Source organism: Phodopus roborovskii, unplaced genomic scaffold (assembly GCF_943737965.1).
Source record: "Phodopus roborovskii unplaced genomic scaffold, PHOROB, whole genome shotgun sequence".
NCBI lineage: Eukaryota > Metazoa > Chordata > Mammalia > Rodentia > Cricetidae > Phodopus > Phodopus roborovskii.
In genome coordinates this window covers 37,252,949-37,325,037 of record NW_026126511.1, presented here as the reverse complement: position 1 = coordinate 37,325,037, position 72,089 = coordinate 37,252,949, and the positions used below count along the sequence as shown (strand labels likewise).

General features: G+C 37.2%; 1 protein-coding gene across 1 annotated transcript; it reads left to right on the top strand.

Moving 5' to 3' along the window:
* The first annotated feature begins 12,044 nt into the window (after positions 1-12,044).
* On the top strand, positions 12,045-51,900 carry Ccdc122 (coiled-coil domain containing 122). The gene is made up of 4 exons (XM_051195774.1): positions 12,045-12,158; positions 23,781-24,179; positions 24,878-24,994; positions 51,617-51,900. Exons 1-4 carry the CDS (start codon positions 12,045-12,047, stop codon positions 51,812-51,814), a joined length of 828 nt encoding a protein of 275 aa, XP_051051731.1. The 3' UTR covers positions 51,815-51,900.
* Positions 51,901-72,089: the final 20,189 nt, after the last annotated feature.

Below are 72,089 nucleotides of genomic sequence, written 5' to 3'. Positions count from 1 at the left end.
CCCATTTGCTATAAGAAACAGCTTCTCCGATGATAGCTAAGCAAGGTACCAACCTGTAGGTATAGCAGAACATTATTACAAGTCATTTCATTGCTATCTTTCTTTAGCTGAACAATAGTATTTGGTTTTCCCCTAGATCCATGACCTGTCCTATCTCAGGTTCTTGGCCATCCTAGGTGCTCCATGAGATTCTATCTCATAGAGTGGACGTTAAATCCAATCAGAGATTGGTTGGTTACTGTCACATTTGTGTCACTATTACAGCAGCACACCTCACAGGCAGGTTTATAACTGGGTTGATGATTACCTTTCTCCTCTGGTAACATACAGAGTACCTTCTAGTACCATGAACTAGTACTAACCAATAGAGGCAAAGCTTCTATTTAGGCACCAGCTTGACTTCTCTATGTTCACTGAGGTATGTAAGTGTTGTCTTCAATGATAGGGTCTTACATTGGCTTGTGGAGACTAACCAATGGCCTAAGCAAAAGCCTGAGATGTTTAGGGATGTTCATGGAATCCTTCTGGCTAGTGACTCAATTGATGGCACTAGAGGTTCCACTAGGTGACATCGTACCCCCACATTATTTGAAGAATCTATTAAATTCATATATGGATATGTTTTAGGAAGCTTCTTCTGTGGATTGTTCCCATACTCACTTTAGTGTTAGCTGTCTCTCCCATATTCCTTCCATTGCCCATATCTTCCCTACCTCCCCCCATCTAATCCCCCAACTCTGCCCCCTCCATGACATCTTTCCTTAATGACAAATTTTATTTCCCCTGCCTTGGGATATGTCCCCCTTCCCCCAAGTACCTCCACCCAGGTCAGTAGTCAACCTCTAAGGTTATACTAATTGCAGAACACATATGGGAGGCTTAAAGGTTTAAAAACTAGCATCCACATATAAGAGAAAATATACAAACAGTGTTTCTTCGTTTTTTTTGGTGGGGGCAGGGGTGCTGAGTTACCTTAGTCAAAATGTTTTTTGTTTTTAGTTCCATTCATTTTCCTGCAAAATTCTCAATTTTGTTTTGTTTTATGGCCTTTTAAATAACTTATTAATACCCCATTGTGTATATATGCCACATTTTCATTATCCATTTATTATTTGCTGGGCATCTAGGCTGTTTGCAATTTCTGACTGTTATGAATACAGCAGCAATGAATCTGGATAAGCAAGTATTTGTGTAGTAGGATGTAGACTCCTATGGGTATATGTCCAGGAGTGGTGTAACTGAATATTGAGGAAGATTAATTTCCAGTTTCCTGAGGAACTGTCATATTGATTTCCATAGTGGTTGTACAACTTTGCACTCCTACTAGCAATGAATAAGTGTTCCCTTTTCCCCACATCCTCCTAGCATGAGCTGTCATTTGGTTTATTAGGCTTGGCCGTTCAAAATGATGTAATATGAAATTTCAAAGTAATTTTAATTTACATTTTCCTGGTGGCTAAGGATGTTGAACATTTGTTTAAGTGTTTCTCAATCCTTTGTATCTCACCTTTTGAGAAGTCTCTGATTAGTTCTGTACCCCATTTTAAGTGGGTTACTTGTTTTCTTGATGTTCAGTTTTTTAAATTTCTTATTTATTTTAAATATTAGCCCTCTACCAGATGTGTGGTTAATAAGCCTTTTTACATTCCATAGGCTGACACTTTGCCAGATTGATGGTGTCCTTTGCCTTTCAGCTCCATGAGGTTCTCTTTACTGTTGTTCTTAGTGCCTGTGCTGTCTGTGTCTTGTTCAGAAAGTCTTTTCCATGCCCACGAGTTCAAGCCTATTCCCTACCTTCTCCTCTATCTGATAATCAGGGTATCTGGTCTTATGTTGAGGTCCTTGATCAATTTGGAGTTGAGTTTTGTTCAGGGTGATGAATACATTAGAATTATTTTACATACAACCATCCAGTCTGATCAGTACCATTTGTTGAAGATGCTATCTTTCCTCTAGTTTGTATTTATGGGGTCTTTGTGTGTACTTATGTTTATGTGAACGCTATATCCCATTGATCAACTATTTTGTTTTGTGCCAGTAACATGTGTGTTTTATTCCTATAACTCTTTAGTACAACTTAAAATCTGGTATGGTGATACAATCAACGATACAGTAGTATCCAGGATTGTTTTAGCTCTCCTGGGTTTTTGTGTGTCCGTGAATAATTGTGATGGAATTCTGATGGGAATTGTGGTTAATGATTACTTTTGGTAGGATGCCATTTCACAATATTAGTCCTACCAACCCATAAGCATGAGAGATATTTCTGTCTTCTGGTATCATCTTCAGTTTCTTTCTTCAATGTCTTGAAGTTTTTATTTGCAAGTCTTTCACTTTCTTGGTATGGTGGTTTGAATGAAAATAGCCCTCATAGGCTTATAGGGAGTAACACTGTTAAAAGGAGGGGCCTTGTTGGAGGAAGTGTGTTACTGGATGTGGGCTTTGAGGTTTCAAATGCTCAATCCATGCCCAATGCCACTCTTTTTCTTCTGGCTGCAGATCCAGATAAAGAACTCTTATTAGGTATCTCCCCAGTCTGTTGTATGCTGCCATGTCTCCCCATGTGATAATAATGTGATAATCCTCTGAACTGTAAGCCAGCCCTAATAAATGGTTAACTTTGTAAGTGTTACTGTGGTCATGGTGTCTCTTCACAGCAATAGAAACCCTAACAAACACACCTGGTTGGAGTCATCCAAAGATATTTTTGGAGGCTACTGTGAAAGGTACTGTTTCCCTGATTTCTTTCTCTGTATCTTTGACACTTACATATAGGAAAGCTTCTGATTTATTTGTGTTAACCTTATTTCCTGCTACTTTACTATTTTATGAGTTCTAGAAGATTCCTGGTGGAGGTCTTTTCTATATAAAACCATGTCTTCTGCAAGTGAATATACTTTGACTTCTCCCTATCCTATTTGTATGCCCTTGATTGCCTTCATTTGTCCTCCTGCTCTAGTTAAGTCTTCAGATATATATGTATATATATACATATGTATGTGTATATATATTTAAATGAATACACACACACATATATACATTTATATGAATATATCTAGTTATATTTATCAATATAGTTAAGTGCTATATATTGAACAGTTATGGAGAAAGTGTACATCATTTTCTTGTTCCTGATTTTAGTGGAATTTCTTTGAATTTCTATTTAGTTTAATGTGGCCATAGGTTTGCTGTAAATTATCTTTATTATGATGAAGCATGTCACTGTATCCCTAGTCTCCCATGAAGAGATGTATGGTTTTTTTCCCAAAGGTCTTTTCTGTATATAATGAGATGATCATATGGTTTTTGTTTTAAAATCTGTTTATGTAGTAGATTATGCTTATAGATTTAGGTATGTTGAGCCATCCCTGTATCATTGTGATAAAACCAATGTGATCATGATGGATAATTTTTTGATGCATTCTTAAATTCCATTGGCAATTATTTTGTTGAGAATTTTTGTATCTATGTTCATAAGATATATTGGTCTTTAATTTTCTTTCTTTGGTCTTTGTGTGGTTAGGTATCAGGGTAATGTGGCCTCATAAAAATAGAAATAATTTGAGAATTACTGGTGTTAATTCTTTGAAGTTCTGGTAGATTTCTAAGCTGAATCCATCTTTATAGGCTTTTTTTTTTTTTTTTTTTTTTTTTTTTTTGGTTGGGAGACTTAATTACTGCTTTTATTTTACTAGGTTTCTATTTCGATCACTTATTTGATTTTGATATAGCTTTGGTATGTGATGTACATCAAGAAATTAATCTGATTATTTTGGAGTTTCCAGTTTTGTAGAGTACAGATTTTTAAAGTATATTTTTATGACTCTCTTGATTTCCTCAGTATCTGTTGTAATGTTCCTCATTTCAATTCTAATTTTATTAATTTGGAATTTCAATATGTATTATTTAGTTAATTTGGCTCAGGGCTTTTTAATTTTACAGATTTTCTCAAAAAACTATTTCATTGATTCTTTGTGACTTTGTTTTGTTGTTATTTGTTTGTGTTTCATTGAATTCAGCTCTGAGTTTAATTATTTCTTGCTGTCTATCTACTACTTGAGGATGTATTTTCTTTTTGTGTTTCTAGAGTTTCCAGGTGTGCTGGTAAGTTACTAATATGGATCTCTTCAACTTAGGGCTTGGAATATGCCTCTTAGATCTGCCTCCCATAGGTTTGAGTGTGTGGTATTTTCATTATCATTCTATTCTAAAGCACTTTTAATTTCCTTCATGATTTCTGTTTGACCCTTTGTTCATTCAGTAACGATCTGATGAATTTGTACTTTCTGTTGTTGAGATCCAGCTTTAATCCATTGTGGTTGGATAGGATGCAGGATGTTATATCTGTTGATACTTGCTTTGCATCCAAGTTTGTGATTGATTTTGGAGTAAATTATATGAACTGCTGAGAAGAAAGTATATTCTTTAGTGTTTGGCTGATCCATTCTATAGATTTCTGCTAGGTTCATTTGATTTATATTATTAAACTCAAGCATATTTTCTGTTTAGTTTTTATCTGAACAACCTGTATATTGGTGATAATGGGGTATTGAAATTGTCCACTATCATTATATTAGGATGAATACGTTATTTTAATTGTAATAGTGTTTCTTTCATGAACTTCTCTGGTCTTGAGTTTGGTGTATTAATGTTAAGAATTGCAATGTCCTCTTCAGGTATTTTCCCGTTGATGAGATGAGTCTGTGTTGTCTTTCCTTATCTCTTCAAGTCAGTTTTGGTTTGAAGTCTATTTTGTCAGATTTTAAAATGGGCTACACCTGTTTTTCTTCTTCTTCTTCTTCTTCTTCTTCTTCTTCTTCTTCTTCTTCTTCTTCTTCTTCTTCTTCTTCTTCTCCTTCTCCTTCTCCTTCTCCTTCTCCTTCTCCTTCTCCTTCTCCTTCTCCTTCTCCTTCTTCTTCTTCTTCCTTCTTCTTCTTCTTCCTCCTCCTCCTCCTCCTTCTTCTCCTTCTCCTTCTCCTTCTCCTCCTTCTCCTTCTCCTTCTTCTCCTTCTTCTCCTCCTCCTTCTCCTTCTCCTCCTCCTCCTCCTTCTTCTTCTTCCCAAGGTAATATCTGCCCTTGGTGGTAGGAAGGTATTTCTTGAATACAACAGAGAGATAGATCCCGTTTTTTAATCCAATCTGTTAACCTGTGTATTTTCATTGCAGAATTTGTGCTATTAATATTGAGTTAACAATGAACTGTGTTTATTTATTCCTGTTATTTTGCTGTGATGTGGAGTATTTATTTTTTTAAGCCTTGTCTTCAAGACTTAAAATTCCCCCTTCCATGTATTGTTGGCAAAGTTTAATTCTGAGGCTTTTGACTGTCTACTTTTTTTTTTATTTCCAGTTTTATTTCAGTTTGGGTTTTTACTGACTCTTTTTCTTCATTAAATTCTTTTATTAGTTTTTCTCATCATTTCATTCAGTTGTTTCTTGTGTTTTTATGGTCTTCATAAGGGGTTTATTCATATCATCTTTAAGGTCCTTGAATATGTTCTCAATTGCTGTTTTGAAGTCCTTGTCTTAAGCTTAAGCTTTATTGCATTTCTTGAGGGCCTACTTAATAGGGTTATTGGTTTCCACTAGGCATATTATCTTGGCTGTTCATGTTTTCTTGTAGTGGAGTCTAGGTATCAGGAGTTGTGATGATTAAGGTGTTTCTAGGTTTTGACATCTGGTCTTGTGTTTGTTGGGTGGGGGTCCTGTTCTTTGGTTGCTGTTGCCCTTTCTGGATCCTAGGTAAGTAGTAGATGTGGAGTCATTGGCAGAGAGAGCTTCCATAAATTGGTGGAGGACAGAAAGAAATGGAGATGGGTTAGGAGGAAAGGCTGAGAGTTGCTGTGGCAAAGAGTTAGGGGGATTTGGCCCACAGGAATAGACAGAGTCCCCAGAGAGTGGAGTTGTGATGGGAGGCTCTGGTAGGAGAAAGAATCAGTCTGGAGAGATAGGGATGAAAGGTCTAGGGGGAGCCTGAATCTCTATCAAAGGTGGGGTCTCCAGTGAATGATGTTGAGATGGGTGGAGGCTGCTACAGGCCCAGGAATAAGTCTAGATAGAGAACAATAAAGGGCCAGAGGGATAGGGAAGATCACTTACCTGAGTTGGGCCACTGGGGGTCCAAGGTAGAAACTGTTTCTGGGTATTTTCTGCCAACATAAAGGAATGTAGATAAGTTAGGAGGGAAGGCTGGGGGCAAGGGAAAGCTGAGCTGGGTCCCATCAAGAGGTGAAGTCCCTGGGGAGTGAAGGTGGTGTGGGAGGAGGGACATCTGCAAGCATCTGCTACAAGGCTGAGGATGAGACTGGAGAGATCATAACAAGGACAGGAAGCATAGTGGAAATCTGTCTTTCCATCTCATGATATGGCTAGGCCAGGTACTTTCTAGCCTCCACTATAGTATATAAATCAAGTCACAATTTAATTTATGAATTTCTTTTGAATGGAATTTTTTTAAAAACCAGATAAATGTGTATCAATTTATGCAATTCTAACGAATTATCAGTAGATGGCAGTAGATTTGTTTTCTTTCCTTTATTTTTTTTTTTTCCTTTTGTGGGTTCCACCATAAAGATAGAGAAAACTAAATTAAACCAAACACACACACACACACACACACACACACACACACACACACACACACACACAAAACCAAGAAACAAAAAACACAATTTTCTCCAATTTTTTTCAAGAATAGTTGATATAATTAAATGTTATGTAAGTTGACTAGTGATTCAGATCTTCAGATAAAGATTCAGTATCTTCAGATAAAGATCAAGAAATACCATTTATTTTGTTATCATAAGAGTTTAATGTTCTTCATTCTTTATGTTATGTCATCAAGTCTTTGAGAGAGTGCAAAAAAGAGAATACTATTTGCCTTCATGAGGTATAGCCTAAGAGGAAAATAGAATAAAATGATGAAAATTATAAGAATGAATTTTTATATAGTCATGAACTTGGTGAATGCTTTTCCTAGCGAGTTAGTAAATCATACCACCTATGTTCAAAATGAGGTCCATCTCACTGTAGAACTTAAAATGTTATCTATCATAGTATGTAGAGAAACAGTTATACTAGAAAGAAATCAAGCAAGATATTTTTAAAGAAGATGGTATCTGAATTAGAATTGACTTAAAAGATTGACTGTTATATGGGTATTATCAAAACTGTTCCAAGTAGCATTACTCTTTCAAAACATGGTGAAGTAGAGATAGATAGATTATAGGTCTGAACTTACTATGTATGTGCCAGGCATTTCTAGGTCTCTATCCTTTTGAAATTCCCATTGGTTGAAGAATATAGAAAAGGAACAAATGTAAAAGATGCCAGTGGTGATAACTGCTATTAAGCAAAATAGGGTTGGAAACATGTGTCAGTAAAGTGTTTGCATACATAAAGACGGAATAAGTCAGTTCCCAAAAAGCCCACATAAAAAAGCCAGGCAAAGTAGTATATGCCTGTGATATCATACTAGGAGGCAGAGACAGGAAAGTCCCTGGGGTGTGCTGGCCAGCCAGTTCAGCCAGTCCAGCTAGTCCAGCCAGTCCAGCCAAACCAGTGAGTTTCAGGTTCAGTAAGAGAGTCTATTTCAAAACAAAAGAGTTGTAGAAAGTTATTGGGGAAGATACCCACTCAACATTTACCTACCTCTGCCTCCCCTTATGTGTGTATACATGGAGAGAGAAAGAAAAAGGGGCAAGGAGGGAGCAAAGCAAGGAAACAGGATGAATGGATAGGGTTCTGTTTTAGGGAGAGCTGTAAGGAAGGATTCCCTGCTAACATAGTATTTGGAAGTGGCAAGGGAAGATTGGATTTCAATATAATTTGAAGGTGACCAGTAAGTTTTACAGAAAGAATTGCAGCATCTAAAGGAAGAAGGAATCAAGATTCAACATTGTCCCTTGGTGAGACAAGCAAAGCACTGGTCTTGGACATCCTGCTTGTGGAATGTCTTTAAGGATTTCCCAAAGGAGCAATGAACACCAACAATTAACTCCCTTGATCTTTGGCAAGTCTAGTTAAATTGCCCAAGCTCTAAATCTTTCTGGAGGCTTCTGTAATAATAACCTAGGGTTTGGATTCTGAACAACATTGAATTTCTAATTATGGGGATTTAGAAAACTATGAAAGAGTAGTTTTAGTAGTGATGCTGAAGGGGACAAAGAAACCAAGAGTTTAATTTAAAAATTGAAATACCTCTTCAAAATTCAAGGGGAGATATGAAGTAGGAAGTCCAGCCTGACTATAGTTCAAGAAGGATATTCAGGGTAGAGGTGTGGATTTAGGAATTCTCAGCCTTTATCTGGATCTCTGGGTGGCATACTGTATTAGGAGAAACAGAAAAGAGGTAGGCAAAGACCAAGCACCAGGGCACTCTATTAGAAGCAAGGAAGATGAACAGAACCAGCAAAAGAGAGAAAGTACAGTGTTTCAGAGGAGGCACCATGTTGTGAACAGGTTAAATTGAAAGGAAGATTGATTTGGTCCTTTGGATGTGAAAACTTGGAGGACATTGATACCACGGAGAGGTGCTCCAAAGGTGGCCTGGCACGTGCTTGACTCTGGTGGGCTCAAGAATGAGAGGAAGGGAAGAGGATAGCTAGTGTCTTGACTATAAAAGGGTTGCTACCTGAAGGAGATCATGTTAATGTGTGATGGAATTCCCATTGGTTAGATTTGGGCTAATACATATAACCAGATAAAGAAGGAAAGTATTTTGAGACTATGTTCAGAGTAACGTCTCTGAGGACATTGTTAGAGTTAGTGAATTGAGGAAACGGCAGTATTTCTGCCGTTCATTTAAAGCAAAAAGGTAAAGACAAAGATCAGTAAAGAGGCTGGAGAGTCCGCTGAAGGTGGAGCTCGAGTTCCTGGGAACACAAAAGATGAGTTGGAGCATGCAGCTGTGTCAAATTAGGGATTGTACCAAGCTCAAGTGGGGATACATTTTCATGTTAAGGAATGATTTGAAAGTCTGAAGGCTTCTCCTAAAGCCTGAGTTAGGAGGGATATGGAATGTAATGGGACCGGTGTCTAGCTTTAGGCAGACTGGACAAGTGGCACTGGATCAGAGGGGAGAGATTAAACGTGCTAGGAAGATAAGTTCGCCTAACAGGAACTTAGAGCATGAAGTTGTGTTCCCTATTGAACCATGCAAATTGGAGTGCTGGAGCTACTGTCCTGAAATAGTTCCCCAAACAAGAAAAGTGGGTGACAGTAGTGTGGGTAGAAAAGGAGAAGTTCGGTAGTAAAATGTGTGCTAAGCACGCAATAGATCCTGGGGTCAATCCCCAGCACTGGGAAAAGCAAATGGTTAACAATCAGATTTGATTCTGAAGTGGTATAGAGACATGATTCTTCCCTTTAAAAAGCAGTATTCTAGCATAGTTTAGCATTAAAACAATGAACTTTGGTACCAAATTACATGACTTCAACTCACATCACAATAGCTGACTATAAATTCCTTGATCTGTACCTCAGTGAGCTTTTGGTAAATATCTACCACATGGAGTCAAATGAATTCATATGTAAACTACTTAGAACACTACCAAGAGCAAAATAAATGTTATACAGAAGGCTTAAAAATCTTAAGTGCTTAGCATCCAGCAGAAGTAGGTGTGACAGAAGCACTTAGCACTGTAGTCAGTTGAAAGCACTAAGTTAAGTATAAAGTAATGTATTTTCAAGGCAGGTAGGTAAAATTAAGAATGAAGTCTTAGCCCATCAAATGAAACAAATCAGCTAGAGAATGTAACATTTGCATCCAGCAATACTAATCTGAGGCAGTTCTTTGTGTCACAAGGGAATGACGTAGAACAGAGAAATGAAAAGGGAATGAACTGAGAATCAGGAAGACACCTGGTAAGAAGGAAGGTCCAAGTAAGATTAGAAGGAAGTAACATGAAGACATAAAAAAGAACCCTAACTTCTCACATGATTCTGACAATCTGCTAGTTAAGCTTTCAGGGATTCTTCTACTTGTTATAAAATAGTTTCTATCTCCTCACCTCAGAAGCAATCCATTTTGAGTTTCTTACTTTTATGAAACACATCTCAGCCATTTAGAAGTTTAGAAGCCATGTGTAACTCTCTCTCTTTCTCTTTCTCTCTCTCCCTTTCTTCCCCCCTCTCTCATGTGTGCGTGTGTGTGCATTTGTGTATGTGTGTGTGTGTGTGTGTGTGTGTGTGTGCGTGTGTGCGTGTCTGGTGTTTAATCTTTAGAAGAGATGCTCAGTGATTGCTGATATGTCTCTGTGGAGGTTTCCTTGCATGTACTTGACATTTAGGATCTTTTTTTCCTTGCAAAGTTTGAATCACTTTAGTACAGGTTTGATTTACAACACCTATAAAATTCTGGGGTTTTGCTAACGATTAGTGAAGTGACTAGAAACTTCCTCATGCGTAGAAGGTGGTAATTTCTAATCTCACCAGTACTGTTGGCACTGAGTCCACCTTTTCATCATAAGAGCCTGTGTGGTTTCCTCTGATGCTGGCTTTCCTGAAACCTGCAGCGCCCTCAGTTCTGTTACCATGCCACTCTGGTGTAGTGCCATTCTTTCCCTTTCCCTTTCTTCTTTTGCTGGAATAATGTCTTTATGTCTTCACTTTGTCTGTAATTCCTAAATAAAAGGTAAAGAAATATGTTTTCAAACCTGCTTAGGACCTGCACTGGTCAAAATAACACTGGACAGAAACTTTTAAATGCTGATAGAATCGTTTCCTATGTGTGATGGTTAAAATGTATTTCAACACAGTACTGGAAGTTCCTGCTACTAATCCATAATAATTACTCACTGTATGTCAGGTATTGCATGTGTGTGTATGTGCATATAGGATTGTATTATAATATCTTTAATTATTACCTTGGCCCTGTGAGCCTTCACAGATAAAGACAAAAGATAAAAGACTTCCTCAAGCTCCTGACATCTAAAAAGCAGAAAAACCAAAATTTAAATATAGTTTTTCTTTCTTCCTAAATCACTTAATTATTTTGTTTAATTATTGATACTAATAGTGAACAGTCTTTAATCGTTTTGTAATGTATTTAACAACTGTTGGAATCATGAATATTTGACAGGAAAGAAGGAAGAGTGAGACATTATCTTTATTGTTTTGTAGGAGTATAGGAGGCAAACTAATCCAGGGAAAGGAGCTATAGTCAAAGAATGTCAGAAGACAATGCGAAGAAGGATGAAGGTATTCCTAAAGGAGGTGGGGAAGCAAAGTTAATAAATGCTGGAAGATCAGCAGAACTAGCAGAAAGGAATGGAAGAACCATGCTGTTAAAATTGGTAGCAAGTTAGAGGAGGAGGAAGCAATCATATTTCATTAGGAATAGACATATGCAAGGTTTATATGCTTTATGTAATATTTAGAAAACAGGACCACACAACTAAAAAATGCTGAGAGTATGTGGGAGAGGGTCTACCCCAGAGTAGAGCACACCAATTGATTATCCAATACCAAGTGGTCAGCCCTGAAAACATATATACAAATTACATTAAACAGACTAAACGTGTTCTACTTATGCATGTATATATATACATATATATTTATGTGTGTGTATGTATGTATACATGTATATATACATATATATGTAATACCAATTAATTGTTAGAAGGTCATGAATTTGAAAGAAGAGTGACGGGAGTACACGGGGACTTGGAGGAGTTCATGAGTTATAATTTCAAAAAAATAAGTAATTAAAAATCAATACTATGCTGAAAAATAAACAACTCTTGAGTAGATTTCACTTACTATGGTAGCACTGCAAGTGTGATGTGTGAGAGCGCTGGATTAAGAAATGAAGAAAACCATTTCTATAAAGAGCTGGTGCAGCATTGAAGTAAGCAACCCTGCAATGACATTACTATTGCCTGTTTCTCCACGTTGCTTAGGGCCAGAAAGAGAGGCTATCAATCCTGAATTCAGTTACTTGTAAGGAAAAACATTGTTTTGTAATGAATTTATAGAAAGAAATATGGCTTTCTTACAATGTCCACATTTAACTTTTATTAAATATCTTATTCTCTTGTCTAGCTATGAGCAGAGAAGACACATCTTCATTAACTGATGCTGTTGAGCAAGCTGCAAAACGACAACAATCACAAACATCAGAAATAGAAAAACATAAGAAAATTCTCTTCCATTTGCAGGTAACTAATTTCATATAATCTTGGAAATGTATCTAGCTTCTGTAGAATTTTTAGTGATATGTGATATTCTTATGAAGTCATATTCTCATGAAGAATAGCCAGGGGCTTAGAGAACAGTTCAGTTGGTAAAGTGCTTGCCACACAAGCAAGAGACTCTGAGTTTGATGACCCATGTAACAAGGCCAAGCATGATGGGATGTGGCAAAAGGCTGGTCCCCATGGCTCACAGCCTAGGCAGCCTAGTCTACTTGGCAGGCTCCAAGCCAGTGAGAGAGCCTGTCTCATAAAACAAAGTAGATGGTGCTTGAGGAACAACGCCAGAGGTTGTCCCCTAGTTTTCACATTTATGTACATGCATACATGCATATGTGTGTGTGTGTGCGTACGCACACACACCAACAGTAGTACCACCACTACTGCCACAAAGAAAAGAATAATATTTGGAGATTCATTTTAAATTCATATTTGTTCCCTCAAGTTTTTTTGTGCTCCCAAAGTGTTCCATATGAATGTTTGGGGTTTTTCACAGTCCCATGTAGTGCCATTGTAGCTACAATGTCATTATAGCTATAGTGTGAGTACACAAAGTCCAACTCATCATATAGAATCATTTAAAATTGATCCTAGGATGTTTTCCCATAAAACTGTAGATTAGTAAAACCATGTCATCTCTGGTGTCTGAGTGACTGGTTGCCAATGAACATCTCAAGTGGCCTTTCTCTGAGTTCTTTCCTCTTCATAGAATTCTCTCATCATTCTGCAAGAAAGATGGAGGCCATATTGGTTCTGTATGAGACATAATTGATCATAATTACACCTCTATGAATATGACTAGAGAAAGGGAACCATGTATGTAAAGGTGTTATTACAGAGACCATAGAAATTAAAAGAGTAGGTTCCAGAACTGAACTGTCCTGCTTTCATATCCAGGTTTGCATATTTAGCTCTACAATTCCCCTCTCTTTTGTAAAATGGAGAGAATAATGTTGTGTGACTTTTAGACTTGTAATTATATATAAGTATCATTTTGGGGACCGCAGTACACAGTAGGACTTGATTTTGACATTTACTTAAGTGTTAACATATTCATAGATATATAATGGTAATAATTGGGTTGATATAATATAGATGGTTTGTATTTATTTCTATTATGTTAGTCACTCCTAAAATATATTTGCGAAGTAGAATATAATACAAAGCAATGTCTTAGTTTTTTTTTTAGAGTTTTTATGACTTCTTTTTATAAAGCTTCAGACATTATTTATGCTGAAAGCCTATTTTTGAGTAAAAGTTTTACAAAACATTGTGTTTATTCTTGCATTGTTCATCACCTGTGGGAAGGGAGACAGAAAAATCAAACAAGTAATTTCATGCCACTTGGCATTGCCATTGTTAGAAGCATGAACCCCATATAGATTTATCACAAGATAGACTTTTCACTAAAGAAGTGATCTTTCAAAGTCAAGATTTAAAGGACAGCTGGAGTATTGAATACCTGGGACAAGTTTCAGAGTGAAAGGTCAGGAGGCTAATATTCCAGAGAGTTCACAGAGGCTTGACATTAGCATTGACGCATTCATAGCACTGAAAATATTTTGGCAATGGTATAGCAAGAGAAGGTTTGGAGAAATAGTGGAAGCTATATACAATGATAACTGACTTGTGTTTTATTCTGAAATTGATAAGATCCAAATGGATTTTAAAGCAAAAAAAATCAATAAAAAATTTGTTAAAGAAAGAGAATTCTAGGTCCATGAAAAGTACTTGTTATGATACTTACTTAAGACAAAAACTGAGCAAATGATGAATGGACAAGAATATCCTCAGTCTAGGCTTAAAGCCTTCTGAGGCCTTCTGAGCACGCACAGGCCAATCAGCCTGTCCAGAGTCTGCCAGCCTCCTGGTTGTGCCTCCACTCATGGAAGGAGCCTGCCTTCTGGTGCCCTCCTCAGAGATTCCGAAGGACTTGTGATTGTGCAGAGAGTAACCTGTCCCAGTGGACCAGCCCATCTGCAGTCTGCCAGCACCCTATTCCCACCTCCACCCACTGGATGAGGAGAGCCATCAGAGTATTGGACCAGCTTGCACCCACCAGAAGAGAACCTTGGTTCTGTACCCACCGGAAGAGGGAGAGAGCCCACTGTTACACACTGGAAGAAGGGATGGGTAGACAACGGTATAAGAACACAGTCAATGACAGAAAGATCAATATGACAACACTGGAGTCTAGGGACTCTACACCAGCAAGACTTGAACATCCCAACACAGATGAAGCAGAAGAGAATGACCCTAAAAACAACTTCACAAAGATGATAGAGACCCTAAAAGAGGAAATGAAATGGAAAGAAATGAAAGAAAAAAACAGACCAAAAATATAAGATATCAACAAATCTCTTAAGGAAAGCCAAGGAAAAACAATCAAACAGATGAAGGAAACAATTCAAATAGTCCATGACCTGAAAACTGAAATGGAGACAATAAAGAAAACACAAACTGAGAGAATTCTGGAAATAGAAAAGCTGGGTAAATGATCAGGAACTGCAGGTGCAAGCCTAACCAACAGAATACAAGAGATGGAATAGAGAATCTCAGGCATTGAAGATACACTAGGAGAAATAGATTCATTGACCAAAGAAAATCTTAAGCCCAACAAATCCCTAACACAAAAGAAAGTGTTCAACATCCTTAGCTACCAGGGAAATGCAAATCAAAATAACTCTGAGATGCCATCTTACTCCTGTCAGAATAGCAGGAATTTAAATTGTGTCACTAATGTGACAGGACACCATGAGAGGAACTTGAGCAGGGAAGCATGCCATATGCTTTATGTTTTAAAAAGATATTTCTGTTTACACATGGGACCTAGCTGGTAAAGATGGGCAGGAATGGAAATAAGTTGAGTTAGAAGTAAGGCTGTACTATATATGATAAAGGTATACCAGAAATACATTTGAGGTATTTATCTATTTGTTTGTTTATTTATTTATTGGTGCTGGGCTGGGGCCCAGAGCCTCATGTGTGCTACACAAATGTTCTGCCACTGAGCTACATCCTATCCATAAATTCCAGATTTGATTTTGATGTCCAAATCATCTAGTTTCACTGACAAATAGAATGTGGAGGCAAATGAAAACAGTCAGGTTTTAGCTACCCAGGTGAGAAACAGTACAGTTTACAGAACAGGGAAACTGTGGGAGGAGTGTGTTTGGTGTGTTTCAAGTATTTGCTGAATATGCATGCATAGTTGAGATGACTGCCAGGAAAACAACAGAGGAGTCTTATGTGGAAGGGCTTGAAGTTAGAGTTCACTTGTTTAACATGCCTTTCTTTCAACCTTTCAAATTGATTTAAAGAGAGTGACAGTAGTAGATAGAAAGAAAGAAGGATGGCAAGTGTCCTGCAGTTATTTAAGTGGGGTTTGATGTGGAATTGGATGAACAATTAAATACAGAAATAAATGGAATATAGATTAAACAAAGATTGTTTCTCAAGGTGGTCCTGTGGGTACGTTTGTGACTTCTTGCTGTGCTGGTGTATACTTTTGGTCTCTTCATCTGTATACACACTATGACATATTACTGGTGGTTTACAGATCCTCTAGTTGCCTTTGTCTTTCAGAATTCAGGTAGTAGCTACCCACAGTTGATTAGAGTGTGCTGTGACCTCACAGATCTTACAGAGAATTCCTTAGTCTCCCTTCCATTTCATACTATGATGCCCAGACCCCTTGATCCCTGGATCAAGGACAATCTCGAGATACAGCTTTGCATTTGTCAGGGTTTTTCTAACTTATAGTATGCAGGCCAGGCCTGCAAACTGGGTCACATGGTCTGGAACTTTCCTATGTCCCATGCTCTATCTCTCCCCTTAAAAAGAAAAAGAAAGAGCCCCATATAGTTCAGAGAGATTTCCTTTGTTATCAGGGTCTGGAAGGAAGTGGGATCTAAAGGCTCCCACATGTGTCCTCAGAGCACTCTCATGGCCCTCTGTGAGTATGGTGCTGTAGCTCTCCCAGTGCTCTCCACTTTAAATGCTTCATCACGGTTGCCTGTGCCCACAAGTCTGTTATTCCTAATGAGACTCATTCTGAAGAGCAAATTCAGGTTAGCTTTCTTTTGACGGACCTGCTTTCTTCTGTAATGTATAATAGTTATTATGTGTTTCCATTGTGCTGGACACATTTCCACCCCTTGAGGCTGAGTTTGGTCATGTGACTAGCTAGAGTGTTAGCACAAGTGAGTCAAGGAAAAAGCTTTAGGAAAGCTCTTACAGAGTTGTACTTCCACTTTTGTGTGTTTGCTATCATGACAAGGACATACCTCTGGAGTTTAATACATACAATACAAAGGCAGGACATCCTAGTCAGCTCAGTTAAATCCAACCTAACTCATTTCAAATAGATCCTTTAATCATTCTCTCCACCCCGCTGCCCTGGGCATTCTCCCTCTTCCCAATCCAAGTGGCTTCCTTTCCTCCCCCAGATAGTCCATGTTTCTGCTTTCCTTTTTACATGTATTTCATTATCTTCTCTATTTCCCCCTCTCTCCAGATCTCTTCTCTTCTTCCTCTCTCATGATCCTCTTTCTAGTTTCATTTTACACACACACACACACACACACACACACACACACACACACACACACACACAGACTTTCCCCATACGAGAGAAAATGTGTCTTGTCTTGCTGAGACTAGTTTATTTCACTCAATATAACAGTTTCCAGCTGCACACATTTTCCTGAAAATACCACAATTTCATTTTTCTTTATTGCTGCATAGAATTCTGTTGTGTATATGTACTAAATTTGCTTTCTCCAGTTATCTACTGGACATCTAGGCTGGTTCCACTTCCTGACTATTGAGGTTAGTGCAGCTGTAAACATGAATGTGCAATTTAGATCACTTCAGGTGTGAACCCAAGAGTGATTTAGCTGGGTCATATCATAGTTCTGTTTGCAGAAATATGTACTGATTTTTATAATGGCTGTACAAGTTGACATTCAGTTTAGCAAAGAATAATGCTTTGTCTTTAACTATATCCTCCCAAGCATTTGTTTTTCATTTTATTGGTCATGACTATTATGACTAGGATAAGAGGGAATCTCAAAGAAATATTAGTTTGCAGTTGGTTGATGACCAATGAGAATGAACACTTTTTCACATATCTAATGACCATCTGTTTTTCTTGTTTCATGGTATAAGCCCATTTATTGATTTGGACTTTTGATATTTAATGTTTGCTATTCTTTATGTATCCTAAGCACTAATCATCTGTCTGATGTTGAGTTGGAAAAGATTTCTCCCTATTCTATTTGTTGATGACTATTTGCTTTACAGTGCAGAAGCATCTTAATTTCATGTAATCTCCTGTCAATTCTTGGAATTATTTCCTATGTTATTAGAAAACCTAGTTAGGAAAATCCTTCTCTATGCCTATTCCCTTCTGTGAGAGGATGGGTGTATGTGTGTGTCAAGGAAGCAGTATGTGTATGTGTGCACACATATGTGGGAGTACATGCATGTGTGTGCATGTGCACATGGAGACCAGTAGTCAATGTCAGATGTCTTCCCACAGTAACTTTCCTCCTTGTCTTTTGAGATGGTCTCTCAACAAATGTGGAGGGCAACAACCTGGCTAATCTAGCTGGTTGGCCAATTCCAGAGATTTGCTTGCTTTTGCCCCAATCCTACTCCAGTGCTGTTTTCTCAGTAGAGTTCTTATACTTTGTTGACTATACTTATTCCTAGTTATTTTTAAACCTACTGATAATAAAATTTTGTCTTTGGTATCTTTCTGGGTGCATTTGTTATAAATAAAAAGCTACTAGTCTTTGTATAGTGATTTTTTTCCTTCCTATTTTGCTGGAACTATTTATCAATCTCTAAGAGGTTTCTGGTAGAGTCAGGTATATTGGATCGTGTCATCTGCAAATAAGGATAATCTGACTTCATCCTTTCTAGTTTGCCTCATTTTATCCCCTTCTCTTGTCTTATTGTTCTGTCTAAGACTTCGAGCACTGTGTAGAATAGGAATGCAAAGAGGGGGCTGCAGAGATGGCTCTCCAGGTAACAGAGCATACTGCCCTCACAGAGGACCAAAGTGCAGTTCCTAGAGCCAATGTCAGGTAGCTCAAAACTGCTTGTGGATGCAGGGTATCCATGACTTCTTCTAGCCTCTATGGGTAATGCACCCATATATATGAAAACCACACAAAGAAACATATGTATCTAGCACAATTAAAAATTAAAAACTATCTTAAATTGAAAAGGATTTTATTAAAGAATGGAAAGAGTAAGCACCCTTGGTAAAGACTTTAGAACACATGCTCTGTTTTTCTTTAGTTAATTTTATGTTGACTATATGTTTGTCAAATACAGTCTTTACTATGTTGATGTATGTACTTTCTACTACTAATTTCATCAGGGATTTTATTATGAACTTTGACAACTGACTTTTTTACACTGGCTGGTGTGATCATGTGCTTTCTTTCCTTGAATCTACTCATGTGCTGAGTTATTACCAATTTACATGTCTTAATCAGTCTTACAACCTTGGAATGGAACCAACTTGGTAAACACACATGATCTTAATGCAGTCTTGAATCCAATTTGATAGAAATTTATTGAGAGTTTTTGTACTTATATCCATCAAGGATCTTGGTCTACAGTTTTTTTTTTTTTTTTTGTCTTCTTCCTGTTCCCATCTGTTGTTGACACCATTGATGATGCTGGCTTTATTGAAAGCATTTGGTAACTTTTCCTTTTTATTTTATAGAAGAGCTTGAGGACCCTTAGTGTTAAAGAGTCTCTTAAAGGCTTGGTAAAATTTGTCACTGAATGCATCTGGACCTGGAGTTTTCATTGTTGGAAATTTAAAAAAATTTTTTTAAATTATTGCTTCTTTAATCTCAGTGAATATTATGGATCTGTTTAAGTTGTCTATACTTTATTTAATTTTCATAGATCATCTTTATTTAGTAATTTATCCATTTCTTCTAAATTTTCTAGTTCCTTGGAATTTGAATTTCAAAGTACTCCTTAATGATAAGCAGTATTTTATTGATACATTTAGTCATTTATTCATTTTCATCTGTAATCTTGATAGTTTGTATCATCTCTCATTTTCCCCATTTGTTTATTTGTGTGTGTGTGTACCCACATTGGGTGCCATTGTGGAGGCCAGAGGACAACTTACAGGAGCACATTCTCTCTTTTCATTATTTGATTTCTGAGGGTCAAGCTCAAGTTGTCAGGATTGGAAGCAAGCACCTTTACTTGCTGAGCCATCCTGCTAGCTCATAGCATTTTCTTTTGGTTAATTTGGATGAGAATTTGTCAATATCATTTATTTTTTCAAAGAACCTATTTTTTAAGTTTCTTTTAAATTTTATTTAACTTGTTTATTATGTCATGATCTTTATTATTCCCTGCCACCTATTGCTTTTTAAAGTTTATATTGTTCTTGATTTTCAGGGACATTGAGGTTTAGTTATTTCAGACATTTTAAATTGTTTTATGTAAACATTCATTGTGAGCATTTCTCTTAGAACTGCCTTAGCATTATTGCATGTCCGTTTTCACTTCTGCATTATTTACTTTTCTTTGCTGTAATAAAGAATCAGGTCCAGAGGCAACCTACTGAAGGTAGAGTTTATTTTGGATTATAGTTCTAGAGGGAGAGCCCACAATGACTATGAGGAATGGCAGCAGCTAAGTGGAACAGGAAGCTGAGAAATCTCATCTTTAACTAACACTAGAAGCAGAGGGTGAACTGGAAGAGGGGAGATAATATTAACTCTCAGCATTTTCTCATTGATGCATGTCCTTGTGTTTTAAGGCTGTACCACCTCCCCTAAAACTCCTTAAAGGATACCAAGTATGCAAATGCCCTAGTCTAGGGGGGACCTTTATTATTCAAGCCACTACAGTTCAATTCAAGGAACTTTTAATTTCTTCTCTGGTTTTTCTAATGACTCACTCATCATTCCAAAGTGTACAGTTCAATCTCCATATATTTCTGTACTCTTTATATATTTTTATATTGATTTTTAGTTTTGTTTCACTATGATCTGATAAGATACAGGAACTTATTTTGATTCTTTTGGATTTGGTAAGACTTAATTTGTGCCCTAGAATATGGGCTATTTCAGAGAAGGTTCAATGACCCACTGAGAAGAATGTGTGTTTATTGTTTCTAGGGTGAACTATTCTCTATTCATTTGTTAAGTCTGTTTGAGTTTTTATATAATGTAACCTATATTTAACTTTAACTGTGCTATTTTTTTAGTTTGTATGACCTATATAGAGAGATAGAAATCTCACTACTGCTGTAACAATGTCCATTTGACATTTTTTGCCCATTATAGAAGCCTCAATGTTTCATGTATGTATACCTACAATTATTTTATCTTCATTATGCATTTTTCCTTTTTATTGATCTGTTGTGGTCCTCTTTGTTTCTTCTAGATAACTTTGATGCAAAGTTATCTAGTACCAGAATAGATATGCCAACCTATTTTCAGTTTCTGTTTGCTGGGTAGAGTACCTTCTGTCTTTTGACTCTCAGTCTGTGGGTGTCTTACAAGTGAAGTTTGTGTTTTGTTTTGTTTTCTGGAGAAAACAGAAGTTGGGTCTAGTTTTTTTGTTGTTGTTGTTGTGCTTATCACTTAGATAGCCCATGTCCCTTTACTGGTTAAATTGAATTCATTTACAATTAAGGTTATTATAGACAGATGTTTACTAATTCCCATAATTTTGTTGGTTATTTTTCTGGTTGGTGAGATAATTGTTTTGTACTTTCCCTCCTATTAGTATCGGGCAGTTATTAGTTCATTGAGTTGCATATGATGGATTCCTTTGTTTAGCCATCCCTCTTCTGAAATTTATTCTTCCCTGTGTTGTCATTATTAAGGTTGTCTTTCTTCCTTTTCTTTGTATAATAATCCTTCAGATATCTTCGGGAGTAATGGGCTGGTGGTCATGATTTTCCTTGGTTTGTGCTTGCTTTGAAATATATTTATCTCTCATCTTGAAAAAGGCTTTGTTAGATATAACATTTTTACCAACTTCCATTTCTGTTTATTAAATTTTAGATCTACTAAGAAGAGGTGCCTTGCATATTTATTGGTCTAGTAGACAAAATAAAAATTGCAAACCACAGGATCAAGCATTCTTAGGTTTGAAGTCAGGATTCCAGAGTTGGTTGCCTTTCCTATTTAACATCTCTGAACTTCAGTTTTATCCTTTGTATGGTAGTGATAATAATGATAACTGTATGTGTGGGTGTTGGCATCTCATTTGTGCCTCACCTTCCTCCTTTACCTTTTCTTTTCTTTTCTTTTTTTGTCTGTTGACCTTTATTTTTTCTGTATAAGCCTGAGTGTCATAGCAGTTCTGTTTTACATTTTGAGGAGCACTCAAACTGATTCTGATAGTGGCTAAATTGAACTACATTGCTACCACCAACATAGAGGTGTTCCCAGTCTTCCATCTTCTGGCTATATGTATCGCTGTCTACTTCCTTAACTGCAACACTCAGTAAAGTGGGCCTTGAACCTCACCTGGGAAACAGTAGAATTGACCGTGCTGGGGGTGTGGGTGAGCCAGCAAGATTGTGAGCATGGGAAAGCTGTTCCCATTCCTCACCTCTCTTGTGACCGCATGGGTGGGGGGAGATGCACTATCCCCCTGCTCATCAACACCCAAGGCACATAACAAAACTGTCCCTGAGGTCATAAGAGGAAGAGAGCTGTCCCTGCATCTCACCAGCTGCATCCCTCAGGAGAGAGGCCCCCACACCTCTTCTGGATAACACATAAGAGCTGGCCTTGAAGGTGTTAGGTATAGAGAACTGACCCTGAAGATGCAAAAGTCGAAGAACTTGTTCATCAAGGGGCAATGCTGGAGAGCTCCCCCCCTCCCCCCGGTGGTGAAGACTGGGCAGAGCTGGCAGACTGACCAACCCTGTAACTACCCAGGTCTAGAACCAGGGTTATGTGTTGGCCTAAATTCCATTCCATCTGTGATCTGCTTGCATATGGAGGTGGGAGTGGGGTTGGTCCTGTGAACCCAGGGCTGCAGAATCTCCTTGACAGAGGGCAGCAACAGGATGTCCAGGGAGAGTTCCAGTGAGAACCTGGTGTTGATGGTGTAGCAAAGCCTTGAACCAGACCAGTGATTTTTTGCAATAAATGCCTGCATGTAAAGATGTATGGATAAGGGGTTTACTGTATGACTCACTGTGTCACACTGCAGCTCCCCCCCTTTATTCCTCTTAAATTTTATTTTGTTTTATTCTCATGGGGAGAGAGATGGGTGAGATCAGTAGGTATAATGTGAAAAACACAAAGGACAAATAAAAAGACTTTTTTTTTTTTTTTTTTTTTTTGGTTTGGTTTTTCTCTTTATTGAAGGAAGCAGACAACAAATGCCCTCCTTTACCTTTTACCTGGGTAGCCAGCAGCAGCTATGCTTAATTTCACATGGGATAATTTAGTTTTCCCTTTTCAGAAAAACCAAGAGAAGGAACTCAGTGAATACATGGCCTTTGTTTAAGAGGGCTTAATGTGTGTTTCCCCTAAAAGCCACTTAATAGAGAAGTACAACAAGCCCCATGAATAGAAGCAAACCTGACCAAAGTCAGATCCCTGCTCTCAGGCATATGCATCACCTAGCAACACCAGCTTCTCCCAGGCATGTCCATGACGAATAACACCATGTTATATGTCACTGAGGCTTTGTGCTGTGACAATCGAAAATTGATACAAACAGAAATAGGTTAGAGAGGGATGAAGCAAATTCTGATTTGGGGACATGATGAATTTGAGGTGGGACATGATTAATTTGAAGTGTACCATTGCAGTTGAGTATAAAACTCAATAACCACATATAGTCTGTGAAACTTCATCAGAAAATAGAAAAGATGGAATGATTTATGTAATTGCCCAATATCTATATATAGGATGACAAGAAAAACCTGATGACTGAACACTGAGGAAGTCATATATTTGAAGGAGCTATTGAGATTGAGAAGTTATAAGAAATGACTAAGGAGAGCCAATGAAAACTGGTTATAAGAAAACTAGGTCTTAACAAGGATGCATGAGTAAGCAAAAACTAATGCCCTGGGAAAGCAAAATAGATACCTTTATATTCATTTTGCAAGTAAAGTGAGATTTGGATGGGGTAATTAAGCTTCTGTGTGATCATAGAGTTTGGTAAAAAGCAGGAAAGGCACTGGAATGTAGTCTTTAGGTAATTTAACTCTGGGCTTATAAAGTTTATCAAACAGTCTCATTTGAATGAATATTTCTGGTACCTATAAATGCATTTTTAAAATGACCAACTATCTCTTTTATGCATATGATGGTAAATTGCATAACTTTAATACTTGAGAATTAGATGAGCAAGTAAGAAATATACAACTCTGGGACTCTTACATGATTCCAAAATTAGTGTGTATTATGCTATTGCATGTCTTCTATTATGAATCATTTTTCTATATCTTATAAATGTATTTTTATGTCGTGACTTCTTATGTGCATTATGAATTAAAATAATGACTTTCCTCTGTGCTGAATACAATGAATTAATCATTAATGATATTTATGAAATACATTACAGATTGAGCTTCATGATCTTGAAAAACAAATTGCAGCTACTGCTGCAGAAGCTAAAGAAACAGAGAGGCAAATGCACCAGCAAGATGTTGCCATGGAAAATTCCAAACTTCAGTGTGGACTTTTGAAAGCTCAAATTGAGTCTTTACATTCAGAAAGTGTAAAGCTTAAATTTGACACAGAAACAACCCAAGAAAAATTTGAGGAACAAATGATAAAATATAATGCATATTATGCAAAAATAAAAGCCTATAAAGATAGTTTAAGAGAGACAGAAAGCAAATGCTCATTTATGACTGAACTGTATGAAAAAAGAGATCTCATAAAAAACCTAAAGGTGATGAAAGAAGATCTGAAGGAAAGTCTCCAAAATCCACAGGGGAAATATGCAACACAAATACAGGTTTGAAGTGTTACTTATTAAACCCTCTTCTGCTTTTTGTAAGTGTATATAGTAAACAATAGTTAAATTAATGTAATACCTACATACAGAAAGTGTTTTCACAATTTTTAAAACTTAAGCAGATAAATAAGTTAAATAACAATTTCCCATATGTGCAGATGCTTAAGGGAGATGCAGATATATGTACATGTGTTCAAAATGACAGTAACCAATTAATCCATTTACTGCAGAAAGTGTAATTCATGAAAAATGTTCAGCCTCTGGCTTCTATTCTGATGAATCTAGCCCAAATCAATTCATGTGATTAATGTTATTATGCAAACAAGCTGAATTTGTGATTGCACATTGGGCATCTTTATATTCTTCTTACTAATCTTTGAAAACCATAGAGGATACTGACTTAAAATATCTACCACTCCTTGCTAGAGAATTAAAAAGTATTCTTTGCACTCTTGTCAGGAAATCATCTACACAACTACTGCTTTCCTTTGTGTCTTATTTGTTTTCAAATCCAAGTTTGTTTTGTGTAAATAATGGCTTTTAATTTTGTATGTCTATAGAAAATGTTTTAATACTGTTTTACAAATTTAACTTTTGACTAGGCTAGTTTTCATAAATTACAGTAGCACAGAAAGTCTTGGACTTATTTTCAACCATTGGGTTTTTGACTTGTATATTTTAATTTTACAAATATCCAGGAAGAAATTTCAGAGCTAATGGGTAAAATTTTGACAGTAAAAGATTCAATCATTGAGAAGACCTATTTTATTGAAGAAGAGAAAAAGAAACATGAAAAACTAAGAAAAGAAATAGAGGTGAGTCTTAATTATCTATACTTAAATATTTCATGAGATTATGTCTTAAGTTTAAGCTATATTTCTATTTATATATTTTTCTTTTAATTTTCAAAACAGCTACGGAACAAGAAAAAAACTTGACTATATATAAGCCATTAAAATAGTTCATTCAAATATGTGAAGGTATTTGAACAAAGCCAGTGTCACATCAAATAAAGTCTATACAGGGTATGACACATGCCTAAAGCCCTAGCACTTGGAAGGACAGAGTTTGAAGCTAGCCTGGTCTTCAAAGTAATACCATGCCAAAAAAAGATAACTGCCTTAGAATTCTCTGGAATTCTTCAAGATCTCAGTCTACCAACCATATGGCAATTAATGACTGGAAAGCAAAGGCTTAGATGGTCAAACAGGGTGACCATTCTAAACATTGGAATCTTGAAAATAGAGCAAAGGGCAGCAGAAAACATTACTGTTCTAAACTTCTTGATTTCATATTTGAACTCTCAAGAATCAAGTTCTTGCCCATCATCCCAGAATTTAGGATAGATGGATTGCCACAAATTCGAGTTTGGTCCCGGCTATTGAGTATGACTCTGTTTCCAAACCAAAGCAAATGAAGGAAAATGAAAGGGAAACTAATTTCTCAACATGTTGGTGCCACCCTAAATATTTGTGGTTATTGTTTGTATGAATGGAGAACAAGTATGGAAAAGAATGCTGTTAATGGCAAGTAAAAAAATAATTTTCACATTTACCAACAATTTAACATGATATGAAACCATCTACATAATTTTAAGATGAAAGCCTTTACCTTTACCTATTTTCAGTAAAAAACAAAACAAAACAAAAACCATGTGATTTAATCTTATAGTTCAGTAGGAATTCAAATTAGATTAAGTATTTCATTTATATTTTTGTTCCTTTATACATCAATCTATTAAGATTTTATAAGTAGTAAGGTATATATAACTGGTGTGAAAATAGAAAAATTATTAATGAAACAGAAAAGATCTAAAAGTAATTTCCATGTATGAATGGCATAAACAAAATAAACCAATGAGATAGTTCAGCAGGTGAGGATGCTTGCTGCCAAGACTAACAGCCCAAATACCATCCCATGAAGGAAGAACAGATCCTGCTGGTACAGGTTATCTTCTGACCTGCATGCTTGTGTCATTGTGGCTTGCACTCAACCCCACACACATGCATCACAGCACACAAAATCCACTTATACCCCACCATACACAATTAAATGTGACAACATTGGTTAAACTATATAGAGATGCTAAGTTGAATTCTTGTCTATACTACTTATGGTTATACTCTCTTAAAATCATTAAAGAATGCAAGAGAAATTTTAACTGTGTGTTAAAGAAACATTTCTAAAGACAAAAATACCCACATAAACTCTATGCTTAAATATTTTTGATTTCCTACAATAGAGAAGACACACTTAGCTCTTAGAAAGATTTGTAAGACATGTAAAAGAGGAGAAAAAGTCAAGGACATGTCAATAAAACAGAAACCAATGAGAATGTGACATGGAAATAATTATTTAAGCCTCTGTATCTAAACAACAATAAATCAGCAAACAAAAAATAAAAATCACTTTTAGTAGTTTTTCTGTATATTCCTTTTAAACAACATTACATTTTTATTTGTAAATTATCTCACAAGTTAGGTTTCCAGTGTGATTTGCCTATGCATTTCATTTGGGATGGTTACTCTTTCTCCTTCCTCCCTCCTGTCCCGCCCTCTTCCCCACTGTACTCTCACCCCCAGGGTTCCCTTTCACTTTGTTCTGTTGTCTTCCCATGCCCTCCATTAAAGGCTCTTTTCTCCAGTCTCGTGGGCCTCTTTCTAAATTTCCTGGCCTTTACTTATATTTGCCCCTACCTTGATACAAATAATTAGCAGCTAGAGGTGAAGATTTTCATATGAGAGATAAGTACTTGTCGTTTGGAGCCTGGATTATATGACTTACTATAATGTTTTCCAGTTCTACACACTTCCCCATAAATATCATAATTTCACTTTTATTTTAGCTTAATGAAATTCTGCCATGTGTATATACTATATTTACACTACCAATTCATGTTTTTACACATGTATTTCTTTGTTATTATTTAAAAAAAGAGTAGCAATAAACATGACTGCAGGAATCTCTGTAAAAGATGAACCCTTGGGCATATGCCTAGGAGTGGTATATCTCAGCCATATGGAAGTTCTATTTTTAGTACTTTGAGAAGCATCCACACTGGTCTCCATAGTGGCTGTACTAAGTTGTTTTCCTACCAGCAATGAACAAGGGTTACTCCTCTTCCCACATCCTCTCTAGCATTTCTTTCCTTCTTTCTTTTTCTTATTTTTCTGTTCTTGATACCACTTGACTGGGGTGATGTGAAGTCTCAGAATAGTTTAATTTGCATTTCCATAATGACTGAAGGTATTACATATCTTAATAATACCCATTGCCATTTGTCTTTCTTCTTTTAAAAACTGTTTATTATCTCACTTGTTTTTATTTCTGGAGTTTAATTTTTACAATTGTTTATAATTTGTGGACGTCAGTTCTCCGTTAGTAGGATAGTGTGGCAGATATTTTCACCCATTCTTAAGCTGTCTGTTCTGTTTGCTGTGTAAAGCCATTAAAATGTCATGACATCCCATTTGTTAATCATTGGGGATATTTCTTCTGAAATTAGAATCCTAATAAGAAAGTTCTTATCTGTATGGACATCTTGAAGTGAAGTGTATTTTCTGTGTTTTCCTTTAGAAGCATTCCCTGTTTTAAGTTAAGGTCCTTGATTCAGTTTTAATTTATATTTATGTAGGGAAAGATATGCCCTAATTATACTATTATTTAATTCTAATCTTTAATGTTTTCAAACATTTATTAATGATATACTTTAGAGTCTAATTTCTTATCCTCTATATTTGTTATTCAAAAAATAGAAACAGCTCTTAAATTTCAATCTTTATCGAAGAAATAATGCTTTCAATATTCTTAGGTCATATATGAAATGGGGAAAAGGGACATTATTAAACATTACTAAATATGTATCCCTAAATTTCTTTCTTTTTCTCCCTATTTTCTGTCTTGATATATTTTGGAAGATGAAAGCAAGAATAAACTATGACTCACAAAAAAAAAAAAAAAAAAAAGGAGAGCATGCACACAAATGCACACAAAGCTTCAACTATAAAGCACTTAGCAACAGATAATTTTTTTAGTTCAAAGCATAAGTGTTATTTGCCAAATTCAAGAAAAAACTGGAGAAGTTTAAGATGATTTAGCAATTGATGACTGTTGCAAGCAGTATTTTACGGTAACTGACGTTCTATAAAGCATTGATGGCTTACTCTTGCCTAAATTTTGTATAGTCCAGCCTTAACAATTATAGGACAGGGAAAATTAGTGCACTTATAGAGCCACTACAAACAAAGAGTATTTGACACAGCATTCGTCTATGCAACTGACAAATGCATACATTTATTGATGTTAAGAACAGAAACGATTACAGAGCCAGAAGCCAATCAGTCATATATGAAAACTCAGGGAAGCAAAGGGGGAAAAGTGAACTAAAAGTGATATAATAATTATTCAAGTAGGACTGGAGAGTTAGCTCAGTGATTAAGACCACTCACTACTTTTATGAAAGACCTGAGTTTGATTGCCCAAATCACATGAGTTCTCATCTGCCTGATGTTTTCCACTTTGGGGAATCTGATGCTTCTGTCCTCTGTAGGCACCTGAACTCATGGTCTCTCATGTGCACATACACAGAAACACACACACACACACACACACACACACACACACACACACACACACACTTAAAGACAACAAAATGAATCTTTAAAAACCTATTCAAGTAAATAGCATGATAACATGGTAAGAATTTATTAATCTAGAGGAAGTGCAAGAACAAATATTGACTATTAATTGATTTATTATTTTTGGTTCCTGGTATTTTCTGTAACCAGTGTTTCTTTCCTGCCCACCAGTTCCTGAATAACCACACAGAGGCTTAATGTTTACTACAATCTGTTTGGCTTATTAGCTGTGGCTTATTATTAACTAGCACTTACAACTAAATTATCCCATTTCTATTAGTCTATATTTCACCATGAGTCTTATGGCTTGTTACCTCACATCTTGTTTCCCCAACCGCTGCTGGTGGCTGCCCAACTTTGCTCTTCTCCTTGTGTCTCTGCTTGGATTTTCCTACTGGCTCTATTCTTCCCGGCTATTGGACAAATCAGCTTCTTTATTAACCAATGGTAATAGAACATATTCAAACCACACAGAAAGACATCCCACATCTTTCCAAAAACTTTATATAAAACATATAATTTAACTTTTCATAATAACATATCATACTTTTATAAGTTTAATAATTTGTATAAGGTTTTACATCTAATGAAACAGAATAAAATATGATTCCAGATATGTTGAAATCTTTCTCCCAGTCATATTTAAAATTGAATATACTCTCCTTAATGAAAATGTAAAATATTAGAGAGAACACTGTATCATTCCTTTGAAACTACCTCCTATAACATTATGCTTTCCTATTGTTTTCACCTATTTATTACTCATGGTTTATACACAAACGCACTTATAACAAGATATGGGTACATTATGTGTGTACTGCACATATAATTTTGCAGCCAATTTGCTTATTCATATGTCCTAATATTTTTTCATTTTAATATATGTTAGTCCATATTATTCTTTTTAACTGCTATAAAATATCCAGCAATATTTCTATACCTTAGTTTCTATCACACTTAGTTTCTATCACTGGATAAATGAACATTTATCCAGTTCCATTATTAAAAGTACTGTTGGAGTGAGCACTGTATTACACATATCTTTTTGTACCAGGAATTAGGACTAGAGAGTTATAAGACCTGGGCTGTTACATTCTCTTAATAATTAAGTAATATTAATTCTTTTAGTAATATACTTTCTCTTAATAATTATGATAAAATAGTTTACATTTGAAATAATTTTATACTGTTTTCTAGACTTACTCCCTCATGATATTATTTGGGTTAATACTAAATTTGGCTTTACAAGGAACCTCAGATTTGCATATTAGTTCCTTTTAATGCCTCTTTTGTAATTTGAACTGAATGTGTGAATACAATTCTAAGGTCCTCAAGTGGAAACAAAGGTAGAATATTGAGGAGTTGAGATTTCAGTTTCCCCCATAAGAGAATGTACCTGTCTTCTGACACTGGTGAACTACTGGTGAACCCTAGTAGTAAGGACTACTATGCAACTTAAAGGAAGGAGGATTTATTTTAGCCTCCCAGTTCAAAGGGTACAGTGCTTCAAGGCAGGGAGAAAACAGCAGAGCTCATGGCAGTAGGAAGATGCAGTTGGCACTCCTTACCTGCAGACTGGAAGCAGAGAGCTCCTGCTGGAGGCATGGCCAGGCAGTAATGTGACTCTCTAATGGCCACCCTTACTAGCCTATGCCTATTAGGTTGGTCCCATGGTCAAAAGGTTCTACAGCTTCTCAAAACAATGTCATGAACTGAGATACTAGTATTCAAGCACATTAGCCTGTGAGGACATTTTTCTCATTCAAACCATAGCACCCATAATGATACTGAGACAACAGCTGGAGGAAAGACTTCCCTCCGGTCAAAACAGAACTCAATACTTTCGGAAGAAAATAACAAAATCCAGAGTTTGCAACATGTGAATACTATTTGAATTAATAATAAAACTTTAGAAGACATCTGAAGAAAGAGAAAGGGGGCTACCTGGAAGCAGAGGAAGATTTAAAAATAGAAATATAGTTCTATTTGTCTCAAAGGTGGTTAGAGGCTGCTAAGATTCTGCAGGAAAAAGTATCATGATGGAGATGATAAGATAAGAGAGGGAAACATAATCAAGTTACAGAACCAAATGGAATGGATAAGAAAAATTACTGAAATTAACAGCAGGTTAGACCCAACAGAATGTAAGCTTTCCCCCATTGTAAATGACAGTTCAAGTCCCTGGTCAAGGCACTGGAGAAAGAAGCCCCAGAGGCCCTGGGACCAGATTGAACAATTTGATATATATATCAAATATATATATATATATATATATATATATATATATATATATATATATATTTAGTCCCAGAAGGGAAAGAGGGAAACTAAAAAGTATGTGAAGAAATATTGGTCAAGAATTTTCCAAATATGAATAAAGAGTAACTTGAAGATTTGAGAAACTCAGTAAATTTTAAGCAGGATAGAGTGAAAAATATCTGAGGCCATTAAAGTTATTGAAACTAAATACAAAGAACAATTCTTAAAGCAGGCATAAAAACATTAATTACACAAGAATGGTGATAAATTGTAAGGTGTATGGGTTTTTCCTCCTGCCGCTGCTGGTCTTGTCCCGCCGCTGCGCCAGCCCCAAATAATGCACACTGAGACTCTGTATTTGATATAATCCTGTTGGCCCGGTTACTTGTTTCTTATCAGCTAGCTCTGCCTTAATTATTAACCCATTTCTGTGTATTTCCACGTAGTCTTACCTAGAGTGGAGGAATGGCGGTTCTGTTCTCTCCAGGCTCTCCATCCTGACTCCTCCTCTCCACTTCCTATTTCCTCCTTGTCTCCTAGTCCCTCCTATCTTCCTTTCCTATTGGCCAACAGTGCTTTATTATTAACCAGTATGAGAAACATATACAGAATGACATCTCCTATCATCTCCTCTTTTCTGTCTAAACAAAAAGAAGGGTTTTAACCTTAACATAGCAAAATATATTATACAACAGTTATCAAATAAGAATCACAGTTAACAATATTTAGTCCATTAACATTTAGCAAGATTAAAAGAAACTATTCTATCATCTATCCTATATTTGTGAGTCTAAAGTCATACATGTAACTTATCTTTAAGCTTAACTAAGGAAAACAATAACCATAACTATCTGTCTTCAACTCCATCAAAGACCACAGAAGGATAATATTTAAACTCTACAAATGACAGAGACAACTCATTGCCTGATCACCCGAAGTTCTTTTGTAATCTTCCATCTTCAGCCCATAGGCCATAGTGTGTCTGGCAGACTCTTCAGCAAAGCAGGAAAGTTTAAACTGTCTTCTTGTATTGGCAGTTTGTCAGTCACTTTTCTCTGTGTCCTGCAGACTGTCTGGCAGACTCTTCCATGAAGCAGGGCCGTTGTAGCAATGTCCATCTTGAATCAGCAGTCACTTTTCTGTGGGCCCTGCATGTCCAATTTATACAGCACAAAGTCAAACAGTCCAGACAAGAGCAGTATCTTGTCCAAATGGCTAGTCTTACCATATTGGAGGCAAACTCCATGACGTTTTTCTTCAATGTCCATCTTCCTTTCTGGTGCAGGTGGTATTGCCAAGAGCAATTATGTCTCACTGTCACGAAAACCCTAAACCATTTTAAATGCCATATTCTGTAGGTCTTTGAAATGTTTGAAGAATGCCTATTCATCTCAAATACATCTCTATATATCTAGAAAACTTAACTAACGTAAATATAATATCTGACTATCATTGATACTATCTATAATCTGTATTGAATTATACATTACATTTCTAAACAATACTTAAACAAGAGGAGAAATATACATATCACAAAATTGACCTTAAATTGTAGCAATAAATGAAAATCCATTCCAAAACAAAGTATTCATATCTATACCATAATTCCCTTTTTACCTTTAAAAAGAATTGGCTATGATCATTAACCATTTATAACCAAGTCAATTTAAATGAAAACAAACATTTATAAACAATATTTGGGAATTTGGGCGTCGTTCTTTCCAAACTACTTCCTGCTGGTAAAAGGCGCTGTCATGGGGGAATCCTAAGAAGACGCAGAAATCTTGGCTGTAGTCTGCAAGGCTGCTTTGTTCAGCTGTTTTGAATGTAGGATCACCTGGTACTCTGTTTCAGGGGGTCTAGCTTGCTCAAACCACATTAGTCTGGAAGGAATCCACAGCTTTTCATTTTCTGTGGAAACAAAAATAGAAATCCTTTTCCCCAGTAACTTGTCCTTGAACTTAAATCTTTGAGTCAAAGCATTTTTAAAATATATAAATTGAATTAATGCAGCAGCATTTCCTTTATCAGTTGTTATTATTTTCTCAGTAGTCAAACAATGCAGAGACAACACAATAGCATACAGTAACCAGATTCTCTCTGAGCTTTTCATCTTTACGTGGCTTTATTACTACTGTTTATTTTACTTTTATTTTTTCATTTTTTGAGACAGGGTTTCTCTGTGTAACTTTTATCGGTCCTGGAATTCACTCTGCATACCAGGTTTACTTTGAAATCACAAGAGATCTGCTTGCCTCTGTCTCTCAAGTTCTGGGATTAAAGGTGCGTGCCACCACACCCAGTTCCTCTTTGTCTTTTTAAAACCGTTTCATTTTTCCCCCATGTCTACGTATATTTTAAAACACACTGTAACCTTTAGAGGTTTTTCTTAATATGAATCTGTCTTACTATAAATCTTTACCTTTTTTTGGCCACGAGTCTTTTATCTGGTAAACAGCAACATTGCTGAAATGAAAGTCATAGTTGTTCCTGCCTGGTTTACCAAAGATGGCGGCGGCTATTTTACCGCCAGCATTGAGAGCTGTGGTTACTGCCTTGGTCTGCACTGCAATCCAGCCCCATGCTGCCGGCTTGGAGATGTGGTCCCTGCCATTGCCAGCTCTCATACACACCAATGAATTGTTAGCAGAGTTTCTTAAAAGCCTTGCGGTTTTTTGCCCCTTATGCTGAGTCAGGAATCTTCCCTTAAAGGAGCCGCGCAAATATCTGCTTGTCTCTCGCAGAGTTCAACCAAGAAAAATACTGCTACCAAGAAACCTTGCTTGTCTCTGTTCTTTTGTTTCTAAAACCCCCTTTTTAAGCTTTTGTTAAATTTTAAGTGGAAGTTCTTACTAGCCACGTGGGCGCCATTTGTAAGGTGTACGGTTTTTCCTCCCACTGCCGGTCTTGTGTTGTCCCGCCGCCGCGCCAGCCCCAAATAATGCACACTGAGACTCAGTATTTGATATAATCTGTTGGCCCATTACTAGTTGCTTATCGGCTAGCTCTGTTTTAATTATTAACCTATTTCTATGTATTTCCACGTGGTCTTACTGAGAGCGGAGGAATGGCGGTTCTGTTCTCTCCAGGCTATCCATCTTGACTTCTCCTTCCTACTTCCTCTTTCCTCCTTGTCTCCTAGTCCCTCCTATCTTCCTTTCCTATTGGCCAACAGTGCTTTATTATTAACCAGTATGAGAAACATATATAGAATGACATCTCCCATCAATAAATGCTTTTTTTTTTAATGTCAGCAACATTGGTGGCTAATAAACAACAGAAAGTATCATAAGTGTTAAAAGAAAATATATTGATCAAGAATTTTATATTTCATGAGATTCTTTTTCTTAAGCAAAGGAGAAATAATGAAATTTCAAATAATCAAAAGCTGGTAAACCTTATTTCTGGTATATTTTCACTAAGAAATGCTGAATAATATTCTTAATGAGGAAAGGAATAATCTTGCAAATGACTTGCAGTGGAAAAAATACATGGATGAATAAAGGAATACTTTTCTTGAATTGCTTAGAAGTTGATTAATGGGCATCTAGATAGCATGGCAGATTCAAACCACTTTTGAGCAGTGTGTGGTTATAGTAATTGAAACAGACTGACCAGGACCACTATCCTGCTCAGACTAGCAACTCCTGCTATGCCCATCATTCATCCTTAAACATCTAATGACAGTAAGGTGAACTTGGCTGGCACAGTGCAACTGTGTAGATGGAGTAGGAGCCACAGTTTGGGATACTTCCTGTGGGCTGATTCTCTCTGAACCAACCTAGAACGTGTGTCTGCTAGCAAACAGCCAACAGAACCTGTGCCACAAGTGAGTTTCTGCCTTAATCAGAAGCACTCTCACTTGGCACTGCCCCTAGAACATACCACAGCCTGATATGGCAACCACAAATGAGCCTGGCACCCCCAACAGCCATTAATCGGCAATAGGTGCTGGACCTGTTGTCACCATACTTAGCTCCTCCTTAGTGGGGCCAAAGCCAAGAAATTCAGGCCGAGAAAAATTTACATGTACAGAAGTTCCTATCTGTAAGGCCGGATAGGCTTCATTTGTCTGAACATCTGCCTCACTGGAAGTCTGCCCCACTATCTATGAAACATACAATGCTGACAGAAATGACAATGCTAGGGAAGGGAGGAGTCTTACACCCCATTGAATTAAAGCAAAAAATGGACAGTGTCTTCTATTGCAAGTTACTATCCTTTTTTGGGGGGTGGTTTGTATATAAGTTTGTATGTTTTGGTTTTATAGTGTTTTCTTTGTTTTTGTTATGTTTGGCATATTTTTTTCTGAGGAGTTAGTAGTTTAGTTTTTCTTTCTAATTGTATATTTTTTATAATTATTTGCCATTTTGTACATTGTTAAGCCAATGTATTGTAGCTTTTATCTCATCAGAACAGATCTTGCTAATTCTCCATCTTTCCTTCCCCTACTCATCCATACTTCACTTCTTATAGTCTCTCTTTGCCTCTCCTGCCTTCAACCCATAGACCTTCCTTTTCATTCAGGCCTTACCATCTTTTAGTTTCTTTCCAATTCCTTTTCATTTCTCTACCTAAGTGCTGATACCCTTTACTCTAGAAAGTCTGTTAACTACACTTTCTCCAACCAGTACTCTAACACTGTCTCTGAAACAAAATGAGGAAACAAAATACCAAAAGGATCCGCTACAGCTAGGCAAAAACAGAAGTACTGATTAATAAGTAAGAGGTACCATAATGCCCCCTCCAGAAAAAAAGAGGCTGCAGGAAAGGCAATTCCTAATAAAGACATCCCTCTTAGAGGACTCATAGACAAACAATACATTTGGGAAGAGGGAAAGATAAAACACAGACATATCTATCTCAATATATGCACTAAACACGACTAAGAAGCAACACAACTAAGAGGCAAAAACTCCCAACTCCCACATAATGGAAACTCAAAGCCACCTAGACTGCTGAAATGTCTGAAAAATAATTCATCTACTATTTTTTTTTAAGAATTAATGGCTGCCATGTCCTGGAACTCAGCCTATGATCTATGAAGGACTAAAGAAAGTACATACACGTGAAAGGCTTGGATCAGGTGGTCTTAGCTCTCAGAAGAAGCCACAGCACCCTGGAAATGCAGTGTATGTTTGTTATATATAGCTAAGCAGGGATGTAGGGTTATTGCAATACAGATAAACAGGGTTATCATTCACAGATGAATAAGGAAACAGGCTTAACTAACCCCAGTAAGAACAGGCTCTGTAGGGAGTCTTCAGGCCATAAACATCCTGCAAGAGAAAGCTATAGTGCACATTTTCTGCACACACTGTCAACATTTGCCCTTGGACCCGATGGATGCTTTGCTATCCCTCTGAGCTTCACTCTGGGAAAGCTTTGCCACTCCCATTGGTCTGAGACATTTGGGCCTTTCACAGGACCATGCCCATGTCAAGCAATATACATTGACTCAGAACTTAATTCCCTACAAATGGCCATATCAATAATTTAAAAGAAAAAAAAATATCAGATAACAACCCAATGTAATATAATCAGGGTCTCAATAAGACAATCCTAAAAGTGAGTAAAACAGTAAATTGGAGTCAAAAGTTCAATATATGGAGGAAAATATAAGCCAGGATAGGGAAATACTGAAAAGAAACCAGAATAACATTCAGGAAATGAAAGAAACAATCACTTAAATAAAAACTACTGCATAAAGTGTCACCAGCAAACACTATGCAAAAGAATGAGTTTCAAGGATAGAGGAACAGTTAAGATAATAATGTACCTAGACATATAAGAAGGACACAGCTAATCAACCTGATTAATATTTCTAAGAGTTCTGGGAGATAATTCCAACCTTAGAAGAATTCATCAGATAGAAGGAGCTAATAGAAAAACAAAATAAATAGACAATCCAACGACAAAAAATTCCCAAATTATGGAGAAAGAAGTCCACATCCAAACACATTACGCACAGAAAGGGACAGTTTAGTTAACATCTAGGACTTAAGTAGTTGGGTTCTAATCATTTGATTTACAAAGAACACCTCATTATATTTATTTCTTCTTTAATTTTTACTCAACATATTTATTTAGTGCCTACCATCTACCTATTATTTTTAAATCTTTAAGATAGAATATTAACAATAATAACTAAATGAACAAATAAGTAAATGAAACTTTTTTGAGAATAAGGTTAAGGACAAAATTTGAGCAGCAAAAATTAATATGTAATTTATGTGGTATAGGGAATGAAAAGCTGAAACACTGGATCTTGCAAAGAATGAAGGTTTCACCAAGAAGTTCTCTTTGGAGAATCTCTTTGGTGAAAAACAGAAATACATGAAGGATCTAGTCATGCAAACACATTCTTTCTAGGAAAAGAGAGAACTGTAGATAGAGTTTTCCTGTCCTGACCACCTTCTCCCAAATAACTGGCAACTGCTTCCCAACTGACTCAGAGACTTAATATAAATTATAAATGCTTGGCCAATAGCTCAGGCTTGTTACCAGCTAACTCTTTCATTTAAATTAACTCATATTTCTCATCTATGCTCATGACATGTTACCTCATTTTCTACATGCTCTGCTTTCTTAGTGGCTGGCTGGAGTCTCCTCTAACCCTTCTCATCATTCTCCTAGTTTGGTTGTCCTATCTATACTTTCTGCCTGACTATTGGACAATCAGCTTTTTATTAAAACAATCTGAGTGACAAGTCTTCACAGTGTACAAAAATATTATTCTACAGAATTTCCCCCTTTTTGTCTAATTAAAAGGGAATGTTTTTAGTAAGATTATATACAACAAAAACTTATTAAATTAGAATTACAGTTATAATATCTAGTCCCTTTGTATTTGGCAAAATTAGAGGAAGTATTTTATTATCTATCTGATCTTTGTTAGTCTAAAGTTTCATACCCAATTTCATTTATCATAACTAAGGAAAACTTTAACTATGACTATCTAGTCTTCAATTCCATCAAAGACCTCCGAAGGGTGAAATGTTTGCTAATGACAGGGACATCTGGATGCCTAAACAGTCACCTAAGTTTTCTCTGTAACATTGGGGCATCCATCCCTGGACTACACATCTAGAATATCTGATAGACCTTTTTTTTGAGAAGCAAGGAATTTTGAAGGACTGACATATTTTGTCTTGGCAAAGTTTAGAAGTTGCTTTTTTGTGTCCTGCCCTTCCAGATTGGACAGTAGCCATCAGGAATGAGGCAAGGACAGCTCCTTTGCCCACATGGATAGCTTTTGTCATAAAGAAAACAAACTCCATATGGAGCTTCTTCGATGCCCATCATCCTCTCTAAAATAGATTGGTATTGCCAGGAGCAGATATGTCTCACTGTCATGAGTAGCCATGGGTTATTAAATATACTAAATGCCATATTCTGTAGGCCTTTGAAGTATTTAAAGACCATTTATCTATCTAAATATATCTGTGTATAATCTTGAAAATAACGACTATAAGTTTGACCATTATAAATTACTAACTACTAACCTCTATTTCTTAATTATACATTATATTTTTTAAAAGATTTATTTATTTATCATGCATATAGTGTTCTGTCTGCATGTATGCCCTCAGGCCAGAAGAGGGTATCAGATCTCATTAAAGATGGTTGTGAGCCACCATGTGGTTACTGGGAATTGAACTCATGACCTCTGGAAGAACAGCCAGTGCTCTTAACCTCTGAGCCACCTCTCCAGCCCATACATTATATATTTTCAATGAACTGTATAAGCAAAATACTTCAAACAAGGGTAGAAATGTAGGTACAATAGGTTATATCAAAAATAACTTCAAATTTGTGTCAATATACAAAAATCCAAATCAATGTAAAATATTTAAGACTAGTAGTTGCCTTTTTTGTGTAAAAGTGGATTCAATGATCTACTCTCTTATCCTATCATTTCTATACAATATTCCTCTTTTTTTCTTTAGAAAGAGATATTGGAATTTAACTTTTAGTTTTTTTTTCCCCTATGACCAATTAGAACTTGTAACCAACCCAACAAACATCCATAACTCATTTTGGGGGAATATGGGTATAGTTCTCTAGACTACGTCCTTTCTTTGGGGTGCTGACATCTTTGGAGAAACCTTGAGAAAATCAGGATAATGGTTAAATCTTAGCTGAAGTTTTTTGTGAGGTTGGATCTCTCAGTTAGCAGCTTTGAAGCTGTTTTGGATGTTGGATCACCTGGGCCATTTTTATTGGTGTCTTGTCCCCTTGCTCTGAAAAATATATAAACTTTTGAATGTAACTTACATATCTGGATTAATACAAGTACAGACTGTGCTTTCTACACAAGTTAGCCAAGATGACTTTTTGTTAGGTGTTTCAGCAGGTAAAATATACACCACATGTCTTGTAGTTATTTTTAGGTTTATTTCTTTATGTCTGTAGTCAGAATTTCAGGCTGTCTTCCTTAATCAAATCTGATTTTCTTTATGTTGGAATAAATCCACAGTCTCATGTCCCAAATAACACATCTTTCGTCTTAAATTTTGAAGTCAAGATATCTTTAAAATATATTGGTTGATTGAACCTAGCAGTTTTTGTAATTCAGGGTCTTTTAGTAGCCAAAAATAAATAAATAAATAAATAAATAAATAAATAAATAAATAAATACAATATAATAACATACAGGATTCAGACTGTGTGTTTACCATATTTATTTATGTGGCTTATACTTTTTATTACTCTATTTTTTAAAGGACTTTCTGTACCCTTTTTCTTTTCTCTCCTAAGCCTATGTGTATTTTTAAACACACTGAGACACTTCAGAGGGTTTTTAAAAAAAATCTATCTGAATTTTTTCTTCATGTCTGTAACCATTTCTGTCTGCATGAACGGAAACTCTAACCCTGCCAGGTGCTGTGCTGGCAAAGTTCTCAATCCCACAGGCAGCAGCTGGCAGAAGACTGTGGGAACCCACCACACTGCTTAGCTCATGGTGGTGGGTGGCCTGCTCCATCTCACAGGCAGCGGTTGGGAGAAGCGTCTGGGTACTGTTGTTGGCATGAGACCATGAAACTAGGATCCCATGTTCGTCTCTGTTTCTGTGTATTTAGAACCCTTTTTAAAGCTTTTTCAAGTCTTATGCGGATCTATGCCAGATGGTGGGTGCCATTCGTAGGTGGAGTTTTCCTGTCCTGGCAGCCATTTCCCAAATAATCACTCAGAAACTTAATATTAATTATAAATGCTTGACTGATAGCTCAGGCTTGTTACTAGGTAACTCTTACATTTAAATTAACCCATATGCCTCATCTATGCTTTGTCATGTGGCTCATGACATGGCTTATTACTTCATTTTCTATACTTCCTGCTTTTTGGGTGGCTGGCTGGTGTCTCCTCTCTGACTCTACCCTTCTTCCTTTTTTTTGTTTTTTTTTTTTTTCCTTTTTCATCATTCTCCTAATTTGGTTGCCCTACCTATGATTCCTGCCTGGATACTGGCCAATTAACTTCTTATTAAGCCAATCTGAGTGACAGATCTTCACAATGTACAAAAGAATCTTTTCACAGCAGACAACCAAGTGCAAAGGTATTAAGATTTGAGCATGCTGGGCTCAGACAGTAGATGTACAGTGTGTGGAACGGAGGCATTCCATTCTCTATAGTATCACCACATTCTTAGCTACTTAATGGTGTTCAAGTAGTAATATTAAGATAGCTATCAAAGTCCGAATGACACCTGGAGGGGCTTTAAGAAGCTCACAAGATGATCTTTCCTTCATGAAACCACCTCTAGGTCAAAACTGCTTTTTAGCCTATGAAACTTAACATTGTTAGTGTGTTAATGTCTGGTATCCCAAATTACTACAATAAAAGCCAACTTTCAAGGAGACAGTTAATTTATATGTGTCACTGATACTGCTTCTCCTCACCTGGAAAGCAACTTAGTCACATGCTCCCGAGTGTTCTTGGCCTGTAGGCAAACCAAACCTGGGGGCCATTTTCTTGGTCACTTATCCATGTGGGAGGGTCCAGCTCCCATTGTGGGCAGTGCTATCCTTGGGTGGATAATCCTGGCAGGTATAAGAAACCACGACGAGCAAGTCATGAGGAAAAACCTGTAAGTAGCTAAGCAGAGGGATCCACCATGGAAGAAATGAATTCCTCCGTAGTTCTTGCCTGAGCTCGTGCTCTGACCTCCCTACATGATGGACTGTAACTGGACCGAGAACAAAGCACACCCTTTTCTCCCAAGTTGCTTTTGGTCAGAGCGTTTTATCACAGCAACAGAAAGCAACGTACATTGTCATTACCCTGTCCTTTCTGCTAAGACATCCCTGCCAATGGGTTCCTTTTCTAGCTATAGTAGCATCTGCCGTGACTGTATCATTAGTTTCATAACTTAATTACTGAAGGGTAATTTTACATGTGGGCTCGTTTGAAACTCTGATAAAACATATTGACCATTTTCTGCTTGCTATACATCTAGGAACATGACTTTAATCATATTCAGGAACCATATTCTTAAAATATGTTTGTTAGGTTATTGATGAATAAACATACATAGTGCATACTGTGTTTACAAATCAGTTGTATTGGTTAGTTTTTATCATATTGACATAAACAAGAGCCACCTAGGAAGAGGATTCTCAATTGAAAAATTGCTTCCATCAATTTGGTCTACAGACATGTCTGTGGGAGCAGTTTCTTAATTGCTAACTTATGTATGATGGCGCAGACAACTTTCGGTGGTCCCATCCCTAGACAGGTAGGCCTAGGCTGTTGGGTAAATAAGCAAGGAAGTATTTCTCCAAGGTCTCTGCTTGAGTTCCTGTCCTGAAATTCCTCAGTGGTGGCTTGTAATCTATAAGCCCCAAAATTCTTTCCTCCACATCTTGCTTTGTTTATGGTGTTTTTCACAGAATCAGAAAGCACACTATACAGATATACACCTTTTAAAGAAATTCAATATATTGAAAAACTTCTTTAGGATATAGTTTCATTATTTAATATACTTGTTATAGTGAATATATTTGGTAAGTTAGGACACTGTCATCCTCATTATTTGGTGATTTCATGTAGAATGCTGTCTCATATATATATATATATATGTGTGTGTGTGTATAAATATATATATACATATATATATGTATATATATATTTAGGTTTCCATATTTCCATTCATGTTCCTTGATTTTAGATAACACTCTCCTCATCTGCCTCTCCTCTGCCCATTGATCCTCCCATTCCAACCCTCAACCCTCCCCCAGCATCCACAACTATTTATTCTATTACCCTTTCCTAACAAGATCTGTACTCCCACCCCATTTTCCCCTTACTCTATACCTAATCTCTTTAGTTCTACAAATTGCATTTTGGTTATTATTCACTTACTAATAGCTAATCCATATATAAGCACATATATGCTATATTTGTCTTTCTGGGTCTGGGATACCTCACTAAAGAGGATTTTTTTTAGTTCTATCTATTTACTGGCAATTTCATGATGTCATTTTCGAATATGTGAGTAATACTCCATTATGTAAATATACCACATTTTCTTTGTCTACTCTCCTGTTGAGGGACATTTAGATTGTTTCCAGTTTCTGGCTATTATGAATAGAGTGGCAATAACATGGTTGAACAAATGTCTCTGTGGTAGGATGAAGTATCCTTTGGGTATATGCCCAAGAGTGGTTCAGCTGAATCTTGGGATAAATTGATTCACATCTTACTGAGGAACTGACACACTGATTTCCTTAGTGGCTTTTTGCATTCCTATCAGCAATGGATGAATGTTCCCCTTACTTCACATCCTTGAAAGCATGAGCTGATGCTTGTTTTATTTTCTTAATCACTCAGACTGGTGTTTGATGAAACCTTAAAGTAGTTTTGATTTGAATTTCCCTGAAGCTAAGGATGTTGAACATTTCTTTAAGTGCATCTCAGTTATTTGAGTTTTCTCTATTGAAAATTCTGTTTAGATCTGTCTTTAAGAGTTTCTGTTGCTGTAAAGAGGCACCATGACCATGGCAACTCTTAAAAGAAACATTTAATGGACATGGTGGCTTACAGTTTCAGAAATTTAGTCCATTATCATCATGGCAGGAAGCCTGCTGGTGTGCAGGCAGATGTAGTAATAGCTGAGAGTCTTACATATTTCAGGCAACAGGAAGTCAACTGACACATTGGGCGGTGCCCTGAGCATAGGTAATCAAAGCCTGCCCCCACAGTGACTCACTGCCTCCAACAGGGCCATATGCACTCCAACAAAGCCACATCTCCTAATAGTTCCCCTCCCTATGAGATTATAGGGGCCAATTATAATCAAACTACCACAAAATCTGTATCCCATTTTTAATTAGGTTATTTGTTTTCTTGGCATATAGTCTTTTGAGTTCCTTCTATATTCTCAATATTATAGTCCTCTATCAGATGTGTAAAAGTATTTTCCCAATCTAATGACCCTAGTGATGGTAGCCTATGCTATGCAGAAGTGTCTTAGTTTCAGGAGTTCCATTTATTACTTGTTGATCTTACTGCCTGTACTGTGTTCTATTCAGAAAGTGATTTCCTATGTCAATTAGTTTTATGTTGAGGTCTTTGGTCCATTTAGACTTGAGTTTTGTTTAGGTGATCAGTATGGATCTATTTGGATTCTTCTACACGCAGTCACCTAGTTTGACCAGCACCATGTGCTGAAGATGTCTCCACCCCAACCCCCAGAGTCAGTTTCTGGCTTCTTTATGAAAAATCAGGTGCCCATTGGTGTGTGTGGCTTTATATTTGCATCTTCATTTCAATTCCATTGATGAACCTGTTTGTTTTTGTGCCAATACCATGATGTTTTTATTGTGATGGTACAGCTTGAAATTGGCAGTATTGATATTTCCACAGTTCTTTAATTATTCAGGATTGTTTTAGCTAGCCTGTTTTTTTTTTTTTTTTTTTTTTTTTTTTTTTTTTTTTTGTGTGTGTGTGTGTGTGTGTATGTGTGTGTGTGTGTTTCAGTTTTCTTTAATCTGCTGAGGCTTGCATTGTATCCAAGTATGTGGTCAATTTTGGAGGAAGTTCTATGAGGTGCTGAGAAGAAGGTATAACCTTCTGTGTTTGGGTTAAATGTTCTGTAAATATCTGTTATGTCGTTTGGTTAAACATTAATTAACTCCAGCATTTCTATGTTTATTTTTCTCTGGATTACCTGTCTATTGGTGAGAGTGTGGTACTGAAGTCTTCCACTAACAGTGTCAATATGTTATTTAAGTTATAGTAGTGTTTCTTTTATGAACTTTGGTGCTCTTGTATTTGGTTCATGGATATCAAAAATTGAAAGATCTTCTTAGTAGATTTTTCCTTTGATGAGAATGTAGTGTTCTTCCCTATCTCTTCTGGTTAGTCTGTGTTTGAAGTCAGATATTAAGATAGGCTTGCTCCTTAGGTCCACTGTTTGGAATATCTTTTTGTCCTTTGGTGATGTCTAACTGAAGCATGTATAAATAAGAATCTGGGAAAATGATAGGCTGATGGATGTTTGCTTGGGGAGAAATCACTTACACCAGAAACAGATGACTACCAGCAAGTTCTCTGTCTCTGACTAGGAAGAAAGAGTGAGCACTGGGATGCAGGGCCCCAGACCTAGTTCCCCTAGGTCACACCTGCACCTGTCCCCATGCCCTAGTGGGTGTGGTAAGCGCAACAGATATGGGTAGAGTGGGTATCTCACTACATCTAACCTTGTTTTTAAGGTATGTTTCTTGGATGTAGCTGATGGGTGGATCCTATTTTTACACCCATTATTTGTCTCTATCTTTATTGGGATAATCGAGACCATTGATATTGGGAGATTTAGTAAGTAGTGTTTATTGGTTCCTGCTATTTTGTTGTTGTTGGTGGTGATGGAGGTGGTGTGTTGACTTCCCCTCTTTTGATTTGCTGATTATGGTATTACTTATTACTTATTATGAGGTTATTATTATGACTTCTTTTGATTGGTGGTTTCCTTCTAGTGCCTTCTGTAGGGCTGGATTTGTAAATTGATTAAACTTTGTTTTGTCATAGAATGTCTTATTTTCTCCATCTATTGTGATTGAAAATTTTGCTTGGTGTAATAGTTTGGGCTGGCATCTGTGGTCTCGTAAAGTTTGTAGCACACCTTTATATGTTCTTCTGCCATTTTGAGTCCTTATTTAGAAGTCAGGTGTTATTCTCATAGGTTTTTTTTAAAACATATATTATTTGATCTTTTTCTCTTGTAGCTTTTAATATTCTTTGTTCTGTACATTTAGTGTTTTGATTATTATGAGCCAAGGGGACTTTCTTTCCTGGTCCAGTCCATCTGGTGTTCTGTATGCTTCCTGTACTTTACAGACCTTTTTTCTTTTGGTTGGGGAAATTTTCTTTCTATGATTTTGTTGGAAATATTTTCTGGGCCTTGCACCTGGGTTTGTCCTCCCTCCTCTATTCCCATTATTCATAGATTTGTTCTTTACATAGTGTCCCAGCTCTCCTGAATGTTATGTGCTAGAGTTTTTCAGATTTAACATTTCCCTTGACCAAGGTATCCATTTTTTCTATTTTATCATCAGTGCCTGAGACTATCTCTTTCTTCTCTTGTATTAATTCTGTGATTCTTTTATGGGTACCTACATTTTTAATTTCCAGATTTCTCTCAGTTTGGGTTTTTGATTAATTCTATTTCCACTCTCAGGTCTTGAATTGTTTTATTCATTTCCTTCCACTATTTGTTTGTGTTGTCACAGAATTTTTAAAGGGATTATTCATTTACTCTTTAAGGACCTCTTTTATCTTCATAAAGGCTCTTCTAACATCTTTATATTTTCTTTCAGCTATGCTGGAATGCTCAAAGACTGTTGTCATATGTTTGCTAGGCTCTAGTGGAGATATATAGTCCTGGCTATTATTGATTGTGTTTTTATGCTGGCATCTAAGCATGTGGGATTGGGAAGATTAACTCTAGGCACTGATATCTGGTCTTGCCTTTTTTAGGTGAGTGTTTTGCTCCTAGGTTTTTATTTCCTCTCTGGTTCTTAGAAGAGTATAGTGACTGTGTATTGTCTTATAGAAAGTTCTACTGGAGACCTGATAGGTATGTCCAGTTAAGTAAAATGTGTTCCTGAGTAGTGGGAACTGACATTTAAGAATGGGGATGGGTTAGGGAAGGGCTAGGGGTTCACAGGATGGAGGAAAACAGGGTGTTTCACCAAGATCTGCTTAGTCCCCTACGAATGGGGCAGAAAGTAAGGAGAGGCCACAGCAGATCTGCTATAGAGCTGGGGTAAGACTTGGGGTTAGACTTGGAGGAATGGGACAAGAGGTAAAGATCTTCAGTTAGCCTACTTGCTTCCCCGATCAGAGTGGCCTGTGGGATTCTGGGGAATTCTGATATAAAATTCTGCTGGAGTTGAGTCAGGGATAAAGCAATGAGTATGTGTATGGAGGGCATTAGGGGGGCTTTGTGTGATCCACTGGAGATAGGGGCAGGGGAGAGAAGGGGTTGCAGCACATTGGGCATGAAACTGGGCAATTGGACTTGGAGGAGCAAAGGGAAAAGTGTAGATCTGCAGTTGGCCTTGTCTGCTTCCCTGGCTGGAGTGGTCTGCCAGTTCCCAGGGAATGCCTGATGGAGTTGGGGTGTGGGATAAAGCAATGAGTAGGGGGAGGGAAGTTAGGCATGGAATTTCTGTGTGATTCCCTGGAGAAGGGATCAGGGGTGGAGGAAGGTAGCCACAGCTGGTTGGTCTGCTGCAGAGCTGCAGGTGAAACTGGGGTGTTGGATTTGGAGGAGCTGAAGGAGAGGTGACAATCTCCAGTTAGCCTACCTGCTTCCCTGGTCAGAGTCTATATTCATTTACTTTTAATCCTTATACAGGCATTTTTGTGTTCCTAGCATGCCAATAAGCCTGGTTTGCTAAGTAGAATACATCATCTGAATTTGCAAAATTAACAAGCATTGAATATATGTATATACATTATATATTTATATAACATTGCAGTTTATTTGAAGGGTAGTTGATGAGTTCTTTGTTTTTGTATCAGTATTTTGAAATGTTTATATTGTCATCAAGTTCTTCTGCTGTGATATTTCAACATGATTGCTTTCCTTGGTCATCCAATTTTATTTTGTGTGTTTAAAAATATGTTCTATGAATATGAAGTAATATATAGTATTCATCATATTATCAAAAGTATCTAGTTTGTAAGTACAAGAAAGAGCTCTGAGCACTAACAGAGGAGCTAAACAAGAGGTAGAAGCAAGGGGAGATTGAGCATGTGGCCCAACCTGGGTCCTGGGAGTAAAATGTGCGTGCGTGTGTGTGTGTGTGTGTGTGTAAATAATATATATATGTATATATAATAGGTACCTATTTTGGCCCTATTATTATATACTTGTACTACTTTATTTAAGATAAATATTGGGCTGAAGAGATAGCTCAGTGAGTAAGGCATTTTCTATCAAGCTTAAGTTAAGTTAGATCCCCAGAACCCACGGGGGAAGGTGAGAAGCAAATTCTACAAGTTGTCCTATGACTTCCACAAATATGCTCCATATCACTTACACACACACACACACACACACACACACACACATACACACACACACACCATTAAGTAAATATAAAAATAAATGTTTAGGTATGCAGTATTGTTTCAGATTCATAAGGATGGCTGTTAGCAAAAATGGCAAATAGTAATAAATACTTTGAGGGTGTAAAGAAATTGGAACCGTCACATATTACAAGTGGGAGTGTAAAATTCCCATTCTGGAAAATAGTTCTATAGAGGATGAAACATGAAGTTGCTACATCACCTAATAACTCTCTACCTAGGTTTATAGCCAAGAAAGGTGAAAACACATGTGCACACGAAGACTTATAGAGTATTCATGATAGAATGATCATAATATCTACAAATGGGAAACAACTCAAATGTTTATCAGCAGATGGATTTGATAAGCAAAACTGTGATATATCATACAATGGGATATTATTTGACAGTAAAAACGATGGAGTACTGATCTAGTCTACTTCATAGCTGATCCTCAAGCATATGCAAGATGAAGAAAGCCAGTTACAAAGAAAGCCTGTTGTATGATTCTATTTGTATGGAATGTCCAGATTGGCAAATGTATAAAAGGAAAATTAGATTAGTGGTTGCCTAGTGAACAGTAGGGTAGAGGAATGGAATTAAGTGCTAATGGCTACTTGTATTCTTAGGAAGTTAATGAAATTGTTTTAAAACAGACTGTGATTATGTTTATATGGGTCTGTGAACATGCTTAAATAGTCTTATTTAAATAGTGGATTATATGTGAATTGTTTAACTACCATGACTTATGTTGCTTGGGTATTGACCCATGTTGCTTGCATCCTGGAACCCTGACTAGGGGCAGCCACACATGTACAAATCAAGTTGGGGATCTGCTACTTCCAATGGAGGTTACCTACTATCACCGTAACTCAGAGTCTCAATATGTTTATTAGGCATGGGGAGAGGAGTTAGCTAGCCTTGGTAGAAGGTCTTTGTAGGTGAGCAGTCACAGGCTGTAGACATCCAGGAGGAGGAAGCAGCACTTACTAGTCTTTGAATACACTAGTCATTTGTTCACAATCAGTCAAACACTCTTTGGTACCTCTCTATAGCCCAGCCATATGGAGAAATTACTTCACTAATTTCCCATGGATCAGAGGCCTTGGAGTTCTTAACATGCTATACTAGCTCAACAGTACATATTCACTCAGAAGATCTTCACTTACTCAGAGTTTATTCTGCTTTTAACAAACAAGAGAGGGATGATTTGCATAGTCAGTACAAACAATATCTATTGCTGGGCTTGTCCCTGGAGAAGGCTGATTTTTCCCTCTCTTAGTAGTCATTAAATTGCCTATAGCTCTTCATTAGGAGCTTTATGAGCATAAGGCCTTCATTAGGCCTTATGAGATGTCTCCTATCATTATTGAAATGTCTGCTGGTCTTGTTTAGGGGAATGTATTGTGAAAAATTCATGGATGTGACTGTCATATAAAGAGGGCACTGTCTTGTAGCAGACATCTGGTCCTCAGGCTCTTAGAATCGTTTGCCCCTCTTTTTAACCATGTTCTCTGTACCTTGGGTGTAGTTGTTACTTAGATGTATCTCTTGGGGACAGATATCTATTTAGTTGTTCTCTACACTTTGACCAGCTGCATATTTCTAAAATATTCATTTTGCTGCAAAATGAAGCTTTGTTGATGGCTAAGAGCTACACTTAACTGTGGATAAGGATGTATATTCAGAATGCAGTTGGGAATTATATTGGTTCAGGAAACCAGCAACATCAGTACATTTTCCTCTAGGGCCCATGACCTTACCAGCTACAGGTAGCTGACTAGATTTATAGTGACAGTCATGAATTCTCCCCAAGCATTGAGTGAGCATTAAGTCTAATTAGATGGCTATTCATTACCCCTGAGATATAAGTGCTACTTGTGCACCATGGAATATGTCTTGCCATTCTGGTCATCATTGTGGCTCATGAGCTTTACAGCTAGTTAAAACTTTCAGTTTCCTTACTCCCTTGGCAGTTTTGGATGCTATGAAATCTAGGTCCCAGGGAGAAGGCTTCCAGATCAGTTTTGGCTTGTTTCCTCTAAGCCCTGTGTCTGAAGCATGTGGTGTCTTCAAAAATCAGGTCTTGCCTTCAGAATCTCACACAAAAAGTAGGAGAGAATCCTTGCCAACTATACATCTGATAAATGATTGCTAATCAGAATACACACACACACACACACAAAACAAACTTGAAATGCAGTCAAGAAAACAAACTATCCAATTAAAAATAGGCTATGGATCTGAACACAGAGTTTTCAAAAGAAGCCAGAAAATTTGCTAAGATGCATCTTTAAAAGTATTCATTATCCTTAGCAGTTAAGAAGATGCAAATTAAAAGTTCTTTGAGATTTCATTTTACCCTGCTAAGCATGGCTGACATCAAGTGAAGACCTCACAACAGTGCTGGTGAGGATGTGGGGAAAAGGGAAACCTCATTCATTGTTGGTGAGATTCCAAACTCGCATAGCCACTATGAAATCAGGGTGGCAAATCTCAAAAAGCTAAAGGTAGATCTACCATATGACCTAGCAATAACTCTTGGCATATCACTAAAGGACTCAACACCCTACTTTACAGATGCTTTCTCAGCCACATTCACTGCTGCTCTACTCACAATAAAACCTAGGAAATAGAAACAACCTAATATTCTTCTACTTATGAAAGGGTAATGACAGTGTAGTACATGTACTGAATTCTATTCAGCTTTTAGAAAATATGAAATTAAGGAAGTACTTATTCTTGATTTTATGAGCCTACAGTAATAAATTTTAGATTTTAAAAGAGAAAAAAAAAACAAGAAATTATGAAATTTGCAAATAAATGGATAAACCTTTTTTCCCTTCTTGTGTCCAGACACCACATCACTTGTAATTTCCACTGTTTCATTACCTGGCAGTGTGTCCTTGTCTGGCTCAGAGTAAATTTACTCAATTACTTAATAGCAAGAAAGTAAACTACATCTTCTCAACCTGTGGGCCATGACCATCAATGACCCTTTCACAGTGGTTGCCGAGGACCACCATAAAACACAGATATTTACATTACAATAGCAGTAGCCAAATCACAGCTATGAAGTAACAATAAAAATAATTTTATAATTTGGAGTCACCACAACAAGAGGAACTTTATTAAAGGCATTTGAAAGATTGAGAACACACACACATACACTATAGATATATATGTTTCAGTGATCCACTTGATACAGAAAACAACCATTTCTCTTAACTAATGTAGTGGTAGAAGAAAGACATTAGAACAATTAAATTTAACTGAGTGTAATAGAACAATGAATGACTCATGAATTGGTAAGTCCTCAGAGCCAGAGGAGGTTCAGAAAGCCACCTGTGGTGTGGGAAGGCAGCATTGCATTTCTGGACAGTAAATAGCAGTGAGATAGAGCAGCAGCTCCACTGGTTACAGCTCATAATGACTGTGGTCTCCTCAGCTCTGCTGAGAGTTACTGAAACATGGCTACAGTGATTTGCTGAGAGTCAGCTGTGCTACAAATACATACTTCTAAGATCTCAGTTTAGATTTCAGTTCATCAGATAGGACTCAATAAAGAGGCACCTTCAGGCCTCTTCAGGCACATTTATTTATCACTGGTAACTAACTGCCTTCACAAGTGAAGGGTGTTCCATCCTGGATGTTTGAGTTCAAATCCCAAACACCACTATCTGTGAGCTTTGAAATTGTGTTCAAATTACTCTGATTTTCAGTTTCTTCACACACACACACACACACACACACACACACACACACACACCCACACACACCCACACGATAATAATACCCTCAACATAAGCACTGGAAATATGTTAAATACTTAGATAATTCTTGTTTGTGTTGATTATTTCAATGAATGATTTCTAACTGAGTGCCTCCCTATAGAGGAGTTAGAGCATTTGTTATTAACTATTGGTTATGTATGCTCACAAACACTGTTGTAATGTTTTCTAACAGGTACAACATAAGAGATATGAGGCAATTCTTAAGCGTTTGCATTGTCAGGTGAACAAGATTCAGTTAAATAGGAGGAAATGGCAATGGAACATCCAACAGCTGGAAAAAACTGCATCTGAGTTAAAAAAGCGCCTTGGAGTGAAAGAAGCCTGTGAAATACAGAACAGACCACCAGCATTGTGTGAAAGAATCCTGTGAAGATCCTTTGGTCTCTTGTGAGCCAGAACCCAGTGGTAGAGGCCTGTCTCAATGGCTGATATTTCCTTTTCCTTTTTCCTCCTCCTCTTCCTTCTTTTTGTTTCAGTTGGGTATCTGTTGGTTAAAGTGGCCTCCCATCTGTAGTGCATAGCACTAGGTAGACAGTAGCAGTGCTTACTAGCACTTACTAGCAGTGCTTACTGCTAGCAAAAGAGTATCGCCATTCAAACGGTCATCTCCTAAATGCTTGCTTATAACAATGTTGAATTCACCACCCTGTAAAGTAAAAGTTTAGAAGAAACAACTGGATTTTCGATTGTTAACTTAAACTGCTGAGATATTTATAAAACAGCTATGTATTTCAAACTTTTTATTAGTGTTTTTACAACTGTCTTTGCAGTAGCCTATGAATATTAATATTCATGATAATAGCATTACATGTTTAATGCATCAACTATTTTATTAAAGTTTCCTCTTTTCTCCAGGAGGTAGCAATCATTTTCCTTTTTATTAAATAAAGTGTTTTAGAATGTTACAATACAAAAATTTATGTTTACTCTTCAGTCTATAAATTCTTTATTCCTATATTGTGACTAAAATAAAGTTATAGTATCGTATAAGGTAGGCATACAATAAAGCTCTTCAAAGAGACATTTTTCCACATTGAAAGGCAATTTTTTGGTCAATGGTAATAAATTGAATGTAAAAACACCTCTGAAGATAAAATTGCTCTCTTTCATGCTCTATTGATCACAGCTACAGAGAAGCAAAAATAAAATATTAATTATTAAAGATACAGCTTTAAAATATTCACTTGTAGGATTAAATAATTTCAAAGGATCAACATTGAGAAGATATTTTGAATTCCTTTCTCACCTTCCTATATATGCTTAACATTCAGTAAGTGTGTAGCTGATAGGAAACCTGATATTAATAATCTCATTATGCCTGCTGTTAATAGTGTTTGCATGGTTTAGCATGGCTTACTACAGTTAACACTTCACATGGTTGTTCCTGTAACATAATCAGCTTTGCTCCATGACTCAGACAGGCATGCTATTACAAACAGCAATGGTTAAACTTAGAGACTGTGGGAGCGCTCACTGTGCTCAGTTTGAGACAAGGTTCAACTAGATGCTGCATGTCTAGATATATATGTTAGCACAATATGCATGATAAACGTTCTAGTTTTCCAATCTCCTTTTAAGTTTATAAATGTGATCACTAACAGCTTGAGTTATTGTTTCAGGAAAACGCAGTGTGAAAGAACAGATAGGCAGACAGTGCTGCGGGACCCCTGAGTCAATGATGCCAGGTTGCAGAGTATGCTTTATTGAGGATTGTTGGAGGTTCTTTTCCCATTGCCCTGATAAAATATTATGACAAAAGCAACAGACAGGAGAAAAGGCTAATTTTACTTTATAGTTCCAGGTTACAGTTCATCATGGCAAGAAAGTCAGGGCACGAGGAGCTTAATGCCATTGATTGCATTACTTCCACAGCCAAAAGAACAATGGCTACTTGCATGGGAGTGCTCTGTTTACAGGATGCCCTGCCTAGGGAATGGGGTCACCCACAGTCGGTGGGTCTTCCCAACTTCAAATAATCACAATAACCCCCAAGTTGTGCTCAGAGGTTCATCTTTGAGGTGATTCTAACTTTTGTTAAGCTGACAGCCCTAACTATCACAAGGAATTACACCAGAAGCAAATCCCTATATGGGTCAGAGGGAAGAGGACTTAAAAGAGTGGCTTTCTTCTAACCCACAGTGCACCTGGTTTTATCTCAGGCTAACATCAGCATCAGCCATATTCCTGCTTCTGAAGGTGATATATCTAGTCTTATAGCTATGGGTATGTTTTGTTTATCTATACAGTGCTAGGAAACTATTCAGGGGAGTCTAGCCAGGGCTTCTTGGAGACAACTGTCGTGATTATTATTCAAGACCTGAGCTGAAGTCTAGCCAAACCAGAACCCTCCAGTTATGCATTTGAAACTTCATTTTTAAATGTAGAAAGCAAATAAATTAAAGCTACTTGAGATTAGGTGTCATACTTGAGAAAATAATGATCAGCCTATTTTTATAATGATGCATGCTCTTAGTTTCAATTTTATAATAGTTAAATTATGTGACAGATATTGTTCTTTTTTAATCATTAAAATTATTTCAGATAATGGAGGCTTTCATAGTAATCAAGGATAAAGAGAAACTGGTATAGTACCTCGAGCTTGTTTGTGGTCCCAGTACTAAGACAGGCTTGAGGCAGGAGTAGTATAGGAGGTATAGGCCATTCTGAGTCACATAGTGCACTTCAGGCCAGCCAGAGTTCCAGTGTTGGACTTAGTTTCAAATGAACAAACAGACTACAGAACCAATCCCGCTGGTTGATTTTTTTATTATTATTATTTTATCAAATTGACATAAACTAGGAACATCTGGAAAGAGGAAACCTCAGTTGAGAAAATACCTCCATCAGATTGCCCATAGGCAGGCCTGTGCATTATTTTCTTGATTAATAATTGGAGGGATAAGCCTACTGTGGGTGGTACCACCCCTGGTATGTAGTCCTGAGAGGTTTAAGAAAGCAGGCTGAGCAAGCCATGGAGAGCAAACCAGTAAGCAGTGTTCCCCTATAGCTTTTGCTTCACTTCCTGTCTCCAGGTTTCTGCCTTAACTTCCCTTTATGATGCAAGATGAAATAAACCCTCTTTTTTCCAAGTTGCTTTTGGTTATGTTGTTTATTACAGCATCAAGAAGTGAGCTAGAACCCCAACCAAACTAAAATTTGAAATGTAGTAAAACTAATATTCAAAATAGTAATAGAGAATTGTATTATTTTTATTTCCATATAACATATATATAACTAGTTAGTGTTCTACATTAGGCTATTCTCTGTTACTATAACAAAATGCCTGAATCTGGGTATGTCTAAAGGAAAGAAATTAATTTAGGTCACAATATTGGTAGCTGATAGTTCAAACAGCACAGCTCCTGCTCTGACCATGGATTCCTTACAGTATCCCCTCATGGTTGGTGGCATCATGGTGGGGACACATATAGAACTATAGAATATATTGTCACATAACAAGTCAAGGAGCTGCTGGGGACTAATTGGGGTCCTAGGAGGATTATTGACCACTTCTGAGGGTGTATCCCTAAAAGGTAAGGGCCTACCACTAGGCCTTGTCCACCTCAACATCATCACCTCAGTGAGGACCAAGCTCGACACATGAGCTTGGGGGGAACACATTCAAGTCCTAGACAAACTGTGACAATGTCTGTCTATCTCATCAAGACTTCGGTTTCAAACTCTTGGGGTAAACACTCATTTTATAATTATTTTATTCTTTTTAGAAGTGTTCTAAGCTCCTGGGGAACCTAAGTTGTTCTGTAAGCAGGGGTGGGGATCCTGGGTCAAGTGCCATTGTGTGACCTCCCTGGCCTCTGCAGAACTGGTCCCAAATACCATCTTCTGGTTGTGCTACGCCTGCCGTAGCCTGCTGTACTCATGGTCAAGGTAAATGGTCTATTTTTGACCATTTCTCTTCTAGTTACTCGACTAGTTGTGGATTTTCCAAAGCACTATGTGTATGCCCAATCACAGAGCCTCTTCTCCTTTATTCAGGTCTGTCACTGGGAGTGCTTGCCAACTTTTATCTGACTGTAGATTGTTATTCTACCCATGTAGTCTTCTACTTCTGCTATAAATGGACTATTTTGTAGTTCTCTTTGCTTTCAGTGACTCAGCAAATTTTCTGTCTCTCAAAAGCTACAATCTTCTACAGCTATATCTACAGCTAGATAAAAATCCTAGTATGAAGCTCAGAAGTAGCACTGGAGCTCTTTGTTCTCAGCAGCATTTGCCCTGAGCCTGCTAGGTGCTACTACCTAAATGATCAGAACCAGGAAATAAATGCAAGGAAATAGTGGGAAGAAAAACCCTACCATTACTACCTAACAAATTAACTTGCAATATACACACTCCATGGAAGAATTAAAGTTGACCAAGTGAAGACATTGGCATTTTCTTGAAAGCCCTATTTTAATAACAATGGAGGTTCCGAATTGTGTATATTAAAGCCAGTCATAACAGCCATTAAGATGCTTTCATAGCCAATATAAATGACTTGTACATGCTATCTTTAGACCAGATCTCTTCCAGGCAGTTGGCTAGTGGGTCAATGTTCTGAAACACTGTGTATGTGAAACAATACTAAGCAACAGCAATGTTCTGAGTAAAATTGCTATGCCTGGTTTGGCAAATGGCACACATTATTTCTTTTAGTTCTCAAGAAGAGGTTTAAGGTGGATATTATTATCTCTGATTTATAGGTGGGCAAACACAGGCTTAGACAAGACTTCCCTAAGATATCATTGCACTACTCAGCAGGGACAAAGTTGAAGCTCAAAGGCCTAGTGTATCTTCATGGTACCACAAGGAAATGATTCTAAAAGTAAACCTCAACCTAATAAGCAACAATATTTTTGTCTCTATCATTTTGATAGACTATAGGCATAAAATAAATCTGACCAAAGAAAGGAAATTTATAGTTAAAACTGAGCAACACTGAAAATCACAAATAACACTACATGAAGGTCAGCATCTGAAAACCATTTTGGTTAAGGAAAATGAAATTGCCTTTATAGACATTGCATTGAAACCTTTTAAAGTTCACATAGGAGATGCCACTGAAACCTCTATCACCTTAAACCAAACACAGAATTCACTGCCCACCCATAAAAGCGGTGAAAGGCCCATGCTAATACACTCTGGGACCGCTCTGGCAGTCTATATTTCAGGAGGGTGTGTAATTTGATTAACTAGCTGCTTGTTTTTCAGTTGCTCACTCAGTATTGTGAATATTTTATTTTTCATCAACCAAGCTAATGATTACCAAAGCTAATGATCAGAAACTAAATGTTACATGCCTGCCACCAATAACCCATGTTATTTTAATATATAATGCATTTCTAACTGCATCATTTTTGTCCTTTGCTGTCAGTTGGGCAATATCAAATAAAATCACATTTCTTATATTATATTAATTACAGTATAATACTTTCTCTTAATGTTACTGAACTACAACCAAAACCAAGAAAAATAAAAGTTGGAACAAATACTCATAGAAGAATAGATCCATGCGACACACAGCTAAGAGCAAGGTGTTACATATTGCTCCTTCTTTTCTGCAATGTTACCTGTAAGTGGTAGCTATGAGCTCTAGCTCTTTAGAAAAAGAAAAATAGCATATGATTTGGTAATGACAGGGTTGCTGTTTTATATAATCTAGGAAAGACAGGCACGAAGTAATGAGAGAGACTTCAACCTTTTAATTAATGAGATGATGCTGTTCAAAAGCAAACTCAGAGTTTGTGTGATAAATACCTTTTAAAAGGTTTCTTACCTAGGACCCTCTGGCATAAAAATCATGTCAAAATTTGAATAAAACACTTAAATTACAGACATTTGCCAGCACTGCTCATTCACACAGTGCAAGGTAGTTTAGAGGCAGTGATAACATGTTGTCAATCCGATATAAATGTCGAAGTACATTTTCCAAAGTAAATAAAACATTCCATCTGCCTCATCTGCTATTTCCCATTCTTTCAGAATTAGTTTACAAAGGGTTGACACATATGATCGTTGAAGAGGAGCTTTCCCAAGGTGTTTTCATTATAGTTGCTCCTTGAATCTGTGGTCCTTTGTATGTTTTATATAGAAAACATAGCAGTTTACAGCTTGTGAGGTGGCTTTGCTTCTTTGGCGCAGATGGCAGATGTTGCCATGCTAGCACATCTACTTGACTGAACATGTTTCCTTTTTAAGTTATCATGGCACAGCCATTTCTTCTTTTTCTTTTTTATTAGATTTATTTATTCTACATCCCAAGCACAGTTTCCCCTCCTTTCCTCCCATTCAACCCCCCCCCCCCATTCACTCCTCTTCTGTTTTCGTTGAGAAAGGAACATCCCTCCCATGAGTATCAACAAAACATGGCATACCAAATTGTGGTGAGACCAAGCTCCTCCCAGTGTATTAAGGCTGGGTAAGACATCCCAGAATGAGGAATAAGTTCCCAACAACCAGCCAAAACATTAGGGACAGCCCCTGCTCCCACTGTTAGGAGTTCCACAAGTATACCAACTGATATATATATATATATATATATATATATATATATATATATATATATATTTAGAGGGCCTAAGTCAGTCCCATACAGGCTCCCTGGTTATCAATTTATAATCTATGAGCTTATATGAGCCAAGGTTAGTTGTTTCTGTGGGATTTTTTGTGATGTCCTTGACCTCTCTGGCTCATACAATCCTTAATCTCTCTCTTCAGTAGGATTCCTGGAGCTCAGCCAAGTGCTTGGCTGTGGATCTCTGCATCTGTTTCCATCAATTACTGGATGAAGATTCTCTGATGACAACTGGGATAGTCACTAATCTATGAATATAGCAGAATATTGTTAGGTATCATTACTGTGACTTCTTCCCTTCCTTCCTCCCTCCTTCTCTTCCTCCCTCTCTCCTTCTGTTCCTTCTTCCTCTTCCTGCAATCCTGTTTGATTCTATCTAGCTCTGCGGGCTATCCAGCCTCTAGGTCCTGGCACTCCAGGCGATGTCAGGGATAGGCTCCCTCTTGTTGCATGGGTCTCAGGCTGGACGAGTCATTGGTTGGCCACGCCCACAATGTCTGTGCCACTCTTACATCAACACATCCCATAGGCAGGACAGACTGTAGGTCAAAGGTTGTGTCGCAATCCCTCTACTGGAAGTTTTGTCTGGTCACAGAAGAGGGCCAGTTCATGCTATGTATCACTAGTGCTATGAGTGTTATCTGGGGTCATCTTTGTAGATCCTTGGGAGTTTCCATTGTACCACGTTTATACCCTGAAATGCCTCCCCACTTTCCAGTCATCCCTTTCAGTACTATCACCCTCCACCCACTGCCAACCTGATCCCTTATGTTCCCATTCCCACCTTCCCCCAGTCTACCCATGAGATATTTTTTATTTCCCTTTTCCTGGAAGATCCATGCATTCCCCCCCTCCACTCCCACCCGGTTACCTAGTCTCTCTGGGTCTGTGGATTATAGCATGGCTCCTGGAAGATCCATGCATTCCCCCCCTCCACTCCCACCCGGTTACCTAGTCTCTCTGGGTCTGTGGATTATAGCATGGCTCCTGGAAGATCCATGCATTCCCCCCCTCCACTCCCACCCGGTTACCTAGTCTCTCTGGGTCTGTGGATTATAGCATGGCTCCTGGAAGATCCATGCATTCCCCCCCTCCACTCCCACCCGGTTACCTAGTCTCTCTGGGTCTGTGGATTATAGCATGGCTATCCTTTACTTTACAACTAATATGTATTTATAAGTGAGTACGTAACATGTTTCTCTTTCTAGTCTAGGTTACATCACTCAGGGTGATTCTTTTTCTAGTTCTATCCAATTGTCTTCAAATTTCACGAAGTCATTGTTTTTTAACAGCTGAGCAATACTTTATTGTGTAATTATACCACATTTTATTTACCTGTTCTTTGGTTGAGGGACATCTAGGTTGTTTCCAGGTTCTGACTGTTATGAGTAACACTACATTGGACATACTTGAGCAAGTGTCTTTGTGATCTGATGGAGTATCCTTTGGGTATATGCCCAAGAGTTGTTTAGCTGGGTCTTGAGGTAGATTGATTCCAAATTTTTTGAGGAACCACTATATTTATTTCCAAAGTGGCTGGTACAGTCATTCTTAAGGGTCTTTTTAAAGGAAAATCTTCTCTGAGAAGGCTTCCATATACATATATATATATATATATGTGTGTGTGTGTGTGTGTGTGTGTGTGTGTGTGTGTGTGTGTTCACACACACACACACACACACACACACACATCTTTGCCAGATCATTAGATCACATTCATTTTAGTTTGTGGGTCACACACTCCATTCTCAAAAAGAGTCCCCCCTTTTTCAAGGCTTTAATTACACTTCTTCTAGTCTCAATATAATCCTCAATATAATCTACCTATTTAGTCTCTTAATGACTAGTTTAATTCCTTTATGTCTCTTTGTCTCTTTGTTTGCATCTAAAACACCACTCTCTTACTCAGACCTTTCCTGTTTCTGTCCTCAGCAGCCATAATTCGGCCAGTCTTCAGGAGGAGTTCTCACTTTGATTCTCTGAAGCTTCTGCAGGATTCAGATGGCAAAGTCCGTGTTCATTTATAGCTGGCACAGGCAAGTCGAAGGTAATGCTTCACAGAGAAAAACAGTTCAGGGATTCTCAACTTGTGGATCACAATCCCCACAGGGCTCACATATGAGACAGCCTGCACGTAAGATGTTTATATTATGACTCAACAGGAGCAAAATTACAGTTATGAAATAGCACTGGGAATAATGTGGTTGGGAGTCAGCACAGTGTGAGGACCTGTGTTAAAGGGCCGCAGCGTTAGGAAGGTTGAGGACCACTGGCTGACTTATCTGAAGCACTGTAATAGGCACTGTGTTCTTCCCAGATCTCAGAGGCTCTGCTTTGAGCTTTCTGGGCAGCCGCTTTGGAGTCCAGACCTGCTTTTGCCTTCGCTTGCCCTTACCTTTCTAAGACAGGGTTGCAGCCTCAACTTTACTGCAGCTTTGCATCTCTCTTCTTTATAAGCCTTGCTTCCCTCACTGATTTCTCCTGGGAAGACCTCAAGAACAGACCACTTATTAAGAGTCTTCACCTCAGGGTTGGCTGTGGGGAATCCCAGCCTAAGTCACCTTGCAAACATACTAGCACACTGAAATCTCTATTTTTTCAAGCCATGACTTGTTCTGCTTCTGTTTCTCCCTCACCCCAGGTCAGCTTCATTCACAGCAGGGAAAGAGGAAGAGATGAAGAGACAGAAAAACAAAACAAAAAACCCACTTAGAACCATTTGTCATTTGTTGTGATTTTAATATGATTTATTTAAGTAAAAAAGCAAGCTGATAGACATTAACATTATTACATGTAATTAGTATATCAATAAAAGTACACCAGTAGCTTTCAAAATAATAAATCACTATTTTGTATTATTAATCTTCTTGATATTAATGTTCTAAAGAAGTACCATGTTGTTACAAACAATAAATTAAATAGATAAATCTTGACTCTGAAACTTTAAGATAAAAGCTTAGTGTATTTTTCAGCTGTGGCAAGGTCACATGACTATGGATAGATTTATTAGAAAATTCATACAAGCAGACAAAAAGGCAAAATTTGGAAGAATATTTCAGCTACTTTCATTCCATCTAGAAGACAAAGGAAAATGTGAACTCCGGGAGTCTTGCTGAAAAAGGGGGAAGAGGGATCATATGAGCCAAGGGAGTTATGGGGGGGGACCCACAAAGACAGCTGACCTGAGTCCTGGGAGCACATGGACTCTGGACCAACAGTTAGGGAGCCTCCATGGGAGTGACCTGGGCCCTCTGCATGCATGTGACAGTTGTGTAACTTGATCTTTTTGTAAGTCTCCTAGTAGTGAGACAGGACCTGTCCCTGCCTTAGCTGGCTTTGGGGAACCTGTTCCCCATGCTGGATTACCTTGCCCAGCCTTGACACAAGGGGAGGAGCTTGGTATTGCCTCAACTTGATGTGCCATGTTTTGTTCAAGCCCATGTGAGGCCTGAACCTTTCTGAATGGAGATGGAGGAGGAGTGGAGTAGATGGGCAGGGAAGACGGGATGGAGGGAGGGAAACTGTGGTGGGTATGTAAATTAAGTGAGAAAAACAGTTTTTTATGTTCTCTTATTAGCATCCTGGTTTTCTCAAACCACTTCCTATCTTTCCTACCATTTAAAATTAGCAGCCGTCACTCTTCATACTTCATTATTCCACCCATAGCTCAAAAACACTAGAGTAACAATCTGGTGCCTATAAAAACTATCAACTTAGCAAGTTACCAGGAAGTGTGGATCTATGGTGCAGAACTCTTTGAAACATGAAAGCCATGGCAACCAATATCACAGTATCAGACAACTCACAGTGCCTTTAAGCATATTTATTACCAACAATACCTGAATACATTGCTGATGCTTTTACTATGTCAAAACTTATGTTAGTAAAACAATTTCTAGAGTTATACGAATTTTCTTTCATTATTATATCATCAATGTAACCTTTCCTCTCCTAAACCACACAACACTCAAAATATTGACATTGCTATTTCTCAAAATCTATGGCGCATATATATATATGGATGTATATATATATTTAAAATTTACACTAATGTAACAATTTATTATATTTTATATATATTATTTTACATATAATATATTTTAATTCTAAATTATGTTATTAATATACATTACATGTAATATATATAATTTTAAGCTACTAAAAACATCACTAGCATTGATAGTACTCAAAATCTGTGGTATATGTATATACATATGTAGTTTAAGATTATATAGAATTATATATTATATATGTTATAATTCTAAACCATGAACTTCATTAACATTTCTCAAAACCTATAGCATGTCTATATTCATGTTAAAAGTAGATAAAATATAATTTATGTATAGTAACATATAAATATATATATATATAATTGTAAACTATTAATGATGTTACACAAAAGTGGGGAACAGATATGAGAATACATCTTGGCTATCAGCATTTATCGTGTCACCTAAAATACAAGTTTGACTAATATGAAGTAGGCTTAAAACAGAACTGATGGTGAATAATTCGTTTTCTCATTTCTCCCTCATGTTCGACCTTCTCTATGTTAGAAAACTGTAAAGCAGATATAACACATAACACACACAGAGCTGGGATGAGGAGGGACTTCAGTGTAAAACATCCCATAACACAAGCATTAGCAGAGCCTTTTTTTTTTTTTAAAACAGACTAAGGAGCAATTACTTAATTACAACTAAGGAGAGGTGATTATAACAAGAGGTGACATTTAAAGCTTGTTTCCAGGTTCTCATAGATATTTCCACTTATTAAAATCTGAATGTTCCAATTTCTTCTGCTTTGCTTCTGAACTAGCTGCAGTAACCAGGTGCATGACAGGTGGTGGAAGAGTGAACAAGCATGAGGACCAGCCAATCGTTCAACTCATCTTATTACCCAACTCTCCCCACATTCCAATATCACTCTGACACTGGAACAATTTTTGAATAAATATTTGCATGCAATGCTTCTTCTATAAAGAAAGCAAAAAATACTTTGTATGGGCACAAATCCCTTTTATAAGCAAATAACAAACACTTAAGAATATGTCAGCAGCCTGCCTTTCCATCCTCATTTTATTCTGTTCTACCCAATAAATAAACCCTATAATTCAGCCAAAACAATATTCTACCTCTTGCATAAGCACATGTTTTTACATATTATTCTCTGTCTGAAATTACTCTCTCCTGTACTCAGGAGTCAACACCAACTCAGCCTTTAGGATCAAGTTCAATTGCTACATCTACTATAAAGGTGAATTACCATTTAGCAAGGCTCAATTTTTCTACAATTCCAGTTTAGAATTACTTAGAAATCTATATCCTGATTTCTAGGATAAAAATAACTGGATTATAGCTTAGAGAATTGATGTAGCACTTCTTGTTTGGAGAGGGTTAAAATAATTTAAACCCTGAAATATTGAGCTACACTAAAGATGTTCTGGGGTTTGCAATGTAATATTAAATAAAAGGCAACATTCAAGTCTGTGACTATATAGCTCAATATAATACATTGGCCTAACATAAATGAGGCCCTGAGTTCCATCCCCAGGACCACACACACACACACACACACACACACACACACACACACACACACACACACATACAGAAGCACACACACACACAAACAAACAGGCACACACATACACACAGGCACACGCACCCAAGCACACACACAAAACATAAAGCTCTAAAAGAGTATGAGAACTAGCCTCATTTACTTCCAAAGTCTGCTTATATATTTTTAGACCAAATTATATGAACATTTAGAAGTATAAAATGTCTTCTAAGAATGCCTCTTAGGAAAATGGAATGACACTTTCAGATAGGTAAGGCATGCTTAGCAAACCATGATGCTTTGTATTTCTTCATTATTAACACTTTCGAGCCTGCTTTGAAGACGATTTATGCAGAGAAAACTTGAGCACAATCTGGTCCTTTTAAAAAGGAAGTTGTAGTGAACTCTCTGAAAATACTGCAAAATCAACAGGACTTTAAGGGAGGAAAAAGGAAGTTATTAAAAGTGGAAGTCATAGGATTTCTCGGAATATAATAGCATAAGTTAATCATAAAGTAATGAATATTTCAGATGATTCCATAAAGTATCACTATGTTTTACTGTTTCCATATAGTTAGGAATAATTATAAAATTCAACTTAATTCTAATACAGTTTTTCCATATGACATAATTTATGTATTTTCTAATTACATCTGTAGAAAAAAATCATCTTCAGGAAATTAGCCTTCTGTGCCAATTGTATTATTTTTTTACATACTGAAGATAACTCTATAGCTTTTAAATATTCTTAATCCTTTTCCTGAAAATAACAATATTCCATTAGCAATGGTCTGAGGGTTTGGGTACTTTTCCTGAGTTTAGGCACTAGCAGAAGCCTTTACCATACCATTGAGCCTTGGAGAGCAATTGTCTATACAAAGGGATTTTGAGGCTTTCATTAGGATGTTGCCAGATGTTTTAATTTTAAGATGCACTTTAGTATAATTATGACTGCTATAATCAAGGACATTTGAGAAATAATATGCACAGCCAAATGGAAAAGCAGTGCACCAATAAGTAACCCATCCTATACTGACTAAATTATATATATATATATATATATATATATATGTGTACATATATATATGTTATGTGCTAACCATATACTAACACTACATTATATAGCAATATAAACAAAAGTAAATATATATTGTGCTATTAAGTATTTAACTGCTAGTATATCTGAATCTGAATTTCAAATCTAGCACTGTTAATACGGGGAGCACAAAAAAACCCAAATATTACATATGTATTACAAATACATATAAATTACATTTATAAATATGCACATTAACAAAATATAAATTCATTAGATTAGTGAAGAAGAAATATAGATTATAAACCATCCTGAATATATTAAGAGTAATATGTGTTCTAAATTTTATTAAAAACATGACTATGAATTTAATTGTGTTTCAAAAAGCTGGGGAATTTAGGTCATTTGCAGACTAGGCCCTGTTTTGCCTCTGGATTAAATGTCCCTGATTTTTCTATCACAATATGTATGGTATAACTTCTAGTATTTCTGCTATACAATCCACACCTCTTTAAATATATTTGACCTTGATATTATCCTATGAAAGATGCAAAGTAGAGAGCACTGTTTTAAAAATTAATTTTATTTAAATTAGAAACAATCTTATTTTATATATCAATCCCAGTTCCCTCTCCCTCCCATTCTCCTGTGCCCCCCAATGACTCCCCATCCCACCCTATCCACCCCCCCCAGGAAGAGTAAGGCAAGAGCTCCTGAAAAAATTGGGAGGGGTGTGTAGGAGAAAGAGGAGGGGAGAAGAGGGGGAGTTCAAGGAACAGGAGGGATCAGGAAGACTGAATGGGGAGGGAAGACTAAAGAGCATCTCTTAAGGTGTAGTCTGATCAGCCATATACAGACCTTATCTCTTCTTAGTTTTCTATTAACGTAATCTTAGTTTACCATGGTTTTAATGATAGCCTTATCATAATGTTTACCAAAAGGTGGTTTTCATAGGGTTAACATTTTGCTTGCCCATGGAAGCATTGTTTGCTGTCATGCGTAATAACGAACTCACAGATTTTATATCCTTGGCATTTTAATCAAGGAGATTATTATTATTGTTAACATTTAAATAGCCCTGCCTTTACTGGTGAGGGCTTCTTCAAACTTGCTTCTGTGGTTACTGGACATGACCCCCAAGCTCTCCATATTTGATTTGCTTTAAGGAGTTAACAAATTGTGTAAGACATACTGCCCGGATTTGCCTCAGACCTGCAATTCACCATTTTACTGTGGAGCACCTGTTTCTGCATTAAGAAATGGAATTTAGCGATCACAACCTGATCACTAAAGGGTATCCATTAAAATTACTTATCAGTATTCCCAGGACCTTTCAGAGGGCACATGTGGGAGGTATCAGTATGTCGGGACCAATGCATATGTTTATAAGGAGAGGAGGACATGGCCTTGAATCTTTGAAGCTAATTTTATAGTTGTGCTCTACTGATCACCCCAAACTGAAACTGAGCTGTCAATAATAACTCACCATTCTTCCATCTCTCTCCCAAAGCCTCTGGAAACCAGCCTTGAACTTGCAACCCCCATGGGTCTGACTGTGCCAGGAACCCCTTATAAATAGAATCAGGTAATATTTGGTCTGGATCAGATGGCCTATCTCAGGTAGCATTTTCAAGGGTTACATATGCATTAGAATTTCTTTCCTCTTTAAGGCTGAATATGATTTTATGACATCTTTTACTTTTTATTCATGTATGGATGGACCCTGGTTTGCTGCTGAGTTTTGGCCATTGAATATAATGTTGCTATGTATCTGAATGTGCAAATATCCCTTTGAGTCCCCAACTTCAACAAAATGGATATGCATGATTTAGGTCTGTGTGTGTCCCCCATATTCATGTGTTGGAAACTCAGTCTCCAGTGTAACAATGTAGAGACCTAATAAACATTTAGGTGATGGGAACAAAAAGGACTGTCTGAGTAGGTGAGGGCAGAGTTAAGTCTCTCTTGTGTCCTACTTTGGGTCAGATGATGATGAAATCAGAAGGCCCTTGTGATCCCTGGCCTTTATTTTGATCCTCCAAGATCCCAAGACTGTGAAAAACATTATTTTCTTGATAATCTAGTCTTCGATATTCTTCTATCATAGTAACAACGATCTAGAATACCTAGATGTATGTTATGTAGTAATTCTATTCTAGAATTTTCCTGCAGGGTGTCTGATAATTGTTTCCAAAGGAGCTAATATATTTTCCCCACACTGGCTGCACCATTTATACTCCCACCAGAAAAGCCATGATTCTAGTTTCTTCCTGTTTTCACCAACAATTATTTTTTTCCATTGCAGCCGTCTTCACGAGTGCAATGTAGGATTTCATTGAAGTTTTGATCTGCATTCCTTAAATTGTATTCCACAGCTTAACAAGAGCTTATTGGTTACCTGCATTTGATAGACCCTGGGTTGTTTCTGTGTTTTAGCAACTGAGCCTAATGCTGCTGGGAACGAAAGTGTTCAATATATGATGGAATTCAGCCTTCAAAGGAGAAGCTTTGATATACACTGTTCGTTATCTTCTTCTTTGAAGAAATGTCTGTTCTAGTTCTCTGTCTATTTAAAAGATCAGGATGTTTGGCCATTGTTATTGAGTCCTTACAGTTCTTACCATACATACTAATTCCTATCAGAAAAGTGATTTTTCAAATGCTTTCTCGCATTCTACAGTTGCCTTTCACTTTGTTCACAATATCCTTTGACATACAGAATTTTAAAAATTTTATAATGCTCAATTTACTGTTTATTTTCTGTGCTTTGGTGTTAGAACCAAGAAGTCCTTACTAATTCTTTGGCACAGAGATCTTTGTCTGAGTTACTTTTCTGTTACTGTAATATGACAGAGTGACTGAGGTAACAGCAGAGCTGGCTCAAGTTTGCTGAAGGTTAGAGTTCATGATGGCCTTGCCGGGGTCAGTAAGTGGCTGGCAGCTGGGACAGCAGCTGAGTGCTCAGGATGCAGAGAGGACTGACTCACAATGGTGCACACCTTTTGAAAGCTCAAAGCTGGCTCCTCAATGACATACTTCCTCCAACCAAATCACACTTTCTTATCCTTCCAAACAGCCACCAACTAGGGACCAAGTCTTCACATGCCCAAACTTACAGGGCCATCTCACGCTAGTCACCACAGGCATAGGGTGTTTATTCTTATGTTAAAAACCTTTCATTCGTTTGGAATTTATTTTTGTATGAAGTCTAAGCTTAGGGTCCAACTTCATCTGAATTCCATGCGTGTGTGGAAGTAGTTTACTCAGCACCTTTTGTGAAAAAGCTGTCTCCTCTTTGTTAAATGTTCTTGATGCCCTTGCCAAAGGTCATTGACTGCATTCATGAGGGTTTCTGTCAGAGCACTGTAGTACGTTGGTCAATGTGGCTATTTTGGTGCTAAATAATCTTTATTTTTGACAGAAATAATAACTCTTTTCAGACTGTCATTACCTTTTTGCTTTGCTTATACTACCTTCGTTTCCCATATGAAATTTGTTTTATTTATGCAGTTAAGTCACATAATTATTTTACTTATTTTATTTGGATTATAAAGAAATGTGGTGATATTTCCTTCTAGCATGTAAGTAACATCATGTCAGTTCATCCAGGAATTATTTTCAATACTATTATAAGGCATCCAGAGAAAAAAGAGAAAATGTCATTTTTTTTAGTCAATCCAGGATAACAAACAAGATCAGAAGGACTGAAAAGGATTCTGCTAAGTTGGAATGTAAACTTTGTCGCTAGTGATGATATCCCTAGTAATGATGATAATGGTGGGGGGTACTGTTTTGGATTCCATAGTCTGCACAGGGCATTGCAATGCTCTCTGCATCTGCATGCACATTTATACACAAGGAAGAGTTACAGTCACCAGAGTTCTGATACTTGCTTAGTAGACTTAATTCTAAATACAGCCACTTAATGGTCACACACCTTTGAGCAAGCGTCTTAGCATTCAAGTCTCAGATTCTAAGAATGAAAAGCATGAGTCCGCCCAGGTCTCCAAACAAGACCCTACCTCAAAACTGTAAATATGGAATATAGAAACAAAATAGGATTTACTTCATGCAGTTATTATAATAATAAATAAGACAATGATTATAAAAACTTGTACTGAAACTTTAATGCTAACCACGAATGTTGCCTGTCATTAGTACATAACTTGTAACTGAAATTACAAAAGTTATGGGAAATCAAATCAAGTCACATAACTAGGATGTGTATGACCTCCTCCCTACATTGTGTATGACCTCCTCCCTAGAATCATCTGGTACATTTTAGAGCTAGAAAGTCAGATAAGGCAAAGCCTAAGGAGGGGTCACTGCATGGATCACTAGGGTCTTGTGGGGCAGAGCATTGTGTGTTACTAAGCAGTGAGTGTATTTCCACAGCACCAGGGATGGGACAGCTGGGTCAAGAGTGGTCAAGACCAGGCAGACCTCTGAGACACAAGAGGAACCTGGGAAGCCCAGGCAGAGAGGAAGGGATCGGGTGGATAGTGGGGAACATTGATTCCTCCCAACTTCCATTTCCATAAAGGGAAGGAGTGGAAATTATGTGAGGAATACAGCCAGCTTATCTCAGACCTTTCTTTTTATCCAAAGTAGAAGAGTGATTTATTTCTGTGGATTTGTAAGAAGGCTTAGCTTAACCTGTGACTCTTCTATAAGGCAGCCTGCCCACCAAGTGCATTTTGAGCTGCTATTGAGGGAGAAAATACAATATAACAAGGCTTTTGACCAAATATCCAACAACACTTCCCCCAGTCAACTTCATCAGTAATAGAGTTAAGTTCTGATTTCTATGCTCTAGAGAGAGGGGGGAGCACAAACAAAAGGCTGGAATAAACAATGTATAGAGTAGCAAGAAGGATTGAGGAAAAAGACTTCCTAGAGCTTGCAAACTCTGACTATAGAGGCGTTATTTAAATAGTTATTCAGAGAAAATCTGTGGGGCTCTGTTCTGTCTTTGTACCACATGCATTCCAGGACCCCAACTCAGGTCATGAGGCTTAGGAGCAAGCACCTTTACCCACTGAGCCGTCTCCTTGCTGCTAGTTTGCCAATTTATTCTCAAACCAAACTTTGTATCTCAGATTCCAAGTGGAATACAGATGTAAACTGAACACCTACAATATTGCAGACGTATTCAGGAATACTATACAAATATGTAGCCTGGACTGATTAAGTATTCCAAGTGGTGGAATTCTAAGTCATTTATTCAACAATTGTTTATCCAATAAGTAATAAGTATATAGCCCTCCATATATATATATATATATATATATATATATATATATATATATATGAAGTAGAGTTTTTCCGCCCGCCGCCGAGTCTTGTCCCACTTCCGCACCAGCCCCAATTAACACACAGAAGTAATGGGCCAACAAAATTATATCAAATAGAGAGTCTCAGTGTGTTAATTGAGGCTGGGCAGTGGCGGGACAAGACTGGCGGCAGGAGGAAAACCATACTCCTTACATATATATATATATATATATATATATATATATATATATATACACACACACACACACACACACACACACATACACATCCATCCATACATACATACATATATATATATAGTCTTTTCTCCTTTTATCTTACACCCTGATGTGCTAGGAAGAATTGAAATAGTATAACATCACAGAATAGGTAAATATAATGAGGCTCTCAATGTGACTTGAATTGTCTGAAAAATTAACATAAGCTGTGGTTTAGGTGACAATGTTTGGATGAGAAAGAAAATACAAAATTATTCCAAACTGGAGCTGTCGTGTGCTAGAACAGCCATAGTGTGTATGCCATGTTGGGTGGGATCTACCACATCTACCACGGGGAAGGAGGAAGAGAGAGCCTTTGATTCAGAGATTTACCAGGATGAGAATGGAGCAAGGGGCTTCACCTCTGAGGATCCATACAATTGCTCCATCTGCTACTTCCAGCACCTTTAGGCTGTTTCGGCGTGAAATCAACTATACTCCCCTTCTTTACGCAGGGGCCTATGACTATTACTACCTATAACAATTCTGCCAGGCTGCTCTTCAAACAGGAAACCTTCAGGGTTGCTGTCCTCTGCATCATTAAGTTTATCCCTGTCCACAAGGCAACCCTCAACTGAGCAACTTAGTACTTCAAGTTGAAGGGGAACTTGCTAACTTTGGAGCAAGAAACGAGGCCTGTAATAGACCCAAACTTATTTTTTTAAAGTTTTAAGACATAGTATTAAGTATATTAGATAACATTGTAGAAAATGTGATTTTTCTCTTAATAGCAAATGGCAGCTAATAGATTAATCTATTGCTAGAATATGAAAAGAAATAGTCCGAGTAGTTTTGGTTTTGGAAATGATTGAGCATACTTGCCAGAATATATCCTCTAGCCCCAACATCTCCAGCAGCTCATACATAGTGGCAGAGCAACCCTGAATCACAAAGCCTCTGACAGTTGCTAGGTTGTACAAGACCCCTGGAGTTTAGTCAGGAGTCTGTTCAGGCCCCCAAATCTCCAGGTCTTCTCACAGACTATCTAGATGGGCTAGTTTGACTCCAGTTGCTTCACACCTGGCCTATTGTATGCCCTCTACTGTTTCCATCACTTTGACAGATTTACTGATATAGTTGGCAAACATTTCTACAGAGAAGCAACATTTGATGCCCTACAAGCATCCAGAATGAAGAGACACATGACTCTTGCCATTTGGGAAACTTATAATCGATTAGAGATGGCAGATGTAAAAAGAAACCAAGACGCTAACTATTTAATTGTAAATATGGAATATTCTAATCTGCCCTGCTTATTGCATTCACGTGAAGTACAGGGGTGAAGTAAGCATGCCAGTGTATAAAATATACTTATGACTAAGTTATGTTTCCTTATTACAGTCAATAGCAAAATCCAATCAGAATAAGAAATAAAGAAGAATTAAGTTCTACTGAAGATCAAAGTGGAGCTGGATAATATTTTGATATAAAATTCATACAGAGTAATGAGAGAGAGACAGAGGGAGCTTTCTTCAGGTAGGAAGGTCCTGGAGCTGTGTGTGTGTGTGTGTGTGTGTGTGTGTGTGTGTGTGTGTGTGTGTGTGTGATAGGCAACCTTCACAAAATATCCACACATCCAGGGAGACAGGAAAAGCCTAGTGCAGAATGACTTCAAATGATGGTTGTGATGAGGGAGGAATGAGGGAACCAAGGCATCCCATGGTAGCATCTATAATTCGAGGAACAAAGTATATGGAAGGAGACCACACTCTTTACAGAATCTGTGCCCAGTGACTTGAACACATTTCAGAGGGTTTTCCCAGCCTCTCTGGTTTTTTTCAATGACAGTTTCAATATATCTTTATAGAACTTTGACTTCCTATGTGAACTAAAGATTCTCCCTTTGTCTCTCCTCCACCCTTCCTCTCCTCTCCCCCTCCTTCCTTCTTTTCTCTCTTCTTTCTTGTGTTTTTCAGAG

Bases quoted from the DNA above. Each gene is read 5' to 3' on its own strand.
- Ccdc122 (XM_051195774.1), top strand. From the start codon at position 12,045: ATGAGCAGAGAAGACACATCTTCATTAACTGATGCTGTTGAGCAAGCT. The intron at 24,180-24,877 runs GTTTGAAGTGTT...ACAAATATCCAG, and splicing joins AATATGCAACACAAATACAG to GAAGAAATTTCAGAGCTAAT. The intron at 24,995-51,616 runs GTGAGTCTTAAT...GTTTTCTAACAG, and splicing joins AACTAAGAAAAGAAATAGAG to GTACAACATAAGAGATATGA.